This window comes from Pipra filicauda, unplaced genomic scaffold (assembly GCF_003945595.2).
Source record: "Pipra filicauda isolate LSUMZ 115617 unplaced genomic scaffold, ASM394559v2 scaffold304_size882533_pilon, whole genome shotgun sequence".
NCBI classification, from domain to species: Eukaryota; Metazoa; Chordata; class Aves; order Passeriformes; family Pipridae; genus Pipra; species Pipra filicauda.
This window is the reverse complement of record NW_024104426.1, coordinates 565,420-637,508: the sequence shown is the minus strand read 5'-3', so window position 1 is coordinate 637,508 and position 72,089 is coordinate 565,420. Positions and strand designations below refer to the sequence as shown.

General features: G+C 42.0%; 1 protein-coding gene across 3 annotated transcripts; it reads right to left on the bottom strand.

The window, feature by feature from the left end:
* Positions 1 to 28,025: 28,025 nt before the first annotated feature.
* Positions 28,026 to 62,726, bottom strand: PPM1A (protein phosphatase, Mg2+/Mn2+ dependent 1A). 3 transcript variants are annotated; one of them, XM_027711755.2, is made up of 6 exons: positions 62,496 to 62,725; positions 47,541 to 48,392; positions 45,639 to 45,756; positions 40,551 to 40,659; positions 38,297 to 38,354; positions 28,026 to 35,933 (listed from the first exon to the last, which is right to left on the bottom strand). In XM_027711755.2, exons 2-6 carry the CDS (start codon positions 48,372 to 48,374, stop codon positions 35,904 to 35,906), a joined length of 1,149 nt encoding a protein of 382 aa, XP_027567556.1. In that variant the 5' UTR covers positions 48,375 to 48,392; positions 62,496 to 62,725; the 3' UTR covers positions 28,026 to 35,903. The 3 variants fall into 3 exon arrangements, with proteins under 3 accessions (XP_027567556.1, XP_027567555.1, XP_027567554.1); XM_027711754.2 differs by having other exon boundaries at positions 35,920 to 36,005; positions 62,496 to 62,726; XM_027711753.2 differs by lacking the exon at positions 28,026 to 35,933 and having other exon boundaries at positions 38,231 to 38,354; positions 62,496 to 62,726.
* Positions 62,727 to 72,089: the final 9,363 nt, after the last annotated feature.

The window sequence follows — 72,089 nt, the reverse complement described above, 5'->3', positions numbered from 1 at the left end:
AAGGGGACCTTCTCTCCTAAAAGCAGAATTTCTTCTAAGCAGAATATTAATTTTCAGGTATAGCTTTTGGGAAAGTTTTCTCTCAGAAAAGCTAAAATTAAAGTAGACACCGGGGTCAGCCCGGAATAGTTGGATCACGTCCCACCAAAAATAGGAATCGTGAGGGATTCTCCTGTTGATATTTTAAACTTTTGTTCATGCGAGTTTTAATCAATTAAAATGCATTATCTACCCTCTTAACTTTCTCAGAGAGGATTATCTGACATTTACTATTCACCAGTTTTGCTGAAAAGGTTAATAGTTCACGGGCTGAAGTTAGAAGTAAACAGAATTGATCATTCCTAATGCCTTGGCTGAAACGGAGGGGCTTTGTGTTGACAGGCTGGGAGATGTAATGAGCCTCTAGTACATTCTTAGGGCTTGTTTCATTTGCTCTGTGAATGGGGAAAGTAAAATTATAGTCTATAGGTGTTTTCCATGGCCCTTTCATAAAGCAGGCCTCCTGACACCAATTAAAGAGATTATGTCATCAACTGAAAAGAAAGCTATAACCTTGTATGTTAATGCCGTGATTACTTAAGACAGGGTCACTGGACCCAATAGAACAGGGAATGACCTTGGTGAAATTAACTTCGGAGCTCAATTCCTAATTAACTGTTTTCAATGAAAGAATGTGTGATTTCAGGCTATTGGTTAAAATATTCACTTTTTTCTGTACACGGACTTTGCCACCAGCAGCATAAAAAAAAAACCAAACCAACCGGGAATAAGATTAGGAAATGGCAAACAGCATTTTAAGAGCTTTATGAAAGCAGATATTGTCCCCTGGATATTTTGCCTGAAAAACCTTATTCTTTTGAGTCTTCTTTGCCCACAGTGTAAAAATTACAATCCTCGGGATGAAATGGCACACATTTGAGCACACATCCAGGACAGACGAAATTGAAAAGAAATTTATTGAAAATACAACTCTACTAGAAAGTAGCTATGTATAAAATATAAGCATATATTTATAAATATTATAAAATTACCATTTTTAAAAAGGAATTGCAGCATATACAAAAATCTGGCTGGGGAAGCTGTATTTTGCAACATTGGAGGAATGTAAAAAGAAGACAGGGAAGGATTTTTAAGCAGCTGTGTCTCAGGTAAGGGTAGTAGTCATTTTCCAAAAGGACTGCAGGTTGCCAGAGCACTCCTTGAGTTTGTCTGAGCTGAGCACAGATCTGGTAGTGAAAAAAGTCAATTTAACCTGTCAGCCTTTTTCTATTTTCTTAAGTAACTTTTTTAGGTGTAGTCCAGGTCACATTCAGACTGGGTGTGCAAGTCCTGAGGGTGTTGCTAATCCAACACTCCAGCAAACAGCAAATTCCCCTTCAAAAGTGTTAAAAAGTTAATGGCAACTTCCTTCCACATGTAGAAAAACTTCAGACCTGAGCTACCCCTATGAACAGGTTCCACTCCCATAGGGCTGGATTTCATGGAATCATAGAACGGTTTGGGTTGGAAGGGTCCCTTGAAGGTCCAAACCCCATCCTCAGCTGTGAGGGTTTACAGGGTTAAATGTGGGTTTTTTACAGGGTAAAATGTTTCACAGGTTTAAATATTATGTCTGTGCCAGCTCTGAGCAGTGTTCCTTCCTCTGAGGGCTGTGAGCAAGGCAAGCGTGGTGGCTCCCCAGGGTGTTACACTGTCCCCAGCACAGGACAAGCCGTGGGGCTCTGGATCTGCTTCTGCTGCAGAACTGGGAGATGGAGCCAATTTCCCTCTGTGATGGGGTGAACATCAAAGTAGGTCAAGAAGGGGAAGCAGGTACCTCTCCCATCTGCCCACATCTAACTCTGAAGAAGAAGTGATTAGACAAAATGCCCCAGGGAAAGCCCAAGGGTACCTGGTGCTCAGAGACAGCAGAGGTATCCATGTGCCACGGGCAAAACCCCAAAGGGAGCCTGTAGCAAAGCCAAGGATGTGCCAGCTTCCTGGAATTCCATCTCTGTTCACAAACCACATCTGTGCCAACCATAGAGCACTGCTGGTTGACCACTGGGCCAGCTGCTCCTCTCCTCACGTGCAACGAAAATCTGCCTGGGCTTGGACACAGACATTCACTGTTCATGGGAACACTCTGAAACACCAGAGCGCAGAGAAGTCTTTTCCCACGGTCACCAGGTAGGTACAGCAGCGTGTTCCAATGGGGATCCTGCTCTAGGGGACAGCTAAAGGGATTGGCACTGGGAATTAAACTGGTGAGATCTGTCAAACACTGCTGATACCTTCCTGGAGACACGGCATGCGGATGGTAAGGCATCAGTTAAACACCAAGATCTGTGAACCTGTGACCATGTGACACAAAATACACAATTCACTTCAAATCCAACCAAATGTGGGCAGCTGCTTTCCCTAAGAATCAAGAAAGCAAAATCTCCTTTGTCTTCCTGGCTTTATTTTTATTCCAGGGCTAAAACATCCCTCTTAGGCAGGGCAAGAATGTAATCAAACAAGCCCCAGGGCTGGATATCAGCAACCTTCCAGAGCACACTTTGCATAACCACCTTTCATGCTTCAGCCCCTGGCAAATAAATGGCAAAGGAGCAGTTGGTGAATTTGCTGAAAGGTGCAATTAAAAGTGATAGGAACATTCTGCCAGCTGAAAGTCGCATATTCTTTACTTCTTGTTTGTGGAGGAGGGAAAAGAAAAGGAAAAGGAAAGATTTCTCCCTTCCCTGTGGACCACCCATGGAACTTTTTTGTCCCCTAATTCTGATGCCAGGAAGAAAAGAGATACTTGTTGCTCACAGCCATGCCTCGAGTTCTCATGCACATTCCTCCCCATACAGTAAGTTAATTGCAGTAATGTGTTGACTGAGTAAAAACAGGTGCTGCCACACCTGCATGTTTTAAAGCTGAATTTCGTCAGGAATCTGCATTTTCAGAGGGTTGTAATGTAGTTTGTACAGAGGTGTTACTGAAGGGGTTGGAGCTGCACAGAACCACTAAATTGGGAAGGTTCATATCTTGTGCTATGAAATCTTGCAAATTATTGACAACCAGAGCTAAGCCTGGACATTGCCAGGAATTTGGCATGGGAGTGATTTTCAGAGTGGCAGTGGAGCCAGTGTGTGTGATTCCCCTTTTGGCCCACGCTTTAGCCTCTGCCTGGACCCCACGATGCTCAGCACTTTAAGGATGCAGCTCCTTAGATAAGGCCCCTGAGTCTGTGGGATCGAAGCCAGCAGGCTCTGTGCCACCACCTTCATTGAAGAGCCAGGTCAGAGTGAATGAGGAGGCTTTCAGAGAATAAATATTATAATTGCAAAGAACATGACAGCAACAACACTGAGGCTGGAAAGCCTCCTGGCACTGAGGATTTTCTAGGAACAGGGAGCAGCTTACAGGCTACAAGGGCTGAAGTGGAAGATCTGCTTACTCACATGAGTAAGGGCTACTAGCAGTAGGAGGGATTGCAAGATTAAGCTCTTAAGGAATGAAGTGCTAATGGGCCTGACAGTGAAGTGGCTCTGCAGTTGCTTACACAGTTGAGGAGATGGCCCATGACATAACACACTCAGCCATGCAAGCTTCATGTGTACGTGTCCATGTCATAATAACCAGCAACTTGCTAAGTGCACATAATCCCTCCCACCAGAGACATGAGAGTTACCTCCTTGTAAAAAGCACGTTTAAATCCCGAGAATATACACTGCCTCGTGCCAACACTCATTTGTACATTGAATCATATCAGGGGGGATGATCCGGGGTGAGATGCCCTTCCTTCAGCAAGAGCCCTTCCCACCACTTGTCTGTGTCTGCCTGCACACTGAAGGGTCAGAGCTGCAAGGAAGAAGTTTGAAAACCTCTCTGTTAAATGCAGGAAGATGATTCCTGCAGTGGGGACAGCAGAAGGTGGCAGAGAATTCACATTCCAGGGACAAGTGCTGGTGCTGAGGGTGTGCAGAATAGGGATTGTAACGAGGCAAACCACTGAACAGAGATGGGTGATAAGACAACTTAGAGAACTCCTTCAAATACAAGTGGAAATGGGGTTTTGTTGACACTACCAGTTCAGAATATCCAGAAAGTAGGGTATTCAGGTATTCTCAGTACTTAGGTTGAGAATATTCAGAAAGTTTTTAAAATCTGTGTTGTTGCAAATGCTCTGTAAGCATGAGTCCAGCTATGAGCCCTTTTGAAGACCATGGCCATACTTCATGCAGTGCTTCAATTTTGAGTAGTTCAGTTTTGAATATTAGGTATTGTAGTTGTAGTAGTAGTAGTAGAAGTAATAATCTATTATTATTATCATCATCAACACTCCTCACATCCAGCCTGATCATAATCTCATGGTCTGTAAATAAAGTACTGTGTGATTTAATTCCAGCTCGCTACAGTTTTCAGCCCAACCAAACCTTTTGCTGGTACTTGCCAGCTGCCAGCAACAACAGAAAGAAATGCTTTTTTTCCCCACCCTGGGTGCACTGAGTTGCCTGTCTGGAATGCTGTACTTCCATGGGATGTCCTTTGTCCTGCACACACAGGCTAGAAACCCATCAAAAGGGAAACAATTTAATTACTAGTATAAATCAAAATATTTAGTTCCAATGCCTTATAAAACAGAAAGTCAATGGAAGGCTCTAAACATCTCCCCCAGCAAGCAGATTTACCTTGTAGTGATTGTGGAATAAAATTTTCCATGGGGAAATGAGAGATGAGCTCCAGAAATGACTGACATCCGTTTCCTTCCTTCTGTTGTGGGCTATTTTCAGAGATGGCTGACAATGTCTTTCCTACTTGTTTCCTCTGAAGTCCACTCTAGCAAATAGAAAATCATAGAACTGTAAAACTTTTTTGGCTGGAAAAGCCCTCTAAGATCATTGAGTCCAACCATCACCCCAGCACTGCCAGCCCATCACTAACCCGTGTCCCCATGTGCCACATCTACACATCTTTTAAATCCCTGTGGGGGTGGTGACTCCACTGCTTCTCCAGGCAGCCTGTTTCAGTGATTGACAACCTTTCCTGTGAAGAAATTTTCCCCAATATCCAAAGTAAAACTCCCCCAGCACAACTTGAGGCCATTTCCTCTTAATCTGTCACTTGTTACTGGGAGAAGAGACTGTCCCCCACCTGGTTACAACCTCCTGTCAGGGAGTTGTGGAGAGGGAGAAGGTCTCCCCAGAGCCTCCTTTTCTCCAGGATGAGCCCCCCCAGCTCCCTCAGCTGCTCCTTATCAGATTTGTGCTCCAGACCCTCCCTCAGCTCCCTTCCCTTCTCTGCACATGCTCCAGCAACTCAATGTTTTTCTTGGAGTGAGGGGCCCAGAACTGACCCCAGGATTTGAGGTGTGGCCTCATCAGTGCCCAGCACAGGGGGACAGTCACTGTCCTGGTCTTACCGGCCACACTATTCCTCATCCAGGCCAGGTGCCATTGGCCTTCCTGGCCACCTGGGCACACACTTGCTCATATTCAGCACCCCCAGGCTGACACAGGGATTCTGTGCCTTCCTGAGCTGAGTCCTGCCCGTGGACAAGGGCTGACGGCAGCACATACCATGGGCCTGCCTGTTTCGAGGCTGGTGCCTGGAGAGGAGATGGAGCCCGAGTCAGGATGCAGGTCGCAAGAGCTGGAGCAGCCAGGGCGAACTTCTCTTGACCTCTCCCTGATCTGTCGGTGTTTGAGCACAAAACCTCAGGCTTTCACACACCACGCGCTTTCATTCAGTCTTACAGACACACTTTCACGCTGCGATTGTTCCAGGTGTCTCCGCTCCCATCCCCCGCGGAGCGACGAGCCAGGCACAGACAAGGCATCTTCTGCCAGCGGTTCCGTGCTGCTCTTTGTCACCGCGCTCCAGCACTGCTCCTCTCAGCCTTGCTGTGCTCTTTTCACCAGCTGGGATTTTTTTTCTTGACAAAAGGAGCTGGAGCCCTCTTGTGTTGAGTTCTGAAGCTTGCAACCATCCCTTTGGACATCCCTTCCGACAAAGCCACGCCAGCTTCACTCGGGATGCTGTGGGCGAGCCGCTATCAATAGGAACCCATCTGCACTGCTTGCCTTTGCTTTGGTAGCAGCATTACATATAACAATGGGCCAAAACAGATTTCAGCTTCAAAAGCCACAGACTGAATTACAGACAGATAAGTAACAAAATTTTGTGATATAAAACCAATCTACTCTAATCTCAGTTACTCAGTCACTTCCAGGGATGGGGCAGCCACAGCTTGTCCGGGCAGCCTGTGCCAGGGCCTCACCACCCTCACAGTCAAGAGCTTCTTCCTAATATCAAATCTAAGCCTCCCCTCTGTCAGTTTGAAGCCATTTCCCCTCATCTTGTCACTCCAGGCCCTTTTCCAAAGCCCCTCTCCAGATCTCTTGGAGCCTCTTTAGGCACTGGAAGGGGCTCTGAGGGCTCCTTGGAGCCTCCTCTTCTCCAGGCTGAACAATCCCAATTCTCTCAGCCTGTCTCACAGTAGAGGGGCTCCAGCCCTCTCAGGATCTTCATGTCCCCAGCCTGGACTCACTCCAACAGGTTCACTTTCTTGTTTCCTGGAGCTTAATTAATAGGATACAACATGTGCCAAGTACGTAGGGAGCATATATCAGAAAGAGCAGTGATGACTATAGGATTGATAAATCAATCTCTGTTCACACCTGCTACAGAGCTGTGCAAAATGACTGATTTCCACTGATTTGCACTCACAGTGTTTCCCTAAACCTGAGATCTTTCAGGATGCAGCTATGGTAGAACAGCACACACACTTTGGAAGAGACAACATATCAATGGCTGAGAATGCTCTGGATTATTTGAAACTGATGTAAATTTGATGTGTTTTTTCATTATTTTTATTCACAAAATATGTTTTTCTGCCTCATTTAATGATATCAGTTTGACAGTGAAATCTGATACTGATACCACTTCAAATACAAGTATTTTCTTTTGAGAAACTATTACTTAAGCAAGCACAATCATGTCACTTTGTTCAACACTGGGGAAAACCTCAGATTATATTTGCTTTAGGTCCATTTGTGGGGAGATATTTTTATTTGTTGCAATACCCTTCTGGTAAAAGTTGTTATAAAACAATCTATAAATTCTATTCCATCTATCCAAACATTTAAAACTGTTTCTATTGAACATGTAAAACTGTTTCTATTGCAGAGTCATTTAAGATACTGTAACTGGTGCCCTTAAGTCCTATACACAGGCTTCCAACGGTCTCTGGACAGGGATCTTAATTCTAAATTGTGCCTTTTAAGGCCATTTTATTAGAAGTTATTATTAATGTTTTTGTTTCTGTTATTTGATGCAAATTCAAATAGTATTTTACAGACTTGTGAGATTACAAGGTCCTTGCTCTGTGATGCTCATACTCCAGCTCAGAGACCCATGATCTGTGGAACAACAGGAAATACGTGGCCTTGTAGAGACACACTCCCCATGAAAGTAAGTCTTAAAATCTCCCATGAAGGTAGAAGTTCCTAAAGAGGGTTTTGAAAGCAGGGAAAAAGAGAGGTCAGATTATCAGCATGAGTTGAGCCCCCTCTGCCACCAATGCAAGATGTGGAAGACAGATCTGCTCACTAGCAAAGGCACAGAGGAAAATGTGCCTTTCTCTGCTTTCCTTGCACACCACCATCTCTCCAGTGTTCCCATGTCCAGTCCAAGAGCACGTGTTTCCTGGGTGAAAGAGAAAAGCAAAGCCAGCTTTCCGAGCCCCTGTGTTGTAAGACAACACAGGGATGTGGCTTTTTCCCAAAATTCAGGCATTTCAAGATGCTTTCAGTTGCTCTGTCGAAAAAAAAAGTATCAATAAAACCACCCCGAAACCTTAATCACAAAAATAAAAACTGTCTACATTTGTTTGGCAACACAGATACATTCAGTACAGGTGAAGGTCATGCTTGATTTTTCTCCATTTTACCTCCTGGTTCTCACCACGTGTCAAAGCGACATAATTTGCTTTAGATTATAATCTGCCACTAAAGCATCTTCAGCAAGTGATGCACTTCCTCTGCTTGTGGTTAGACACAACACCTACAGACAAAATGATCCTCCGTGGCTCGAGACTGCAGCAACGACAACTGGAAGAGGTAACCGAGGGGTATTTCAGCCCGTGAGCTCCGGACTGCAGAGCTGTCAGGGATTGAACCACGGGGAGCACTTGCTGGCTCTCACCACGGCACAGCTGAAATGGAAATAATTGATGCCAATAGCACCTTTCACTGAGAGAGAGAGAGAGAGAGAGTTCCTAATACCTTATGCAAACAGCAGCTGCGTGTCTGGGACACACGGCGGCCCAACGAAGCAGGGAAGGAAGGCTCTGACAGCAGACATTACAGTAATGTACTCTAATGGGACTTGCTGATTTGAATAAAGTAGCATGTTAAACACTCCACAGTCTCTCCATTGTGTGCCATGACCCTATTTACAACTCTATATTTAAAGATATTTGCACTCAATACAACTTCAGACAAGCCATCACGCCCACATTACAGTATTTTCCCGTTTATTTTATTCTTAAAAATTTAAAAAGGATACGTAGAGACTTCGTCCCTTGGTGGAAACCTGACAGCTATGAACAAGCTTTGCGGCAGCATTCCCATCGTTTACCTCTTGGATGCATCTTTTGAAGGGAAATGTTTGTCCCAAGCCCAAGGTCAGCACAAAGTCACCTGTCACCTGTAGAAACACAACTGACCTCAGGAAATAGCTACACTTGGGTTTGTAGCTGTTAGAGCAACAAACATGCTTTATTATCTGTTCATAATGAAAATAAACAAAAATTAATAAACTTACAACCAATAACTGCAGAGAACCACAACCCATGTTGTAAATACAGTGTTGTGCCTCAGCTCAAGGTCCTGGTGAGTGTTCCAACTGAGTCATAATAAAAACAGATGATGGATAGGATGATAATGAATACATTAAATGATTACAATCTACTACTCCCTTGACCTCTGCAGTGGTTTGTTCTTCAAATCTTGTTTGCAATCCAGCCTCTCCTTCTACATTCAGATTAGAGTATCAATTCTTCCTTCTGCTGCTGCACCCCTGTCCCCAAACCTCTCCCTCTACCACCTTCACCTTCTTAAACATGGTTGGCTTCATCATCCATGTGCCAGGTGCTCCCTGGATGGGCTGGGTGCTGTAGACACCTGTCCTGTGGGGAGCTGATGGAGCTGCTCCTACTCAGCCCCTGTGCTGCTGGTCTTGGCTCAGAGGAGAATTAGACCCCCAGGGCCTGATCCTCTTCCCATCCCCTCCAGTCATTGAGATTGCAGCTTCCATTTGTTAAAGGAGCCATGGTTTCCTTAAGCTGCAAATGTCATTTGTAGTTCTGGTTAAATCTTAGGTTTAACTTGAAATGCAACCCTTTGTTTTCTTCAAAGTTCCTTGACACAATTTTCCTTAAAAGTAAGGAAACTTAAAATGAAAAATTCTCATAGAAATTAAAATGTTTAATATTGTTAATGGAAAAATGGCTTTTAGGAACAGCTTAATTGCATCTATATGATTCACAACTTTCTGAAATAGTTGAACCAGTGATTATTCATTTATTTGTTTGATACTTATCTTGATCAAGACTTTTTGCAGCTAAATATTTCTCCCTGTTTTACCTATGGGCCCTGCTAAGTTCTGGGGCTCAGAGCTGTGTGCCATAGAATGATAGAATGGTTTGGGTTGGAAAGGACCTTAAATACCATCTAGTTCCAACCTCCCTGCCATGGGCAGGGACATCTTCCACTAGACCAGGTTGCTCAGAACCTAATCCTGGTTTTTGACACTTCCAGAAATGGGGTATTGACAGCTTCTCTGGGCAATCTGTTCCAGTGCCTCAACCACTCTGTCCCCTGTGTGTTGTTCTTAAAGCATCTCTTGTATTGTCTCCCTATTCCTCAGACACTGGTTTGACTACAAAGGGTGCATCTGCTCCTTAATTATTTGACTGTATTTTGCCTGGTTCTTTCCATTTACCACACTGGGAGCTCAGAAGCACTGATGGTGGTGGAGTGTTTCTGCACATATGTCCAAAATCTTCTGTGTAGGTCTAGAGACTTCCTGAAATCCTCCAGTGGAGGTGTGGATTTGGTTGATGCACACAAATTCTTCCAGTACTGACAGAAAGGGGGCTGACAAGGAATTTTCACGAGGGCATGTGGTGACAGGACAAGGCTGGAAAAGGAATTTTCACAAGGGCTTATAGTGATAGGATGAGGGAAAATGGCCTTAAATCAAAGGAGGGCAAGTTAAGATTAGAAATTAGGAAAAACTATTTGACTGTGAGAGTGGTGAGGCCCTGGCACAGGCTGACCAGAGAAGCTCTGGCTGCCCCATCCCTGGAAGTGTCCAAGGCCAGGTTGGACGGGGGTTGGAGCAACCTGGTCTAGCGGAAGGTGTCCCTGCCCATGGCGGGGGTTGGAACTGAATGATCTTTAAGGTCCTTTCCAGCCCAAACTCTATTATTCTGTGGTTCTAATTTGATGGCTGAGGGTTGTCTCTGGTGACAACAAACGGGTAACTCTTGCCTTGAGACGATCAGTGTTGATCAACACGTTGCTGAAGCCTACTGACCTCGGCAAAATAGGAGGAGCTCTGTGTGCAATTTTTTTGCCCCTTTTGAGAGGTGAATATAATCACAAGTCTACACCACCCATCATAGGATGCCATGCCATGTGATACGAAGCTGAAGAGGAGGGTTAACAGTTTGGCATGCCCCATGCAGCCAAGAGCTGGGCAGGACCACACAAGAGCCCATGGTGTGGAAGCCCCCAGCTGCTCACAGCTTTCCGCTGCTCCAGGAGCCTTCTGCAGAGAGCAGTGTGGGATAGGATGGCAGGCAGGATCTGGCAAGGGGGCGGGGGGACAGCCTTGGAGCCAGGGAGAGCTGTGACACTGCACTGCAATGTCACGAGCTGCTACCGCTCGTAGGGCCATGGAGAATACATGAGAATTGACAGCGAGGTCAGGGAGATAATCTGAAGGAGCTAAAGCAGCTGGAAACCTGGAGAGAAAAATGACAAGTTCTTTTGCACTTTTTGAAGCTGAACCTTATTTACTTCTGGGGACAGATCATCTGAAGGACTGATCTGCACTAGTGGCTAAGTCAGAGATTCCAGGAAAGTAAGAGAGCATCCCTTTAGGAACATGTGGGTAAAGAGTAGCAGAGGAAAAAGAGGCAAGGATAATTGTGGATCTGAAATCAATCCTACTGATTTGATTTAAGGAAATACGCAGAAGGTATCTCATTGGTAAAATAAAAACACAATAATACAACCAAATGTGTTCGTGCGTGACCAAATCCGAAGTGTAATTCTCTCAATGACACGATGGGTCACCCTGGGTTTTCATATGCATGTATGGAGGAGGAGGGAGGCAGCAGTCAGCCAGTAGCTCCCCTGACAAGGCAAATCTTTCATCTTGCATAAACCCAAGGTAATTCCTCTCTTGCCACTGAGCTCCTGGTTCACAGCACTCTGTGAGCGGGTGTTGCAGTGATCGGGTTAGGTTCAACAGGGACACAATTTGCCAAGTGTCCCAAGTTTAAGTGCATCACGTTTTAGGTTCTGTAAACGCAGGAGTACAAACTGGCCGCCGAGGTTTTGTGAATTGGACCATGAGTCACGATTAATTTATCAAGCTGTTCTAAATACATCAACTAAAATAATGGAAATATAAACAAAAGTTATGTAATTCCTCCTTGCCTGTGCTCGGGCCCTGGTTGTGATGGTGGAAATGTAAACTGAACTAGAGCGTATAAAAAGATTTCCAAGAAAAAGCCTTTGTTTAATGTTTCCTATGCACCAGATATTCCACTTGCCTCCCAGATGCATATATTCCAAATCATGCTTTTGCTGTCCACAGAAAATTCCTCCATCTATTTATACTTTCAAATCTATGATCTTATACATTAATAAATAGTAATGAAGTCCTGAAGTAAATACCAATGTTACGGTTTCACTGGAAATCTTGCTGACATTTATAAATATCTGCAGCTTTCATGGTTCAGGACACTGGCAGAGCTCACAGATTCTGTTAAACTTTATCATGTAATTGTACATATGATGTCTCTTTTGAAAGTATGATGCAAGGGGTTGTTGGAATATTTCTGTTAGGCCTGTGTTTGCCTGCTTTATGAAAAGCCATGTTTCTGTGCAGGTGTATTTTAGCTAAACCCACTGTTTTTCATCTCAGCTGACACCAAACAGCACACACATCGTCTGGACTTTCCCAAGCTATAGAAATACTGCTATCTTGTGCTTATTCACTACTCTGAATGAGTCATCCATTTATGTGTCTGTCCATTTATACTCCAGGAGATAATGCAACAAACACTAATAGCCATTGCACTTCTTGTGCATGCCTTTGTCTGTCAAAGGGATTACTGGATTTGGGTCCCTGTAGTGGAAAGTTTAGCCCAGTGACCCAAGAAATACTTTCCAATTGAATGCTGTCGTTGCCCCGCTCCAAAAGGTAAGGGAGAGGAAGTTCACGCGACAGCCTGGAACTGAACGTTGCATGGGACAATCCTGGGCCAGGGATTTTGCTGCTGGGATAAGGCCAAGTTGAAGAGCTGAAGAGCATCAGTAGCGATGAGTTTGAATTCAGCTTCTCTCAGAGATGTTTAAGTGACCAAGAGCAAAGGACTTAGAATGGAAATTCATTCCAGCCTGAGATTCAGGCTGGTACAGGGATTTCTAATCCAGTGTGTTGCTGAAAGCCCCCAGTCATGCTGCACTGCCCAACAAAGTGCAAAATGACAAATTGCTCAACAGACAGATTCCTACACATCCACTATCTCACATTTATCCAAAAGATGGGGAAGTGGAAGGGAATTCTCCACTCCAGAGAATTCCTTCAAAGTAAGACTTCACTCCTCATACAACAGGAAAGATCCCACTTTTTTTAGTCTCCCAAAGGTGCTCCCATCTGAGCAGGAATCAAACAGTTGCCATCCCTGATCTCTGCTAGAACTGTCAGGAAAGTGATGACTTCCAGGTAAAATAATGGTTAAACTTCCCTTTTTACACAGTTAAACTTTCACACTCCAAGGGAGTCACATGCTCAGTCATCCCCCCATCTAACATTAGATCTGATGGGGGCCTCAGGACAGCCAGAACAAGAGGAACTGTTTGGACAAAACTTCCTTGTTTTCTGTGCAGATGTCATGCAGATACAGATACTCTCAGTAACTCTGCTCAGGGATGATGAAAGGAACTTCCATCACTTGCTAAATGGATCCTGCCAGCACTTCTGAAGCCCTAACACTGCTCACATTTAAAGCCAGTTTAAAGTTATTATGTGTTACCTCTTTGGGAAACTTGTTATAGACAAACCTCTGAGAACTGCTGCCTTAATCCCCTGTCTGGTCACTAGAGACAAGAGACCTGGGATTGCCACTGCTGCTGCTGAGGATGAGACCTGGAAAAGAATGGCCAAGGCAAGCGGGATGGACTGCTATTGAGGCAGACACTAGATCCCAGAACAGGTGGGATTTTCCTTGCAGGCTACAGGACGGCAGCTCTGAGCACACCATGTAAAACCAGCTTTTTAAGACAGCACGCAAAGGATCTTTAGACTCTCTTCCCTCCAGATTTCGGGGGATGTATTTCTACTGGTCTAAACAGAGAGGAAGGGAACGGCTTGCTGCATATGCCACAATACAGATCAAGTCAAGCGAAAAAGCCAGTGTTGGTGGCACATGAAAAATTAGCTCCCTGAAGCAAAGTAGGCAACGACTTATTTATGCTGGCTGGAAAAACTGCTTGTTCCACACGCTTGTTCCTCTTTCACCTATAGCTCTTCCCAGGTAAGGCCAACCAGCCTGGTGATTTTGCTGATCAGATCTTTTTTGTTGATGATGTTTGTAGGTGTTGGATGATGTGATATGTGTTAAATCACTTGGCAGTGAGTCATTGGTGAAGACATGTCACCCATCCCCAGTTACCATTCTGATAAAGGGAGGACAAGAAGTGATGAGACAATTGTGCACCTGAAGAAAAGTTGTAAAGTCATGTTCTGATCCATACTTCATAGAATCACAGAATCATAGAATACACTGAATTGGAAGGGAGCCACAAGGATCATCATCCTGCTTGCACAGAACAGCCCTAAGACCGTCAGTTCAAGTCACAAAACAGCACAATGAAGTCTGCTTGCACTTAGCAGAAAACTGGAGAAAGTTTTTTGCCCTAATGCCCAATTTCAGGGACAGAAGGGTTCTCGTGTTCTCGTGTCTCTACCAGTACCAGGAGCTTGTCCAGCAAGAGTTGAGGCTGAGATTAAAAAAGCTGCACTGCTTTCAGCACACACAGTGAGCCTGGCAGGACCCCTGTCACTGCCCCTGCTGAAGATTTTGTCTAACACACATGACCCCACCAAATGCTTCAGGTCATCACAGTGTGCAAAGACCCCCTTTGAGACACAGGGGTTGTGCAGGGACCAGTACAGTCCTTGCTGTGAAGACCAACTGGTTGGTTTGAAACCTGCAGAACAGAAGCCCAGGGTAAGAGGGGAGTGAGGGAAGGACGAGGGCAGCTGGATGTGCCACCTCTGTAACCCACCGAGGGAAAGGTAACAAGCGACAGGTTGAGAGGAAAAGACCTTAAGTTGCACCAGGGGAGGTTTAGATTAGGTATTAGGAACAATTTCTTCACTGGAAGGGTGGTCAGACATTGGAACAAGATAATCAGGGCAGTGGTGGAATCACCACTCCTGGAAGTGTTCAAAAGACATGCTGATGTGGTACTTGGGGACTTGGTTTAGTGGTGAAAATGGTGGTGCTGGGTTAAGAGCTGAGCTCAGTGATTTTAAAGGGTTTTTTCCACCTTTAACGAGTCTATGATTCTATGAATATTGCTAAAAATGACAGCTGGAAAAATGAATTTTAAACATCATTATGTGAACTCACCAAATTAGTGCACTGGTTGCCTTAATGGTTGTATCATCTCACTGCTAACCAAGTAATTTCTCGAGCTCTTCTCTTCCTAACGTCTGTAATTACTCCCAGTTGAGATAAGCCCAAAGGTAACAAAATAACATCCTTCCCAACCTTTTTTGTTGTTTCTGCTTCTCCAAAGACGAGGTCTTTTAAAGGTCATATCTTGACAGAATTTCCCTTTTTACCCCCCTGTTGTGCTAAAACAGATCAGTATTATTGACCTTGACAACAACGCCTGAAAGGTTTAGCGACAATCTATTCTGTATCACCGAGCACACAAAACTGCTGCTGTGGGCTGGGGAGCTCTCCGGGCGGCTCGGAGCAGGCAGATCGGCTGCTCCTGACAAGGCACGGAGTAAAAAGATTTAATGTATCCATCTGAACGCGAATTGGATCGTACCCTCCTGACATGAGATCCCCCAGCCCCAGGGAGAGCCCTGCTCGGCGCTGTGTTGCCGCATTAGTCACTCGCAATGGCTACACGAAGAAACAGAGCATGACAAGAGCTAAATAACATCGGGGGCGTGGAAATGCCCAGGTTTTCCCCAGCCCCTCCGCTCTCCCAGGCTTTTTTAAAAAAAAAACCACGAAAACCCACCAAATGCTTTTAAAGGGGGATTATTTTTCTTTTCGAAACCACTCTTTTTTTTTTTCTTTTTTTTTTTGAAGTCTGCTTTGCGAAGGCGGACGTGTCAGGGTGGATGGGGCAGCCACGGCTGGCGAAGCAGCTGATCCGCTCACGTTTAGCAGCTCTCCTGTTGCCGACTCCGGTCTCGGAGGTCCTCGGCCTGTGTGTGCTCCTACAGCCGCTCTGGGGCAACAGGTTCCCCTTCACTGAGTTCTTTTCCTCTGAATTCTTCTCTTCACTGGCGCCCGCTCCAAAGCAATCGACGAAAATAGAGCTGCAACTCTGTATTTGGTGAAGCTCCGGCCCAAATGAATGTGCTGCTGGTGTCAGTGAGGGCAGGATTTCACTTGTTCAGTCAGAAACAGGTTTTGCCAGAATCCTGACTCTTTCCCCTTGAGTTATGGTGATTACTGGGGGAGATGGGAAGGGTAGAGCTAAGAACTATAATAGATAAAAGGATGAATAAAAAAAAAAAATCACGCAGCGGGAAAACGTGCACTGACTGTTGTTATTCTGGTGGTTTATAATAAAGTGTGGTAAACAAGGCACATGAAGAAAACAAGGCAAGATAGAAATTAAGAGTTTTATTTCAGAGTTTACATTTCTCTGGTTTAAGGGGTTATAAATAATCCTTCCTAAAGGGCTGAGTTACCTCCCATCATTAGTCTTATCTTCACAATGCCTGTTCTATCATGTTCATTTCAGGGTCAAAAAATTCACCTGGAAAAGCAGCAACACACAGCAGATTTCCCCAAGCCCAAGCAAGGAGTCTTGTTTACCAGCCCTTTCACTACTCCACCACTGGGAAGCCAACCAAAGCTTTGTGCATTTCGCCTCAGGGTGTCTTTCCCTGTATTATTGTGCTTAGAAGTAGCAAGGAAGTGTCCTAATAACTCTTCATGACTTTTTCTGGAGATGCAGGAGTGTTGTCCAAGAATCAATAGTTTTTGTTTCTATATAATTGAATTGGTGTGACTGGAAACAACATTTGGAAAGAAGAGGGTAGCTCATTGCAGGACAGGTCCCACAAGGAGTGGGATTCTAAAGGAGGCCACAAAGGTGATCCAAGGGCTGGAGCACCTCTGCCATGGAGACAGGCTGGGAGAGTTTGGGTCTCTTAGTCTAGAGAAGAGAGAGTTCCTCAGAGACCTAAGAGCCCTTTCCAGTACCTGAAGGTGCTCCAAGAGATCTGGAGAGGGACTGTTTAAAAGGGCATGGACGGAGAGCACAAGGGGACATGGCTTCAAACTGACAGGAGCAGGGTTAGATCAGATATTGGGAAGAAATTCCTGACTGTGAGGGTGGTGAGGCCCTGGCACTGGTTGCCCAGAGAAGTTGTGGAACCCCCATCCCTGGAAATGTTCAAGGTCAGGTTGGATGGACTGCTCTGAGCAATGTGATCTCATGGAAGGTGTCCCTGCCCATGGCAGGGTAATTGGAACTGGCTGACAGAATCACAGAATGGTTTGGGTTGAAAGGGACCTAAGAGACCAACCTAAGAGCAGTACCAACCCCCTGCCATGGGCAGGGACACGTTCCACTACACCAGGTTGCTCCAAGCCCTGTCCAACTTGGCCTTGGACACTTCCAGAGATGGGGCAGCCAGAGCTTCTCTGGGCAACCTGTGCCAGTGCCTCTGTGCCTTCCAACCCAAACTATTCCATGATTCTGTGTTTCTTCCCACCTGTGTGAGGACAAGGGATGGAACTGGGATGAACATTTGCTTGTCTGTGCACACATTACCAAGCCCCAGTGTTTATGCACAGACCCCTGGAAATCTCATCCTCTTTTCCTCCTCAGAAGAACACAGTGTTACTATCACAATAAAAGATGATTCTCTATTTCAAATTTCACCCATATGAGCTGGTTTCATCCCTACAGTGTCAGAAAGCACAGAGAATTGCCAAAAGAGAGCTTTGACCATGGTAAACTCAGCTGCATTACACATCTCTGGTAAGTCAAGGATCACCACCATCACTTACAGCATTAGTTTAGTGCCACAGAGTTGCTGCAGGTCCAAGAAATCCAGCTTGGATGGCTGGTAAAGCAAATTCCTACTTCAGTCCTTTAAAAGGGAGCCTGCAGATCAATGGGGTCTTGGAAAAAACTAAGACACAGGTTATTTGAAACGCAATCTCAGTTGCAATAAGCCACCCTAGGGTTCCTTTCCTGAGGCAGTCTCTGCCTCCAGGTGTTGCTCTGGGAATGAGAACAAAAGGGGGAGATAGCAGAGGATGAACAAAACCCCCCAAAAGTCAAGGAAAGAATGAGCAGGAAAAGAGAAAAGATTATTCATTCCATCACCAGCAGACTCCTGAGCAGGGCATTTGTTCCTCCCGCATGAAAAGCCCTTCCTTTGCCATCCACGACAATCACCTGGCCTTTCTCTTGCCTTCAGCCCTTTTCCCCCATTTCAAGTGTAATTATTGACACCAGGTGCTTTCCTCCAGCCCATCTCTGGTGAGGTCCCCATTCACAAGTAAAGGATTGTAATTTACCAGCCTCCACCGAAGTTCCTTTGTCCAAGCCTCCCGCCCCGGGTGTAAGGTTACACTGACAAGCGGCTCTGCACAATGGGAAGGGAAATAGAATTTACTGGGGGAAACAAAGGGCATTAGTGCTCCCTGCCTCTAACCCCAGGTGACCGTGCAGAGCTGACTGCGGGGTCTCTGGTGAGTGACAGCAGGCTCGGGGTATGTAAAACCCCCGAGTGTGGCAGCAGTGCAGGCACACAGCTACACCTGCAGCAGCTCACAGCTGCCTGCAATGATGCTGCTTCGTGCTGCTACCTTGGGTAAACGCTGCCAGCCCTATTTTAAGTTTACATTAATGAAATATTTTAGCCGGTAGGGTATTCGGTGCTGATGGAGGGTGTTCAGCTCAGGCAGAGCTCACCCCTCCCTTCCCAGCCACTAACAGGAGGCTGCCCCATCTCTGGTTGACTCACAGTGTGTGGTCTGGCCCTTTGGGCTTGGAACTGCCCCAGACTTTGCTGATGGCAGCGTTTGGGATCAGGTGCAGTGACAGAAATGCTGTGAAAATACAGGTCTCATGGCACCCATGATGCTCCTCTTTGTTTCACTGAAGCTCCTGGAACTTGCCTGTTGCACCCACACAGGGCAGGACCTGTCCCTTCGTGGCCAGGATCTCTCCCCAGCCAGGGCTGGTCCATGGTGCCCCTGGGCTCTGCTGTAAAACAGATGAACAGCGACAACAATAATGAGGGGAAAGTGAGAATGATGATGATTTAGGTTTGCAGCTCCTGTCCTTTGATTTGGTTTGGTGTAGCAAGTCCAGGCACGGATGAATCAGGGATGAAGGGAGCCTGAGTGCTCCCCCCTTAACCCTGGCAACATAGCACACATCGAATCAGAATGGTTTGGGTTGGAAGGGACCATAAAGATCATCTCCAACCCCACTGCTGTGGGCAGGGACACCTTCCACCAGAGCAGGTTGCTCAGGGCCCCACCCAACCTGCCCAAGCCACTGCATGCAAGGCTACTTCCAAGCACAATCCCTTTGCATCTGTCTAAATCAGAGGTGTCTCCTTTCTTTCCCTCCCAGAAAAATCCCAGCAAAAATCCCAATGGCCTTAAGCTTGAAAGAGAGTAGGTTTAGATTAGATTTTGGAAGAAATTCTCTACTGTGAGGGTGGTGAGGCACTGGAACAAGTTGCCCAGAGGAGCTGTGAATGCCCCATCCCTGGAAGGGTTCAAGGCCAGGTTGGATGGGACTTGGAGCAACCTCGTCTAGTGGAAGGTGTCCCTGCCTATGGCAGGAGGTTGGAACTGGATGAGCTTGAAGGTCCTTCCAACTCAAACCATCCAATGATTCCATGAATCTACGATTCAGGGGAGGGCAGCAATTCTGAAGCTGCTTTCTCTGAGCATCCCTAAAGCAGCAGCTCACAGCAGACTGGGAGAGCAGCACTGCTGCTGGTGACAGCTTTGCCGAGCTCAGCACAACCCTCTGTTAAAGCCCCTCCTGCTGCTGCCAGACTTACCAGTGCCAGAGCTCCCTCTGGCACCAGCGTGCCCACTGCTTGCTCTGGAATACGCTGCTCAGGCACCTTCCTGCTCTTCCTGCAGATGCTTCTGACTCATGCTGATCTACCAAAGATTAGGGAATCCAGCTTTTGAAGTGCTCTGAAACATGTGCTATAAAAGAAAATAAATTAATTGAAGCAACATTGGTCCCAGCCCTATCAAGGCAGAAATCAGACAGAGGCAGGAGGAATGTCCTTTTTTTCATGGCTTCCTCTGACCCGTGGGCTGGGGGGGGAAGTGGGCAGATGTTTTTAACAGAGACATTACATCACCCTTTTTTTTTTCTTATTCTCCATCTGTATGAACTGTAAGACATATATGGAGCCAAGAATAATTATTCCTAAAGAAATTAAGGCATGAGCACATGCACAGTGCCAAGGTGCAGATCCCAATATGAGAGTCTTCCCGATTTGGCTTCCCTCTGGGGCAAAGGAAGATCTGTCCCTCCTGCCTGTCTCCTCCACCTTCCTTCTTCCTATAAACCTGCAGTTACTTGTAGAGCTCCCAGGACATGTAGCCATGCCCAGGACCATCTGTGCACTCACTGAGATTGGTGTGGGTGAGTTAAAACCTGGAACACTGGAAAATAATTTTCTTGAGGGACACATCTCTTCTTGGACACTTGAAACAAGTCCCAGCCTTGCTGTTTGATGCTGTAGGTATTTCTCCCATGGACAAGGTATTCTAAATTGGAAAGGAAGGGCATAAAACAGTAATAAAACCTGCCTTTCTCCAAATTGGACTTAATCCCAGGCAACTGTAGGAAATGGACTCAGCAGTGGGATGAGGATCCTATTCCATATGAAGCCCTGACCAGGCTTTTGCCTGTTTCTCCATGGTTTGCCCAGGCCAGCCCAGAACTACCCCTAGAGGTTTTCCTCAGCTGCTGAAAAGAGGAGCACAAAAATGGGTAAGAGGTTGCACTGCAGCATTCTTGGAGTTTTTGGGCTCACCTGGATCCCAGACACGACAACAGTGACAATGTCTGCTTGTCCCACCCCACTGTCTTGCACTGCCTGGCTCTCCCAAAAGAGGATTTTTATTGCCCAAGAGCAAAATTAGAAACATCATCCCTGTGGAAACTCTTTGACATCTCTTGGTGAAGGAATTTGCTCAGTAAGAAGCATTGCAGATCACAGGTGTAGGTTTACCATACTGCAACATCCTGATTTTTGGAGCACACTGCAAATGCAAGTTTTTGGTCAGAGAATCCAGATTTTGCCTGTAGATAAATAGGAGACCACAAGCTTTCGATTGTTTATTAATTTTCTGTTTCATTTCCTCTGCTATTTTTTTCATCATTCTGCGTTACAATCAGTTGGGATGAACAGACAGTTCTGGCCTCTTCCCATTCATTACATGGGATTGTTTTGGTTTTCGTTAACTTGTTTCTGTCTTTGCTGCTTTTTGTTCTGGAAACCATACCCTGTCTGCAAAGAGAAAGAGAAGGCAAGTGCAGCATTTTGACCCCGAAATTTTTGTCCAGTTTTCTGCTGCTGAGGTGTCTGGACCTCTTCTTCATGCTGGCCAGATTTTCTACTGCTCAGCTCTGCTGCAGCCAGACTTGGTGGCAACATCCCAGATCCAGCATTCACCACTAACCAGGAGAAAGAGGCCATCCTATTCTAGGACGTCTCCCTGAGAACAGGCAGACAATTATTTGAAGCACAGGAGGAAAGAGGGTGAGAAAACTTCAGTAGTTAGAGCCTGTTTCACAAGCATTTACAAGTCTCGTTTATAAACAGGAGATTACTGCAGGAAAATCCAGTGTTCACAGCTGGCTGGAAAAATCCCTCAAATATAGTTTCCTTTGACTCTCCCTGCTGCAACAGTTGGGACTTGGTCTGAAATTCAAATTAACTTTCGTACCCAGCCTACAATTCCATTTTGTGCCCCAAAGCAAAATTTCCTGCATAATTGTGTGTATTTAGGTCACTTCTCCATTGTTCGCTTCTGCAAAGAAAATTGCTGATTTGCTGGTGGAGAAAATTCCTAATACAGTTTTTCAAAAGCACTTTTGCAATTAGAGATTGTGCTCCTAAATGAGACTGGAACGTAGGCATGGATTTGCTTGGGTAATGTCTTGAGACTTTTTATGTCTGTTTTTGACACAGCGACTCTATTTAAACACAGAGCATATTTGACATTTATACAGTGCTAAGCTGGTTTGCCAAACTACATTTAAAAAAAGCAGTTATCCTATTTTCATACTTTGATCAAATATTAACCATAAGTATGCAATATGTACAAATATTAATCTAGCTAATTAACATTTAATCTAGAGAAGTAATACTTATCTTTTGCTGTTCTAAGGTTCTTTTCACTGCAAATTTTTGCTACACTAGAGTTGTGTGAACATCTTTTGTTTCCAGACTTCTGCCATGAGAAGTACTGGGTCAGTATCTGCTGTTTGTCTGACTGTGCAGCACCAGCCACATGCATGGGCAGATCTGTATGCACATTTTAACTCATGCAGGTATCAAATTAAAACAAAACATTCTGATCTGAGTGTAATGAAGAAGAAAGCTCTCCTGAAGGCTCAGTTAATTGGCTGAGGCCAAGGATCTACACAAAGCAATGCCTGTATCTCTGTATCTTGCAATGAACTAGGGAAAACGACTCAAAATTTATATTTTCTCTACATCTTAGAGACCCACGGTCCGGTCTTGTGGCTTTATAAATATTTTTGTGAATGTGCTGCCAGAACAGGTCCAAACATCATGCAAAGGCCCCATCAGGGCTTGTACTTCAGGGCAATGACACCAAAGGTTGGGCTGAGGAAAGCCAAAAGCTGATGCTTCATGTAGATTTCTAGGCGTTAATTAAAAAATCAAATCAAATCACTACCACCCCACCCCCCCAGACGCTTGCCAGGGACAACAAAGCATGGCAGATCTACCTCAGGATGCCGGGAGAGAGGGGAAAAAGAATCAGGTCAAAGCACACAATACACAAATCCTTGGGATGCCGTAGGGCACAGTATGCAACGACCTCAGACTGTTTTGAAAATCGATTACAGAAGGCCTTCAGCTGAATGGAGTCAATGACCCTGTATCAGCACAGCAAAGGAAAACAGCCACATCTTCTCTGAGCTCATACACACGAGGATTCCCGGCCCAAGATGCTCATGGTGGCAAGGAAAAGGGGACCGATGGAAACAGCCCCTCCCAGCTGCTCCTCTTCGGAGCAGGGAAGGAAAAGGTTGGCTTTCTTTACGTAAAGATTTGACTTCCATGAGATCAAAACAGACGAACCCCAGTTTTCCTCCTCCCCTTTGGAAAAACATCACCAGCTGTGCCAGGGGTCAGGATGTAATAGACAAAGAACATGTGTAATTCAGGAACTACAACTGCCTAATGAAATATATGTCAAAAGAGACAGCTGGCCTGAAGGCTTGGGCTGCCCTGTGCCTTTGTCTTAAGGTTTTCTCTAGCTACAAGTACAGGAGAGCTGGGATTGCTGAAAGGGGGTGAATTTTAGCTGGTATATCAAATTGCCAGCGTCTCCTTTTTGCACTTAAGGATTTTTAACTCCTGTGCAGTTACAGCTGTTCTGCTCAGACAGGGAAGGCTGCAACCAACCCACAAGAATGATGGGGGTTTGGTCCCAGGGAGCAGAGCATTCAGGCACAGGAGAGAACCATTGGGTGTGATTTGGGTAGCAAAGAGGTGGCAACACTAATACTCATGATGCTCCCAACAGACACAGGAACATGAGTCTTACTGTGTTACTACTGGGGAGAGACTCTGCTTCTGACAGCTGTTTTCTTGGGAGAACTTTTGGTGCAGTGACATGCATTGAGTCTGCTCATTCCATCAGTGCTTAAAGCACAGAAGGTAATGCTGACCATACAAAAACATTTTTAAGCTAATAAAGATGAAGGAATTGTATCAGTAATAGTGTAGCCAGTAGGGACCATCCCCCTGTGCTGGGCACTGGTGAGGCCACACCTGGAATCCCGCGGTCAGTTTTGGGGCCCCCACTCCAAGAAAGACATTGAGGGGCTGGAGCGTGTGCAGAGAAGGGAATGGAGCTGTGGAAGGGTCTGGAGCACAAGTCTGATGAGGAGCAGCTGAGGGAGCTGGGAAGGCTCAGCTTGGAGAAAAGGAGGCTCTGGTGGGATCTTCTTGCTCTCTACAACTCCCTGACAGGAGGGTGGAGCCAGGTGGGGGTCGGTCTCTTCTCCCAGTAACAAGTGACAGATCAAGAGGAAATGGCCTCAGGTTGCACCAGGAGATGTTTAGATTGGATATTAGGGAAAATTTTTTCATGGAAAGGGTTGTCAAGCACTGGCACAGGCTGCCCAGGGAAGTGGTGGAGTCACTAACTCGGGGGGTATTTAAAAGAAGTGTAGATGTGGCTCTCAGGGACATGGGTTAGTGGTGGGATTGGCAGTGCTGAGGCAATGGTTGGACTCAATAATCTTAGAAGTCTTTTCCAACATAAATAAGTCTATGATTCAGTGAATTGGGAATCCAGTTGGAGACCACTGCTTCCACAAAATTTGTAAATGGGAGCACAGGGATTACATCACTTAAAAACACACACTCTTCACACACTGAGAACATGATACACCAGCACCAATTCACTAGACTAAGCACATTTTCCAGGAAATGGTGCAAAAACTTTTGAAGTCAAGCAACACTGAAATTAAAAAAAGAAAAAAAAAATCAAAAAAGGGTCAGAAGTAGCTCCATTAATTTTCTTTGCCTCAGCTAACGCAGACTGTACAACTGTGCCTTCTGTTGTTTCTCTTTCTTCTTTCAGAAAAAAAACCCATAGCAACAGCAGAGGAAATGAATTGCGAGTTCCCTGCCACAAAAACATATGAACGGGCTTACTTTGAAGCACGCAAGAAGCTCCCTGGCTTCAGCTGGGACTGGATGTTCAGCATATGCTGCAGGGCTCTGCCAACGTGGGATCTACCAAGTGGAAATGGGACAAAACGTCTGTCTGTGCACGGCCAGAAAAGCTGAGCCAAGGTGTTCACACCACAGCGTGAATTGGTTGCCTGTAGGAAGCGTTCAGCTTTTTAGCAGTGCACACGAGAGACTCAAACCCCGTTAGAGAGTTTAGCCTGGAGAAAAAGAAGCTCAGGGGAGACCTTATCACTCTCTGCAACTCCCTGGAAGGAAGTTGTACCCAGGTAGGGCAGCGTAGAGTGCATAATATTGCTAATAAACATAGAAAATGTATAGAGAAGATGCAAGAGGGAATAAACCAATTCCCAATACTCAGAGGATTTTCAGACTTCTACAGAACACTCTGGCAGCTTCGGGCCCAAAAGAGGTGGATAAGGAAGAAAAATCAAAGGGATTGAGTGTATGGGAGAGGTGGCAAAAGGAATGTGCTTCACTGCATGTAAAGCAAGAGCGAGGCACAGGACAAGACTCAAATGATCTCTGTGTATAGGAAATATAGAATTGGGCTAAAGGTTGTAGTTTACCTAGAAACCAGGTGATAAGGTGAGTACAGCCCCTTATCAGATTTTAATATGAAAGGTTTGTCTTAGCTATTAGATAATGAAAGCTGGGCTGTGGCCTGGAGCAGGTTTATTCTAGCACTGAACTCATGCCCACGCTGAGGTTTTCAAGTGCAGGTACTGAGACCCTCAGCTTAACGTCTGAAACAGGGCAAGGTTCAGCCTGTTAGGCAGGCACTTATCAATGTAAGGTTTTCACACTGAAACTCCTGTAAGCTTTAAAAGTGTAAAAGCATAAAGTTAATATACTTCTGTAATAAAATATTTACATTATTTCAATTCATGCTGTACATTTAATTGATATTTTCACTAAAAGCCTTCTAAATCAGCCTTCTGCTTTCTTTTTTTTTTCCTCCCTGAAACTGATTTCTGACATCCCACCAGTCTCCATTCATTACTGGGAGTCAGCAACAACCAGCTGGGGGGTGACTTCACTTACTTTCCTATTCCAGTTGTATATAGTCTTCTAAGACAGCTGAAGGTGAGCATTAAAATCCCCCAAAGACACAAAACATTGCAACAACAGCAAATAAAAAGATCCAAAAGCACTCTGGGGTGTGTACTTCAGGATACTTATAGCAGGAAGTAAAACATTAAGACTGATTTAAGTTGATGGTGTCACTTCACATTCTTCAGGTAACAAGACTATTACTGTATCCATGACAGGTGTGAGCACCACAAAAATAAAATACTTTTCTAAAGAAATACTTCAAAAGATTTCTTGCACTTTGGAAAAGATAATCTGGATAAGCAGGAAATGAAGGGGAAAAAAAAAAGAGGACAGGTTTGCCCAAATATCCTAATCCTCCTGTCCAGATCCTAGTCTAGGGACTCCACAGGTTATTTTAAAAACAGATCAGAATATCTTTTGTTTCCTTAAAAGCCTTTTAAAATTATTTTCTATTGCATGCCTGTAATGGACCCTGAATTATTTTGTCACCTTCTGATAGTTTATGGGACAGGGCTGAAATTTCAGAGGAAGGTGACTGTTCTTATCGAGTTATATTTGGTGTTCATGAGCCAGCAGCAAACTCTGACCTCCTATTTCAGAGTGAAGGGGAAGAGCCACGATGCAGCTTCAGCAAGATGATACTTCCTAAAGACACTCAGCAGGGCACTGGACAGTGTCACAAACACTTCTACTACTAAGGAGTAGAGGTAAAGGGAAGAAAACTCATAGAGCTAATTGTGTTTACTTTGTATCTGCTCTACTGTACAAATAAACTCCCTGTTTCAAATGTCTGCTCAGCAAACCCTTAATTCCAGACAAGTCTAAGTGGTAGGTCACAAAGTTTTCAGTCCTGTTTAATAGGATTAAAAACCTCTAGCAAATATCTTCTTAAAGTAGAGCATGCACCCCAGAAAAAGTTGCTAATTGGGAAAAGAAAATAAATCTCTCCCATAGCTGTGGCTGCTAAGTAGGACCTTTGAAAGACTGCAGGTGATTTTAAGCTCTCCCACTTCCAGTAAAAACATTGGAAAGCTTGCGCTAAAATTGGTGAGTGCAAATTAACTTCATCAATATATGAATTCTTGTTATATTGATGAACTCCCAGGCCTGCAAACTCACAAATGAGAGCCAAGCACCAAGTTCACTCAGCTCCCAGAGCCTCTCCTGTGTATGTGTATTTGCAGGGATAATTGTCGTAGTTATTTCTATCACAGAATGTTTAAAGTCGGAAAAGACCTCTAAGACCATCGAGTCAAACCTTCAGTAACTGTAAACAATTCTTCTTGTTACTCTGCCAAATTCACCTTTGTTCCCTCAGAACGTATTAGAATAATCTTTTATATTCTTAAAAATTGTTGAAAACTACAACTGAAATAAGTTAAATGATTTAACTGGGCTTCAGGGTTCTGCTTCTTTTAAAATAACTCACATAAATGCAGGCTGATTAAATTCAGCCACAATGAACACCTGCAGTTAGCTTAATATTTCTATCTAAACTGCTCTGATGACATTCAAATTTATTACCACGTCAAGATTAAAAAATTATTTAATGAATCAGCGATGCAATTCAGAGGTGTATTATTCTTTGGCTTTGGGGAAAAAACATTAAAATGTAAATTTGCAGTGGGATGGGATAAAATATTCTTTTTATAAATGCTGAGCTAGAAAGGGATAGATATACTTTGTCTCCCATGTTTGCTCCATTAATGTGAACCAAGGCTAATAGTCAATCTGATCATAGTAATTCCAGTTTTTTAATCCACAGAAAATATTCCTTTATTTTGCTAGACAATTCAGTAGTTCTGATTTTTAATCCTGATAGGGATAGGCCTGAATCTTTAAGATCTTTTAAAAGACAAGTTTGCTCCAGATCACAGGTGACAGAATCCCCTCCTGGTGCCCGCCCAGGTTTAATTTATTTAGTCCATGCCAGAATCCTTTCAGTTCTCTGCTGTCTATAAAGATTTCCGTGGAAGACAATTGTGAGCCTCATTGGCTCATAAAGGCTCATCTTCTCTCCAAATCATAAAGGCTAAAACCAGTGTAAATATTTATTTTAGCCTTTAGAATCCTTAAATTCTTAGCAATTACATTACAAAGGTCTAGCTTATATTTTATAGTGCTGAATCTGAATCGGGGCAGAAGTTACAAATGTATTTTGCTCCTGTGTGACGTGGTTTTCCAGAAGTTGGGCATCCTAATCAATCCCTAGTTCTCTTGAAAACCCCACACCAGGTGGGGAACGCCAGGGCTGAAGCCAAGCACACACTGCTTTATGTTGGAATTTCAACATGTAAGGGAAAAAACAGGTGGAAATGGGAAGTTTTATTATTGTGACTAAGAGTGATCAAAATAGGCCCTCGATATTCCGTCTAAATCTAACTCCCTTGAGGCAGAAAATAGGAGGAGGCCTGGTAAGTTTGTAAATCGGGGACAATAAATGTGGGAGTGGTTTGTAGCATTGCACTCAAATACACACACACGATGTAATTGCCTGTTTTATTTAGTGGAATCACTTTTGTAGATTAGAAATATTTCCAATTCCCGTTTACTCCAATGCAAGCCTCCACCATCGACAGGCGAAACGCAGTTTGTTCAACTGATTCCAAACCAAAAAAATAAAGAAAAGGAAAAAAAAAAAAAAGTACAATCTCAAAAGTTAAGTTAGAAACTAAGTTCACACATTTTCTTTGGGACCAGGAATCTGTACATAGTACAAAATATACATTTATTGAACTTTCTGTAAACACACAGTTTGAATTGTGTAAAACTGTAAATAGTGGGTGAACTACGTGGAGAATAATTTATTATATATTGTTATACATTCTACTTAAGGAAAATAGTTATGCTCTTGTATATTACTCTGTTAAATTTATAAATTCCATAATGAAGCTGTGTAATCTGCAAACATGCTTTTCAAGCTTAAATCTCTCCATTCGTAACACACATTTATACAGGTCATCAATGAAAAAAGTTACACTTTCCACAAAATAGATATAAAGAGGTCATGAATTTTCTAAAAAGACAGGCACAGCATGTCACTACAAACGAGACTCTTTATGATACGATGTGGAGTCAATTCTGTGAGAAGACAGGTGAAAACTCTCTAATTCAGCATGTTTGTACGTGGTCTTAGAAACAAGACAGATGCTAGAAACCAAAATCTCTACTTATAAAGATTTATAAAATAAGAAGGTCCTGGAACTCAAATGTCATGCTTTTCAGACATCCAGCACTCCCTGGCTTAGGAGAACCTTGGCTTTTTTCTCATACTAACTCTTCATCACTAGTAATTTAGTTTTCTGAGCACTGAACTACCCGGCGCCATTGGCCAAGAACATTTGCATAATTCAGCACTTACTCCAAAAACTAGATTCCTGGCACCAAAGAGTTAGATCCGGTTCTTAAATACAACTTAACTCTTGGTACCCAAGGTCACTGCAAATCACACCATCAGCAATAACAGGCTGGGAAATCCCAACTCCCAGCACCCAAAGGCTGCAGGGCATTAACCCACAGAATGTGGGGTAACAGGTACTGCAGCTTCTCATGTACTGGGGATCTGGTATGTAATGCCCACTTCCCAATTTCAGAGGCTGGAAATTTCAAATTGCAGCAGACTTGTCAGTCTGGCATCACTCAGCAATGATAAAAGGTTCCCCTGTCAACACTGATAAAGATCCTTTCATAGAATGATTCATAGAATGGTCTGGGTTGGAAGGGACCTTTAAGATCATCCAGTTCCAACCTTTCAGTAGGTCCACCACTGGACATGGAAATAATGTCATGCAAATTCAGCACATTTATTCCTACATTTTTAGGGCCTCATTGTTCTTCCATCCCAGGTAACCCATTTTGGGTTTCATCCTTTTATTTATTTACAGCTAAAAGCATTGCATCAAACCTCCTAAACTGTGCCCTTCTGAGGTTTTAAAAGGAAAAAAAAATCTTAGATGCTTAAAGACTTATCAAAATTACCTCCAAATAATCTAACATTTTGCTTTAACATTACCACCTTCTTCCCTTTGGCTCCAAAAAGCTTTTTCAAAACCTAAACTGGATAAAGATTACATTTGTTTTTCATTCCAAGAGAAGTGGGACACTTAAGGCTCCAACAACACATGTGCAAACTTTATATGTTGTGAGCAAAGCTCCATCAATGTCAGCAGAATGTAAATTTAAGTTCGTGCCTGATTTTCCCAAGACTGTTTTAGTCTAATTTTAGTGTGAACAGAAACACTGTGCCTCCAATCTGAAATCCCCAAACAATGAAATTGGCTGCCCAGTATTTGCACTGCTCAGAATGGGTGGAATTCACTTACACAGAGGAAACTAAACTCTGGACCTTAGACTATAGGAATTGATAGAAGTACATGATGTTTTATGACCCAACGTGTTTCCTCATTTTTCTTAAAGTTATTTCTAAAACTATACAACAGTGGCACCTCCCTCAACTCTGGAGGCCTCCTCACAACACACATGGAGAGTCCTGTCCACTTTGGCTGTAAAACCCCCACGCTCCCGCCAGCTCTTCAGAGCCAAGAGTCCATGGAGGCAAAAAGGGACTTCAGCTGTGGCTCAATGTTCTTGAGCACACTGAGAAGTGCAGATGTCGTGTTCCTGAAGGAAAATGGCACTACCTGACACAGCACCCACCCCTGCAAATAAGTGGCTGCTTACACAGCAGTAAGGACCATTGGCTTTATTCTTCCTATTTTGGGGGAGGGGGGGAAAAAAAAACAAAGCACATGCCTAGTGATATTTTAAAAAGTATTTGGGCAGGAGTCAGTACAAGTTAAGTGTAAAAATGTCACTAGGTATAAACCAATACACAGTCTAGAAATCTGACCTGTCATCCCACCTCCACAGAAGTTCTGACAATATCAGAATAGAATGATTTCCTTAATTCTGTAAAAGGCATTTTTAAACTTAAGCCCACTTTCTCAACTTTTGTCATTGCAAAAGTTAGGAGGTTTGTGGTCATTGCACTCCAAGCAAGCCTCTCCCAAAAACCTTTCCTAGGACATCATTATCACTCCTGTTCCCGTAGCTTGGAAGCAAAGAAGTGTCTACACGAGGGGGAAAAAAAAGATCTGGTTTACTGCTACTCAAAAGGAACATCAAATAAAAACACAGATAAAGCAATGAATATACATAAAGCCTAAGTCATTATAGGTCAACAACTGAAACAATCAGGAGATTAAAGCTCAGGACACTTTTTTCACTTATTAAGCAAATAGTAGAAGTATTTGTCATTTTTCTGAAAACAAGTTTCCAGGGGGAGACAACGTGAACTCAACTTCCAGCATGTCTGTTTTTTTTTTTTTTTCTACTTGAATGCATTTAGTGGTCCATAAGAATAAAGATGAGCTTCAAGTTTTCCTACAGCTTCCTGAACTCCTGTGAACAATTGCCACGGCCCAGGTGACTGCTACCTCATTTATAAAGCAATGTTATTAAGCAAAATAAGGCTACAGTGTTTCAGATGGGCACACCTGGGTCTGCAGAGACCTGCAGACTGTGCAAACACTCCACAGAAAGAGCTCACCAGAAGATTCTCTGATCAGTATTTCAGACAGGTCAGTCAAAATTATTTAGCCTCAGAGTGGTACTTCTAAATTTTGCTCCTTTTTTACAGTTTATGGCAGGAATCACATTCATTTTATGCACTACAGAATCCTAGAAATCCATGTCTGGAGCCTCTTTTTACCACTTCAAGAGGTAAAAACCCTGTCCAGCCAAATAGAGAGTTTACACCCTGAGCTCGTCTACAAAGGCTCAGGAATGATCACCTCAGACACGGGTAGTGGTAGGAACAGGGAGCCACACTCGTTATCTAGGAGACATCATTTTCACGTCTTGTGAAGCTTGGCACAGAGTAACAATTCATTTTCTACAGAAGAACGTCAGGTACAGCTCTGTAGCTCTAAAGTTTTGCCGTTTCTGAACCTATGCAAGGTACATCAGGTTTGTATTAAATACTGTCTTTGCCGAAGGATGAGGAAAAGGGCACTCTTTTCCTAAAGGTTTGCCCCTTTCAGACACGGCCAAGTTTAAATATCAAGAAATTCAAATACACCAAATCATTTGTGCATAAGAGCAATTCAAGAAGGTGCAGGTAGAGATGAAGGTGAACATCTCAGCATGATGAAATCCTGATGTACATTGAAATAAGGTAACCTGTAACAACCATATCATTAACCTAATTGTGGCAGCCGTGCTGTCTCTCCCACAGGACAGAGCCACACACCCCTAGAGAACACAAACACGAGGTTTGTCAGCACGGAACGTGCACACAAGACATTAAGACCAAAGTTTGATGATTCCAGTTTTAAGAAAAAGAACGTTTACCAAAGCAAAATGTCTCTCCTAAGTACAGAGCGGGGAAAGATCTGCAAAGGCTTCGATACTCCCTACACAGCCCATCATTTATCTGGGTGTGGTTTCCCACACCGCGGCAGGACGGGTGGTGCAAACATTCCTTGCTCCCAGTCCTGCCTCCCCACCCTCCATCTTGCCCTAGCACCAGCACCCCACAGCTGGATTATCAGCTTACCCAGCTGAAGAGGACAGGGCTTCTCTTTGTCCTAACTCCATGCCCACATAAGGGCAAGTACTGGCACAAAAAAAGGCAGTAGGGACAAACTTGGAGCGACGTTTAGTCTTGACGTAACTTTATCATGAAACCATATTCCTTCGTTCATAAATTACTAAAAATGGAATGCAACAGGAAGTCCGTCCTATCCCAATGTATCAAAATAAGATGGGATTCTTATCAGGGAATCAAGTAAAGGGAAAACTGTTCCCTAATTTTGTTAAGTTTCCGATTCTTGAACTGTTCAAAATAGCTCAGACCTATATTGAGTTGAGACAGCACCAGCTTTGCAATAAATAAAGTAATGGACATTGAAGTCAGTTTATTACAAGGAAATGTTAAAAAGATCAGCTTTGGCACCTGCACGACCTCTCAAGGTAACTGCTACCATTGCTCATCTGCTGCTCAGTATTCAGCAGGCACCTTGCTAGTACGACACAGCCAAGGATTAGTGCAGCTCAATGACAGGCAGACGGAATTTCTCTCTCCAATTCTGATTTTTGCTCTGATGGCTGTGCCTCAAGGTCTTGGTGGTGCTGCTCCCGGGCCAGGTGAGAGCAAGCCCAGCTGAAAGGCTCTGGCTCTACAACTCGATGGGACCTGCTGATTTCTGCCCCACCAGGGACTCTATTGATAGAAGGGATTTACAAAGCCTTGCAAATCTAGGACCCTGATCAATGCCATGGCATTCAGTTCATCCAACATTCGTTTAAAAGACATTTTAGAAGCCTCTGTCTTGAACATATTTCAATGCTGAATTAGTGAGAATTATTTGAAACAGTTGTCTATAAAGCAGTACAGGTATTCTCCCAGAACGATCAGCGAAACATTTAATCTGACTACAACAAAACTCACAGAAACTGAAGCCAGTGAAGCTGTCAAATGTAGAAGGAAAACAAAGTTGCATGGCATACGAAGCAAAGTAGCTTTACAAATGTCATTTCCTTTTAAAAACAAGCAAATTGGGACCATCCTATTTGAACATGTATTTAAAAATACATCTTTTAACATCACACAATTTTCATTTCCATCACACAGGAATCTTTTTCCAAGAGGGAAATAAATAGCACACAATACTTCAAAATAAAAATTGCTGCCTTGCCCCTGAGGTGCTAATGTTTTTAGCATTTAAAAAAAAGTTTCTGGTGCAAGAAGGAGATGCACAAAGGTGCAAAAGTGCCTTTTTTTTTTTCTTTTCAGAGCAGTGAAAAGTACAGCTTGCCTCTTCTCTAGGATGCTTTATATACTCAACTCGTATATTCTGTAATCAAAATCTGTATCTAAAATGGCAGTGTTTATGCATAATAATTCAGTGCTCTGACCTCACCAAAAAGCTGAATGTAGGCGGGAGAGAGAAAGGCCTGAAACGGGCTTTCTTCCACTACCCTCAAACCTACTCACATCGCCTGTAGCAACAGCAGAATTATCTCCTCTCTAACCTTTAGGAGAACTCGCCAGAAGAGGCTTCAAATATCTCCTTTGTCACTGAGACAGTTTAAGTGATTATGGTTTGAAGTAAGTATGGCTTTTCACACCACAGTTTTGCTTCCGATTCGTACAAGTTTAAAACTCAAAGGTTCCACAGTCCAGTTCAAGGTTTTGCAGTTTCCAAAACTAAACTTTAGTCTCTATGAAAAAGGACAGAACTTTCTCTGCCTAGTCCTAAATTAAGTTTAGCTTTTCGCACTAATACGCCATGTATTATTAAATATGCTTGTTAATTAGGTGCCTGTGAAGCTATAACTTAACATTATTATAGTTGTGCACTCTACAACAAAATTAGACATTTTAAGCATTTATTCATAGGTAGGTAAGGAACTGGTTCTTTAAGCAAAAATTGCTATAAATTTATAAATACAAATAGTGCTTATGTTTTCTTCATTCATGCTTGAACAGATTACAAACTGAATACAATGAAGTTACGTTTAAGCACCCCACATAGACAAGAGGGATAAAAGAAAAGTTTGCTGGTATATACTATACTTAGTTCCAAGACACTATAAGTTACTTTTTTCACTGTTCAGTGTTCCCTAACTCTGCATTAGTTTTAAGGCTATATATACAAATATGTATATGTCAAAGTTAGGGAAAGACAAATATAGCAAAATGCATTGTACTACGTTTTCCTATCAAAAAGTAATTATACACCAAGTTTTGATTCTGTCTAACTGCAGTAAATGTTACAATCTACTTGTTTTACTGATTTTCCTTTTGGGGAATCTGCCTACTAAATGAGTAAACTACATATTAAATACAATATTCTCAACCAAAAAGACAATACAAGGTGCACAAAACAGCAGTTTTGCAAACACGACTGACTTGAAAACTTAATTTTCGTATGCTCAATGGGAGAAAGCTAAGCTTAAATCAAATTAGTTTATTATCTTATAAAATTTTAAATTAGAATTTTAAACAACAAACAGTTAAATATTGTCAACATGCTATACCTCAAATCACAAGTACTGTTTAACCACTAGTCTCTCATTCTAAGTAAGTGGGTCAATTAAAAACACACACCATAAAATGTTAAAGATTGTCAGGCTTTGACAAATGTATTTTTATCAAACAGTAGGCAAATTCAAACCAATGCACATCTTCAGTAGGGAGGAGAAAAAAAAACAACAAAAAACACCACCAAAAAGCCTGAAAAAACCCACACTTGTAAAAAATAGGGTAACGGATTAATCCCACATCATCCTCTAGCATATGGCTATGTCTTGGGCAATAATCAAAATCCTTCCCATTTTAAAAATGGGCTACCAATTAATAAAAATATTCTTCCACAAGTAAAATATCCTTTACAATGGCACTGACATTTTCAAAGGCAGGAAAAAAGGAATTACACATTTATGGGTAAAGGTCTTGTTTGTTAAATCAAGCTTTATTGATAAAATGGAATTCAGAGTATTTTACTTGGAACAGCAGCAGACCCAGCCAATCAGGATTGTAAAAATGCTGCAGACTCCTACTGGACGTAGAAAGCTGCCTGTTCGTGCTCAGTGATCAGCAGTTTCAGGTGAGGGTTAATGGGAAAAGAGGTGCGAAGAATCAAGGCATTCTGACCCCAAGATTTGTATGAAAAGGATACTATTAACAGGGCATGATTTAACTCCCACTGAACTCAAAATCGCAAATCCCTTCGACTCCAACGTGAGAGCAGGAGTGCATCCAAGAAAATGATATCTGTTTGTTGAAGAATGTGCACTACTTTTAAGTTATTTTTCCATTGCCAAGCAAAATTCACACACCGTAATTTCTGGTAAGTTGCCCACGAGTTCAGCTTTCATATAAACCAAAAAGTTATCTTTACAGTTTTGTGCACCTCCTGAGCACCTAGCTGGCTAGGCTGCTGCTCCTTGCAATCCAAAACCACAACATGAATTTAAAAGGGATATATATTGTTGCATCACACAAGCCAAAACATTTCTTCTAACCTTTATAGTGATTTAAAGCGGTTCATAATTAAATATGAGCATTTTGTACAAAGACAATTGCACTTTACAAAAACAAAATCATACAACGTAAATTGCTGGAGTCTGATTTACAACATGAATTATGGTTTGAAATCACGTTTACAGAAGTCTGTTTTACAAAAATGATCAGTTCCTGGGCTAGGTGTCGTACTGCTGTAGTCACTCTCACCAACACATCATATTCCCTTCTTTAATTAAGGTTGAGGATGGATGTTAAGAAGGGTCACTGAGGTTGGGCTGCACTTTCATTTGCAGGATGAAACGTGAACTCCACAGCTAGATGAGCAGTTTTACCACATATCATCAGTTGAGGCAGAATCCTTAAAGAAAAAAGAAGGAACCCTTTAAAGTCTGGAGTGCCCATTGTTGCAGGAGTTTCTGGATAATCCAGACTGAAAAGGGTGGAGACTTAAATCATTTCATGAGTCTTGTTTTCTCTCCCCTTTCAGAAAGAGCATTTAAGAAGTATCTAAAAACCATATATTCTTAATAAATGAAACATAAGAACCAAGACATTTAAAAATCTGACCAAGTGTTTTATCAAGTCTCAAAATAATATCGCAGGAACATTACTAAGAAGCATTTTCAGAGTAGTCAGAAGTAATACAAAATGGATACACTCAGTAAACAGGTGTGATAAAAGAGCAGGATGTGCCTCATTACATGTGTTACCACCATTGTCATCTTTTGTGTTCTCAGCCCTCCCTCACTGCAGAGGAACACAGAGACTTAACTGATGCCCTGCTAGAACTCAGAGCTATTTCAGCACTTAGAATTTAAGGTTACAGATGTGTAGTTTGGACAACTGCAGAAAACCCTAATTTTGGATAGTAATAAAACCACAAGAGGAAAAAATAAATGTATGTAACAAACAAAAAAGGGAAGTAGAAACATGTCATGCTCCAAATCATAACCATATGGCCACCTGAGTGTCATCAGAGAATCACAGAATGTTAAGGGGTTGGAATGGACCTTAAAGATCACCTAGTCCCAACCCACCCTGCCACAGACAGGGACACCTCCCACTAGACCAGACTGCTCAAGGCTTTATCCAACCTGGCTTTGAACACTGCCAGGGCTGGGGCACCCACCACCTCCCTGGGCAACCTGTTCCAGCGTCTCTAACATTTGGTCCATTTAGTCCCATGGGCAAGAGTGGATTTTGTGTAACTACCACAGTCCTGGAAAATGTTTAACCAATCCCTGGTTTAACCAATGTTTAATTTTACTAGGTGTTTTTTAATCCAGTTGCCTTTGTGTCACGTCTGTTTCCTTTTCCCTTGCTCAGAGTGCTCTATATTCAGCTTTCTCTCCCTGCCCCCTCGGGGGTTACACAGGTTAACCACAACTAACTGGGACCACAGCTAAATCAACAGCTAAATCAGCAGCACAGGCATCAAACTGCTTCTGTGCAGCCACCTTTGGTTTGGTTGTTTCAGCATTACCTGCTCCCCTTTCCTTAAGTAATTAAGGGCCACCACGGGCTTTAACAACAGTGTATCCTGGTGCTTCCACAGCTACACTTCCCCGTCATTACTAAGACGGCAGGAGGTAGAAATATTACTCGTCTTTAAAGCACTGCCTTACTGCTCCTTGGAGAGAAAAGAGGCTAATTAAGTCTCTAGCAATGCCACACATGATAATTTCTTAGCACTGAAGTTCTGCACCCTTCACTCAAACTCGCACACAGAATCCATTACAAACCATGGAGGGGAACAGTTGGCACGGAGGTGTAGTAAAAACAACACAAACTGAAATTACCCTTTGCAAAAGTACCACCTCCAGTTTTTCCTTCAAGACCAGAAGTAGCAAAGGAGAACAATTATATGAAAGACTAAAATGGTTGTTTCATGTGCCAGGATGAAGAATAAAAGCAGTATGAGTAAAAATGCACGAGCTGCTTGCCAACTATTCCATATGCAAATTTCGGTATCCAAGTCACGAACATCATCACAACGTTTGTGTACTGTACATTTGTAGGACAGCAACATTGTACAGAATGTATTTTCAAGGCAAAGCATTCTCTTTCAGCCACTATTTAGGAATTTTTATGCTAAAAATAGAACAAGGACAGACAAATAAATGAATGCCCAACTCTTTATTGTCTGGATGCATTTCACTTATGTCACATTTAAGCAATTTTTGCTGATGGGTAAAAGGATCAGTTTAACTACTTCATGACATACAGCACTTCTGCTGACAGAACGTTGTTTCTGGTGATCAAGCTGCAATTGGGACCACAGTCCATATTCTAGAGGTTTTCTGTTTGTGGGTTTTCCCCCCCAGTCCACTTAGTGAATAATATATTCTTAAAGCTGATAATTACACATCTGTTTAACCTTTAAGTAGAGGCATTATCTTCTTGATATTTGGGGGACAACATTGCCCATAAAGAGGGGAAAAACCCCCAAGACTCTTTCCACCATTTGGCAGCATTTGGAAATCCAGGCAGGACTGAAATAATGACATTCCAGAGGACAAATGAGTCAACCACGCTGGAGTTTTGAGACTGTGATCAGCAGAAGGCAGCAGAAAACCACCACGGAACACAGTCCCAAGAGCACAACACTGCTATTCCTTCCTTGGGGAAGAGGTCTTTAACAAAAACTAGCAACGTTTCTTTACAAAGCAGCTAAAATAACTGGGGTGGGGGTAAAGGTAATGTAAGAGAAAGGATACTTACAGCATCATCATTCCTGTAGGGGTTCAGTCTGTTATAAACGGCTTCAATCACACTCCGTCTAGAGCAAAAAAACAAACCCCACAAGATTTTAAGGTTGTGTCTTTCTTCTTCTCTAAAGTCAAATTCCCTAAGTACAGTTTTAATTTAAAATGTAAACTTTAAAAGGTTGTAAATTCACAGAATACTCTTCTACAATGATAGGTCCAATACTCTCCAGCAACTTTTCTCCAAAAAGACATTAAACTGCAAATAGCAGCTTTGTGTATTCTATCTTCAGACTGAGGCAAATTTTGTCTGGCAAAACATATTAAAAATTATTTCAATCATCTTGACAGTTTCCTCCTTTTAAAAGAAAACATGCTTAGCATATTTAAGATAGCTTGAAATTAACCTTCGTCTCTGGGATTCTTGGTTTTTCTAATACTGATAGAAAATTGATAAGAAATGGATGGATAAATATTAATAGAAAATTTGCAATCCACATGTAAGTGAGCAACATGATTTTTATTTATGTAACACAGGGTGAAAAAGTTTTCTTGAAAATTGGTAGTAAATTAAAAAAAGAAAAAAAAAGAATCCAATGTGAAGCTGAAGGAAGAGGAAGTCTTTGCCTTTCCCAGTATATAAGTAAACAACTTTGGAGGGAGACCAGGAAGGAAAGAGGGGAGTAAAAAACAGGAATTATAGGCTGGACTTTAAAAGCAACTTTCTTCCAGATCCCCTTCTGCAAAATCAAGTGTGACGAAGTAGAAGGAGACTGAAACTGTGATACAAAACAAACTTCAAAGAACCACCTTTAAACTGCTGATGAATGCATGCAGAGCAATCACAAAGGAGTACATGAGAAGAAAAAAGAGCAGATGACAGGCTTTGGAATCATCCCATAATACTGAAAAGTCAGGAACTACCATGAATAAACATCACAGTGAATGCAATGAATGATTATAGGAAGAAGAGGCTGGATTTAAAGCAATAAAATGAAGCAATTACAGACAAAGTATGTTGCAGGTATGAACTGGAAAGTTTCCCTTATCTCTCAAGAAATAGGTATCTTTGATTCTAAATAAAGGCAGATTTCTTGAAAAGCATTATATTCCTTCCAAATTGGCAACAGTGCTTTAAGTTACACTAACATCCAATTAAATTCACATTTTTATCAGTCCCTATTCAAACCAGCATCACTAAGACACAAAATCCCACAGAAGTCTGTCACTTCAGCATTTCTTCACAACCACGATGCTACCACTAACCAAAGGAGATGAAGAAAAACCAATTTGTATGCTGTATTTCATGAGTAACTGACTGATACTTCAAGACTACAGCAAAATGTCCCAAATAGATGCTATTTTACATGAAATTGCAATCTCTTCTTTTCCAAGTCAAACAGTTCATAGAAGAACAGTTTTGTAGAAGCCGTCTTTACAGTTATTTTATAATTATTCAATTTATTCATTTGTCATTTATTCAATTACATGCCTAAAGTCTTCACGTTTTGGTGTAACAATACAAAAATCACACTCTGAAAGGTCAAAAATACTCTGTACCAAATGTGCCCAATTCATTTTAACACAGCACAGGCTCATGAACAATCTTTTGAACCAAAAAGCACTTGGTTTGGGGTGCAAATGAGCTAAGGACATTGCTTCCTTAAAGACTGAACATTTGAGAAGCCACAGAGCATCATCACTGAATTCTTCAAAGACAAAGCTGTAAATTTAACTTCCCACTTTTTTTTTATAGACTTCTATCTTGTTTTCAGATTCGTCACAAGCAGAGAGAAAACAAAAGCAAATTTTTAAGTGATTACAACATGGCTTTAGCTACAGACAAGGAAAGAAAGCTGCCAAACAAAACATCTTATGCATATCACTTCTTGTCAAAGTGCAGAAATACATATCCAAGTAATCACTAAATTCAGTGCATTATTTTTGCACGTTCAAATGTAACCTCCCCCCCAGAAACCCCAGTTAATTAAAAAAAAAACAACACTCAGGCCACCCTTAAAAAACCCTCATTGCTTCCCAAAACTACAGTTTGACATTTAATTTTCGCAGTGATTCATAGTTAACTCCGTTCTTATGCCCGTTCTTTTCACTCAGAACAACTGAGTAATAAAAATTAGAGAACAGATCATCACCTTTTGTCCTGTACCCTTCTTCCCTCCCTTCTACACCCCCCCCCAACTTTTAAGAGTGGCCTTGCAGTTAAGTTGGGATTTAAATCAAAAACCACATGTACACTGATGTGAACTCACTTGCTTGCCAACTCCCCCCCGGGCGGGAGGTTTGGGATGCTCTCAGTTGCTAACGTACGCATCACGTGGACTAAGTCTGGCACTCCTTCACCCTGCTTCTTTATGATCTCTGGGAATCAGAAGTACTTTTTTTGTAAGTGCAGTCCAAATTTAACTTTAAAAGATTGAAACACTCAGTTTTATAAAAAGGCAGCTTAACATTTAAAAAAAAAAACAAAAAAACAAAAAAACAAAAAAGACAGATCGTACTCAACATGGTAATTGTTACTTTTGGTTCCGAAAGGAAAAGAGCCTGTAACAGATTTGACAATGATACACTGCTGTTAACATGCACACTGGTTTTGGAAATACACAGCTACCTAGTAACAGTGGGGAAAAAAATTCTTTAATGGCTTTCCTGCTATACACTAGATAGAAGACGTAATATCTCCCCAACGAAATGCCCAGGGCATGAGGCAGATATTAACATCAGCTTTATGGCTGCAACAGAAGATAAAATATTATTGCCATCACAGAAAGCATAATATTTTCAAGAAACAAAACGTCAGACATATTAAAAATAACCCCTGTGGCTGTATGTGCATCAGCCAATACTTGTATCTCACTGCATCACAGCAATATGCAAATTTTAAGAATTATTACATACAAATTAATAGCCAGGGACATCACATCCAATTGACAGTTCCATCCTCGACTCAGGGGATATTTAAATATTGAGCAGATACTTAAAAGCTGATCCACTCCAGCTGCTGGGTGAAGAGAATCTGTATTATAGCCACAGTCTCGTTTGCCAAGAAATTAATTCTTTAACTTTATTCTTAGGCCTGGTTGGATTTTTTTTTTTTTTGGCGTTTGCTTTATTTTTTTTTTTCCTCAAGCCATAAGCACACAATTTTATTTGAATTGAAGAGATTTCAGACCACACCACCCCTGAAGAGCCGCTCTTTAAACAGGGATTTTAGGAAACTTAAAGAACAAGCAAGAAATGCATCTCCTCGGTTTCTCTGTAAACAGGAGCTCTCAGAAATTGCAAAATACATGAACTATTAAGACCTGGTGCTGTTGATCTTCAAGTGAATATTGCAACATGCATACAATAATTTGTACATATGTGCACATCTATACATGCACATATGTACAGGTACACTATTTTTCATGTAATAGAGCATTTACACAGTTTGAAAGTAGTTGGAATTCATCAGTACCGTTTCTGAAAAATAGTCTAGCATTCAGTTTTTGCCCTAAATAATTCCAGAAGAACATACCAAGTTTCCATTTTATAATCTGTGAGATAAAGCACATTGAAATCCTTTAAAACCAACATGTATCCAGTCCCTTTTAGTTAAAAAAAAAAAAAAAAAATTAAAACCAACAGTTGTGAATTACTTCTTGTTCGTGTTATAGTTTTTCAGGGCTGTGTGTGTTTATAAAAAGCATCGGCTCTATTTTGCAGTCAGGCTGTGTAAATTATTTGCAAGGTATAGTGGAAACACTGTCTAGTCCTCAACCAGCATCAGACTCTGCAGCACAAAGCTTTAAGCTGTTTACTTCAAAACCTACATTTCAAATACATGACACCGCACACCAGAGACCCCTCAAAAATTTGCCGTTTCCTCAAAATCTACAGCCAAAATTCATTTTACCATCTAATGTTTAGTAAATAAATAATCTAAGACTCTTAAATCTGAATAAGAAGCCAAGATCTCGGATTTGGTTTGCCAAGTTCCTTTATTGTGCAATTTTGAACATCTAGTATATGCTACATTGTGCTAGTGCTAAAGTTCTGCTGTACAAAAATAAGGAATTTATAGTTGACCTATGCTACACAGTTTCACAACCTGTAACTGCAGTACATTTAACATACAGTCTCCACTAAATGAATACATTTATACTTTGATAAAACTATAGATACAGACTGAATGAACACTGAAGACACAACAAATGGAGTCGGTCTGCTAGCTGTGTTTAATTTATTGGAATTATCTTGTTTCAATACACCTTCAACCCTCCCCCCAATCTTTAATTTACTTTTAAACCTTCTACACATTTTCATGGCATCAAGTACTGGAAAAAATGTACTTAAAACCCTAAAATAAAGGATTCAAAAATGGGAATTCCACACAAAGTTTAAGAAAAAGCCAGAGCTTTGTTTTTGTGAAAATAAGGGAAGGAACATGTAACAGCTAGCTTAAAATTATTTATCTCTATATAGGTATAAATATTGTAAGGATTATTTATTACGGAATGGTTTTATGTAAAAAAAATAATGAGAACAGAAAAAAAAGCTTAGACAAGTTTCTTTTTAGAGTCAACACATCAATAACACATATTAGTGCAAATAATAGCAACACATTTTGGAATGACTGGTTACTTCTACCATGAAGTTCACATGATATTTTAGGGGTAACATTGATTTATTGCAAGTAATGGCACAAGGATGCTTCTCCACACTTGCTGCTTCTTCCATTATTTATTGTAGCTATGAATCTGGACCACAAACACATCAGAAGCAGTTGAAGGAGAGTGCTAAGTGACATGGTGAGTAGAAAACTTCCTATGTTTTCTAAATCTGAGTCGTCTCTCCTTATTCAAGATGACCATCAGTACTAAGTCCTATTCAGTCTTAAAATTTGCACTACTTTTTAACAGTATAAGGATATATTCTGGGCTGAGGGAATAGAAATACAACCAGAAAAAAGATGCACACTAGTAAGCATCGACTCCCATTACTTGTTGGACTTCACTGAGTACTGAAGTGCATAAAAATACATGATATGCATTTTGACCAACTTTCCATTTTAATTCACTTTAACTTTAAATTGATGTTACAGATTAGTAAGATCATTCTAAAAGTACTCCTTATATGTTCTAGTTGCTTCAGCCAAAAATTAGGCTTTTAAAGTTAAGCACTGCTACTCTTATAGTATCCTTAGATAAGAGCAAGATTATTCACTGTAGTGTATAAAGTTTCAGATGCTGTAGCAGTCCTACCTTACTACTCAATAAGGCATTATCCATTTACTTCGGAAACAACTCAACTGCACAGGAATTAAGTTAAATGTAACCAAATTAATCAATTCCTGTTCTTGAAGTTCTGCTTTAGTTCAGCCTTTCAACTTCTCTCATGAGTAAGTGAAAGGTCAAACTCTGCACACAGCTGATACAAATTGCTGCTGGGGTGAGTAGTGTTTACTACATATTTATTAATTTAAATAATATCTTTGTGCAACTATAGGCAAAAGATTGAGAACTCCTCTCAAAAAGAAGCAAAATCCTTGAAGGCAAGTACAATATATTTCCTCAAGGTGTTCAGACATCATTCCATTAAATTAGTATTAAAGTGCTTTATAACTACATACAGAATCCTTCTGCCTCTATGCAATTATCACACTTTGCTCATTCCTGAAATTTTCTATTTGTATAACTGCAAAGTACCAGCAGCCAAACTCATTGTATGTACCATAACCACATGCAGGTCCAGTGTTTAGGCTCTTCCTTTGTAAAATGAAGCAGTTGTACAAAAATGCCAGCTTTCCTCATTGTAATACTCCTGGGGTACAATGAAGATGCAGCCTTGACTTGAACATATTTCCATATTCTAGGTCATGGGTTTGTCTGAACTCAGACAAAATATCTAAGATAAGAAGGCAACACTTGCCCAAATTAGGACTGTTGCCGTGCTGTAAATTAATGTGCGAACGTACAGCACACTTGTTCTCCACCAAATCTGTGGGTGGGCACACACACAGCAAGCTCTCCAAATGCCTGGTGCAAACCTGCTCCCTGCTTTGCAAGGCACGAAGCCATCTGACACTTCCCTCACGCAGCGTGACCGTGCACTCGTATTCCTGCTGCGCTGCCAGGGAGACTCACACCATCGCTCTCTGGGCACCAACCTCTCCTCTCAGGCAAGTGTTAAGATTAAAGCACAGAAATGTCTGCCTGGACATTTGTTCAGGGGCAGAACAGATGCAGTTTGCCAAGACCTTGTGAATGAGGCCTTTGAAAAACGTGGTACTTTCTGAAGGAGCACCTACACAGGTTGTAAGTGCTTTAAAATTGCACATTAATATGTCTGAACCCACAATTCCCATGTAGGCAAGCTCTCTGTGAGATTTCTGAAGCTGCACTGTGTTGTCTTCACGCAAGTTAAGGAGGGAAAAAGTGCATAATATACTCCTCTAACTTACTAATCACTGCTACCATAGTTGTGAAGAAGTCTGCCTATTGTGCCCGGTGTGCTATTAAGGATTCTTGGGAGTACACACACAAAACTAGACTTGTAACATATAGGTCTAGAGGAGTCCACTTCAGAAATAGACTTAACCTATGCAAATAATGCATACAGCATGTCTTATGTTTCAGAAACAAACTCCAAGCTGTGGTTGGTTTTAAATACCAAAAGGCACTATAAATGCAGTTTGAACCAGAAATTCTTTAAATGAATTGATTTCAAGTATCATTTTTATGTGATCCAAAAAGCCCAAGGCTTGCAGTTTCAGTTTATAGAACTCCAGAAATACAAATTAAAGGAAAAATTTTGAAGTTACTATCAGAGTAAGATGAGTTCCCAGCTTGTTTGTCATGAATGCTTAAAGATCAGCTTTCAAATAAGTAAATATATTAGCTTAAAGATTACAGTAATCAAGTTGTAATGCTACTATAACTGGCAATAAAATATTACAGCTAACTGATTTGTATTTAATTATACGGAAAAATGGCACTCAAATTACCATCTTCATAGACACTTTGCAAGATATTTTGATTATTTCATTTAACTCCATGTAACAGGAATCAGGATTCACTGGTCTGAAGTTAGTGCTGTCAACAGACTCAGGAAGAATTCTGGGCACGAATGCATTCTCTGCCATCCTGAATAGTTTTCTGGGTTATAGGCTGCTGCACTTTCATAGCAGAGCTTTTTCAGGACATATATGAGTGCCTTTTTCAGAGGTACACAGGATGGCCAATGGCACTTGAAGGTCTATTAAGAAGCCTGTATGTGTTAAGGGTTTAGCTGTTGGAAGGGGAAGGGGGCCAGGGATCTGTTTAGAAACAAAGTTACTTATTTTTTTTTAAATGATCCACCTTCTACTCTGCTTTCCAGGTACTTGTCCAACTCTGCCTCTCTTTTCACCGCCTCTGGCGATACCTTTGGTGCATTCGGAAAACAGATCAATATCACACTCATGTTGTCTCGACTTCCCTGGTGGAAAAGAAAAAATGATTTGAGAAATGTATACACACACACCAGGCTAAATACAGATCAAAGCATTTTACACACAGAAATTCACAAATCATAAGGTATTAGAATCCAACATTTACTACTGTGGATGAATATTATCCTTTGCATTAATTTCCCCTTACAGAATTCCATGCCCGGTACAACTGTTAAGTCACTTTGTTCTTTCCTCTTTTGTGGTCTGAAGACTACATGGAGCCAGTTACAGACAGCCCACGGTCTAAAAACTGACATTAGTCATGAGTGATGTGTAATCACAAAGTTGTGTTCCATCTTGTTTCAAATACTATCCAGTTGTTTGGGGAAAACAGCTGAATATTAGATGGGTGAACAGAACCATTACTGCTTAAAAGCAGTAGGCAGGAAAGCGCTGAATTCAGACAGTGCTTCCACCTAAAATCACAGCTATTAGGTTCCCCCCCAGCCCTTTTCTTTTAAAACAAGGAAAGTTACAAGTGAGAGAATTTGTTTGAAGACCAGCTGGGAGGTGCCCAGGCCTCTACAAAAACATTCTTTGAAATGGAAACATTTAAAACCCAACTAAACAGAACCCCAATACTTGAATATGTTAAAATACAACCACAATTCTGCTTATGCAAAGTAATTGTTCAGTTTACTTTCAATACCCCTGTGCTCTGGTCTACAAAACATGCATCCATATGCCTAACTTTTAATGATAACTAAATCCACTGATGTCAGCAAGATCAAGAACAAGCCAGCGTTCAGAACAACAGTATCTGGGTGCATGGGAAGGTGCTGACAGCTGGCTCCTGCAAAGCTTACAGCATCCACAAGCCACTGTTCCTTTCCTGGGATTTGTTTTCAGGACTACCAAACAAAAATTGCAAACAAAAACATAAGCATTATCAATCTGCCAAAGTGTTGGAAAGCAATTACATTCTTCCAAACAGGAAAAAATGACCCTGTTAGCCACGTGGCAAAAACAGAGATGCTGTCTTGTCTCTTTAGAATCAAAAATGTTGGTTTTTTACATTATGACTTCTAGCTCCTTTGGAAATTAAGTATCAAGCTATGAAACTCAGTGCTTGGAACCTCTTCTGTAACTGTGTCACCCTGCAACTTATAAATACAAAGTAAAAGTTATTGCTGACAAAATTACACAGATTTGTTAAACCAAAAGGTCCCAGCTTTTACTTGAGCTGCTTTCAGAGCTGTATCACACAACACTGAATAAGAAATACAGTAATTAAACCAAAATAAACACTAACATAGGAAGACAGGTCTTCATAGTTAAGCAGGAATTTTAAACTGCAAAATATGAAGTCAAGGTTCATTCATTCTGCATTTATCTTGGTGTAATTATATCAGTAATATTACTACTATATGTCCAAGAAAGGAGAGGAAGATTAGGAGTGGAAAAAATTATCTCTAGCCTGATTAAGTCTTAAGAGCTACGGTTTTGTAAAGTATGTTATAAAACAGGAAAGGGCAGTTACTGTCTTGCCCATAAATACCCATCAGTTCCTAGTTTTCCATCAATCACAATGTATCTGTACATGATTATAAACTCTAATTGACCAAAACCACCAGAAAGACATATTGTTTCTGTTGTGTGTTCATTCCCCCTCTATCACAATTTCTGTGGGAGACACGGTCATTACTGTCAAAGTCGTGTTAACATAAACCATTGGACACTTATAGACTGGAATCAAAACTTATTCTTAACTTGTTCATAAACTTCTAACAGTCAAATCACAGTAAACTCAGCTTCTCTCAAGTCTGGCTACCTTGTACAAGCAGGTGTCAACTATCTCATTGCAAACTTTCTCAAGGTCATCAGTGACTTCAAGTCTGGATCTTACAAAGTCACACAGCTCTTCATTTCCCATAACATCCCAGATACCATCGCACGCCAGGATGATGAACTGATCGTCTTCTTCTGATCTCTCGATTTCATAGACTTCAGGCTCGGGTGAGACCAGCTGTTCTGTAGGACCTTTCCCATGGACACATTTGTAATCAAAGTCCCCAAGTGCCCTTGAAACAGCAAGGGAGCCGTTCACACGCTGAATCATTACGGAGCCACCTGCATTCTGTATGCGCTCCTTCTCCAGCGGATTGCTCGGTTTGTGATCCTGTGTGAAGAAGTGAACCTTCCTGTTTCGACAAAGCAACCCTCTCGAGTCTCCACAGTTGATGAAGTATGTGTGTTGGGGGGAAATCATGACACCCACAGCTGTTGACCCACTTCTGTCTGCGCCATGTTTCTTCTCCGAGATGACTCTCATGTGTTCATCAATTTGCAGAAAACCTGTTCTGATGCCGCTCTTTACACTTTCCACAGATGGTGGCCCATCTGGCCCTTTAAAATCCTGGTTGCTCGTGATGTGATCTAATAAATGCTCACAGCAGTACTTGGCAACCTGTGATCCAGCGTGCCCATCATACACAGCAAAAAACGACCATCCATCAAGTCCGTTTGGCAAACCGATCACAGCCGTGTGTGCGTCCTCCATCTCCACGCGCCAGCCCTGCATGCTGCTCAGGCCGTAACGGAGCCCGTTCCCTTGCCCCTGGGCATTATGCTTCTCCATCTTTGGCTTGTCTAAAAATGCTCCCATGATGACCTTCCTTCAGTTCTGCAAAGAAGGGAAAAAAAAAAAAAAGAAAAAAAAGAAAAGGATTATTAAGATATTTCCTTGTTTGAAAATCCTACTGGAAGCTGTTAAATAATGGCACAAATAATGTTAAGATGACAAAACACTAGAGCTATAAAGCTAAGATTTTTCTGTGTCTCGAGTCAAATCTGCATTGCTTTCATCTAATTTAAACAAAGGCACTAGTACTAGCTGAAATGCACTTTTCCTATTTTTGTATTTTCAGCTGTTTTACTTGAAAAATTTATATTCCACTATCATTCATGGTTCTGACAAAAGCCTCTAATATAAGTATGTATGAAATCAGTTTCAAAGAGGACTTGTTCACTGGCACACATCTGAATAGCTGTTCCCTGCGATTACTGAGCCATGAAAGAGTTCAATGTTTCCAGAACAGTGGCATTCCCTAGATCCCTACCTGCTGGCCACAAATTCCTGCTCGAACTCTGCCTTCCTCATAGTGATGGGGAAGTGAAAGCAAACTGATTAGCTTTTCTTTTAGGGGGGCAGGTTCAGGGGGGGTTGGTTTGGTTGTTTTTTTTTTTAAACAGATAAATGATCTCAGTGACCAAGATGATGCCAGAGTCTGTGTAAAGGAAAAAGCAACACTGGATAATCTAGGAGCAGGGCTGGGAAGGAACAGAGCAGCTGTCCCTTTAGGCAGCAGCAAGCCATTAGTTTGGCTCAGCCATCTTGTGAAAGCTCATCCTTAGATTTTCAGTTAAATTACGCAGCAAGCTTCTCAGATGTCTGTGCTGCAGATTTACTTAAAACCTTAATGTATTCATGCTTCACTGAAAGACAACTGCCCCTAACAAGTCTGAGGAAATCTGTTTGGAAATAAAATCGCATGTATTGTAAATTCATGTGTGAATTAAGATTCAAGCCAGACCAATACACTGCACACCCTCTCCTCCTCCACCTCCTCATTGGGATGTGATGCAGCAAATATTTGTGCTTAAGAGAATAAGAGTTATATTTGCAGGCAGCGTCAACTGACTGGTTTATCTTCATGGCTTTCACACCCTAACCATCCAACCCACCCTTCTAATCCACATCGGGTTATTTGTGCATTCATTATTAAAAAACCATACAAAATAGGTCACACATTTTACATACTTGCAAATTGTGCCCTGGGAAGCATCAAAGACTCTGCAAATCACTGTTATACAATGCAAGGTAATGGAACAGGATTATGAGCTTTTCTACCTGAAGACAGTGGGCAAAAATTAACTGTGAGAAGAGATTCTGAAGCACATTTTACCTGAGGCCCATCTAAGCAGCTGCACTAGCAGAAAAATCAGTACACCAGGGGCTTTAGAAATGTTTAACTTGCATGTGGAATATATTTGACCAGTTTTCTAAGTGACCACATCACTTTTTGATAACATCACTTTCTAATGCAATACAGCACCAGCTCTAAGTGACACCATACATCCAACAAAGCTTTTCACATAGCTTTTTTTCCAGCCACTATCAACCTTTCTAAAACATCTGTGTTAGAATAAACAGTCAAGAAATGTTTATATTTGATCTCACCACAACAGTGATTCAAATGTGAGGCACGGGGACTGGTTATACACTCTCTGGCTCACATGCTTTGTTAACAAAAACAAAACACATACTTCAGCGGTATGGAGATGGCAGCAGCAGCAATACACCTCTGCTTCCTCTCACCCCAAACCCTGCTCTGAAGTTCTGTCTCTTCTCAAGCAAACACGAGATATTGATGCCCAAGCAAACTGTAACTAACCAACAAAACAAGAGTGTGTACTGAGCGTGTCTTGTGTCCCAGCACATGCAGGAGAGGTTCACATTACTGCAGTTGCTAGGAAAAAAATATGACTTCGACTTTTTTATCTTCACATGCAACTCTACTGAAGTCAGAGTGATCAAAATAATTACAGAATGTTGTCACACATCACATGGGGAATTATTTTGCAGAATAATACTTTTTATTCATCCCACGACAGCAGCAGAGTTTAACACCTCACACTTTTTTACTGTCAAAGAGATCATAAAACAGAATGAAGATATTCAATTATTTCATCTTTAGGGCTCAAAAAGCAGAAACTGCCCAGGCAAATACCACATTTTCGTGAAGTATTTGACATTATTGGTGTGTTTGAAACAAAACAGAAAAGATTAAGAACAGGATACAGTTAAACTGACCACAAGCACTGTCAAAATTTGGACGTCAAAACTGGCAGTGTTCCTTCTGTTCTCTCACCTTACTAAGTACACAAGATCCAGAGTTGTGCTTTGTAAGCAGTCTGTCCTATTTAGTAGTTTATCATGTAAACCCCAATAAAAATACACAGACAGGCCACATGAAGTTTTAACAACTCCTACAGAACTGGCAGAACACTTCCAAAGTTAACAAATCCACTCTCCATTTAAAAACCATGTTGCCTCATCCCTCCCCAGAAGGTAACCTGAAAGCTGAGGTTCTTCTAAATTAAGCCTTGCAGGTGAGATGTTGACCCGGGATCCTTCCAGGGTGCGAGTTCCCACCATGGATGCAAATACAAGCAGGCAGAAGTAAAACCACAATGTGGTCATGCAACAACCCCTTTGGAAATTATCCCCAGCCCATGGCATGAAGTGATCACCTGCAGAAACTGCAACAACAGAGTGCACTTGTCGTCCCTGCAACACTCCAGCCAATACTTCCACCAGAACTTCAGTTCTAAACCTGCAGGAAAGGAGGCCAAGTTTTCAAAATCCTCACTGTATCCAAAGAGAAAGCATCATTTACTTGTGGATAGAATGAACATGCCAGGCTTTTAGGTTTTTCCTAGAATTTCAATTCTAATTCAGAAAAAATTGAGTCAAATATGACCAATCTCTGAATTCTTAGGAGTTGGAAGCTACCTGCTACTTCTCTCCCCACACCCTTAAGTGTGGTTAAAACCTGAAGAATTTACAGTGTCTTGGTTAGGAAAAAAAAAAATCTTAGTTTTAAAAGAAGGGACAGACACACACACAAAGACTGATGTAAGAAAGCCGTGCCTCCTTCCCACTAAAAATACTTTTTAGACTTGTTTTTGAGTACTTATCTACGGAAATATCTTTCACACACCAGTGTCTACCTAAATTACCAGTACAGTTTTTCATTCTTTGATGAGGTGCTTTGTGCACTGTAGTGATTAAGCTGGAATGACACCTTTGGTTAAGCATTTAACTCTGTATGCAAATCTGATTAACCTATAGCAGTGCAAGTGCCCAAGTTACAGCATGACTTTGTTATGTAAAAACACTACAGAGACGTCAGCCCCAGAACACACTGCATGCACCATGTGCAATACATAAAGGAACAGATCCTGAACATGGCCTAACTTAGCCACTCTTTATTTCTTTAGTCATCTTTCTTAAGAGGAGTCCTCATTTTATGACCTTCATTCTCCAAATAATTTTACTACCCTTTCCCTTCTTAACCCAGCCACACATTTCTACAATCATGTTAGAAAACTGGTCTCGCAGCAGGAGATAGAACCAGTCCTCTACTCTGGAAGCCTCGACTTCTGGGATGCTTGAATAATTCACATGTGCTAAAGGAGAAGACATTCTTCCTGCTCCTATTAATGGCAAAGTAAGAGAAAATGCACTTTAATCATAAAGTTTAGTGGCAAAAATACACCATCCACTTTTATTTTCTTAGAGAAGGACCATTCTGAACAGTACTATAAGGGTGGTGCCTCATAAAAAGATCAGAGGTGCAACATTTTCTTCAGAAATGGCAACTAACACATCTAGCACAGCAAATGCCACAACAATTAGCCAAAACTTCAATTTTAATCTAACATGATTCTTTGTTTACCATCTTCATATCAGGGACTTGCATTAGTTTTATGTCCTAAAAAAGAAGAGCTTTCTGCAGTCAAAGTTTCTGGATTTTGGCTCTGAAGAACAGAGAGGCTTCTGAGCAAAGCTAGAAGTGAAAACGGACCCCCGTGAACAGAAACAAATATGCAGGGGACGCATCTGTGAGTGCATTTAAACCCTGAGTTCTGAAACCCTGATTTTGTGGAGGTCAAACTGAAGGACAGCATCTACAACAAGTGCACGGAGAACTCAAGCTGCAGTTTGCAGACTGCAGGAAAAGCAAGAATACTGTACAGGGCCTATAAAAATCAACACAAGTAACAAGACCTTGGATAAAGCACCAGAGTGCCAAAATTCAAAGGACTGCAGCATTAGAAACAAAATTGAAATAATGAATGGAGCATGCCAAAGAGTCAGTAGCTAAAACTCCTTGAAAATAGACACAACTGGAGAACAGAGTGGCAAAGAAAAGGAGAGTAATTAGTATACCAGACCATGGACAACCAGGGACAACCACAGATACATCACTGGAATGCATGAAATCTCTTTGCCCCTTCATTTGTTCCTCAAATTGTGCTATCCGGGCAGCACAACCGTAATGCCCATTCTGATACACTGGAAAATAAATTTTACTGTTTTGGTATTTGCTTATTGATTTGCTTGAAGGTTCAAGTGAAGGTAAGTCCTACATTGTTCACAAAGGACAGTTAATGTAACTCCACATACCTCTATAAAAATACAATTTATTTTTCCAAGGAATTTGGACAAGGATTTGATCGTTTCGTCCAAGAAAACTAACCACCCCCATCTGAAACTTGTACTTCAACAATATGTAAATTAATAATCCTCTTAAAACAATGTGCAACTTGTATTCCTTCCACTAGGATAAGCTGCTTATATGAACCACACTCAAGTCACAGGCACTTGTTCTAACTAAGCTGAGAAATACCCCCATACTCCAATTTCCTGGAACAATTCTCTCAGTGACATTATAACCCGTGTGTTGTAATGAGCACCATAAAGAAAGATTACAACCTTTACTTGAGCTGCAGGACACAGAGCAAGTCACCAAATTATACAGACTGCTACTGAATAGAAAAAGGGCATTTGTTCAACTTCAACTCCAGCCTGATCCGCAGAATTTTTCCCTCTGCCTTAAGCAGGCTGGATGCAGTAGCCAGACAGCATGGAATTGTGCAAACGTGGAAACATTTTCAGGAGTCAGAGCCTGTTGAATGAAAAACTGACAGAATGTACTGGATGCCCCAAATCAATTAATTTTAACAAACAACATGTCAGAGATCATCCCAGGGATCGGAAGAATGACTAAAATAAAGCAGAACACGCAGATGAGGAGACATAATTACACCACAGTCATGGGCTGAATGAAGTCATGAAAAAGCTTCTTGCCAATGAAACTATTTAAAAACTATTGGAGGCTATATGACTGAGTTCTGGCACTTACAGCTCAAAACATCAGTAAAATACTAAAAAATTACAGCTGATGTTTCTGAATGTGTACTTTCAAATACAGGAATAAATGGCCAACTAGGAGACATGAATTTTCTATGAAAAAGATGTAAAAAAAAAAATTAAATACAGAAGCAGGGCTATTTGAATAAACATGGACTAACACAGAATTTCCTCACCAGAACATTTGCTTCTTAGGGATGCAACTGCAGTCTGTGTTACACTGCAGTAAGACAACTGCGAAGGGAAGAACATGAGAAACTACCCATGCTTCTAATAACACCAACAATTTCTTGGTTTAGGAGAGATGTAGGAGCTGTGGCATGTGGCAGACAAAGGGAACAGGAAAAGGCAGACAGCTGGAAACATTAGTTTAAAGAAAGTAAAGAGAAATATCAAAACTCTCAGAAACAGGCCTTTGGACACGCAAGAACATCTACACATGGATGCAAGTGAAAGACAGGGCAGAAAAAAAAAACCCAACCCAGAGTAAGCAAGTTAATGACTTTGTGTGTATGAGGGAAAGTATGAACTGCTCCAAACTTTCTCAACTTACCCTCCCTCTCTCCTGGTAATTAAAATGCAACAGTGACTGCAATTACAGCTTCCCAGCACAGCAGAAAACACTAAATCCCTGCACCTCTGCTACAAATACCTCCAAGTTCTGACCATTTAATAGCTGGTCCAAGGCACTGCCATTTCACCAAGCTGGGCTGTTTTGCAAGTTCTTTTTTTTTTTAAACATAACTTCTCTTCTGCTCAAAATCCCTTCTCCTTCCTAGGAGCTGACAGCCTTTCCAAATGCCTCCCTGTACTAAGCAGCAAAATATTTTATCCCACGTGGTGTGTATGGCAGGGCAGGTAGGATTTAGGAGAGGATTATTAAAGCCTTCTGGAACACAGAAGGTAACCATTCCTGAGTTAACACCCTCCCTCCAACAACATGTTTCAGCTTCTTCTTAAAACATCATTTTCTGCTCCTACCTACCCTTCCTGTAGACAACTAAACCTGTTCCAAGGTTAAACCAGAAGCTTCTCAGTATGAATGTGTTTTGGCTGAGGTTCAAACTCTCTCCAGCGGAGAGATGTGTAATCTGATTTCTGGAAAAGGAAGCCCTGGACATTGAAAAAGATAATTCGCCTCTAACAAATTGTTCCTGTAGAAATTTGGAAGACGGTGATGTAGTTTCAAGATTTCTTTATGGAGTTAATTTTGCAATATGGTCAGTTACTGAAGAAAATAATTTCTTTCCAGAATCACTGAGACCACTGCTGGGAATGAAAAAAAAAAAATCACTACATTGATTCTAGAGAGGAGTTACAACTTGCATCCACAAGCAGCAGTCACTCATCAGGATCCTAACATGACTGGCACCCTCAGAACACGACTAAGGGAGTATTTCTTGACCAAAATAGAATTTTTACTTCTTTCTAAATATTCATACTATAAATTACAAGTGGGAAAGCATAAAGAAAAAAAACCACACTAAGCAGCAGTACCAGAGTATGAGCAGCCCAATCACCATGAAAAACTATGTAGACAACCAAAATAGCACAAACAAGTACTATGAAAATCAATGAGGTAACTCTGCATAAATTCATATGCTGCTGTCTGAACAGTATGAGAATGAAAACACCAAGGTCCTTGCTTGAAAGCATTAATAAGCAAAAAACATGCCCATGCTGGTGGTTAGTTCAGCACCTTTCTGGTTATACTTCATTTTCCCAAGATTTCTTACTTAAAAGTGTAGGAAGATAAACAAAAGACACCCATTTTAGACAGTAAGCCTAGACAACCACTTTGTTAATAGGACAGACACTCCTGCAGACTCCAGCCAAAATTCAAAGCCCCATTGAAGCAACTGCAAAAAAGAAGTGGAAGATCCAAGGAAGCTGCAGTCTCTGTAGACAGAAGTCAGGAGAAAGAAAGGCTTTGCTTCATTTTATATATCAATGAGATGCAGTAAGATTCAAATTTTTTGAAAGAGCAAGGCAAAGAAATAAATTGTAAGGGTTCCAACCGAACTGCTCATGTCAGGGCTATGCAGCCATTCCAACAGAACCACGCACAGCAATAGTTTCACCACAAAGAAAACACGGGGGAAAAGGAAACAGAAAAAGGCAACCCAGAAGAATGGAGCTACAGTAAGTCACGAAAGTTGATTTACAATTTTTTCCAGTATTTGTAATACCACGAGTGCTCTGCCACTGTCATCTCTCATCATGACAGATCATTACCCCACTCCTGGACACTGTAGGCCTAATTGAAAATTCTTACTTGAGTACAAGCCACCTAAAGTCCAAGAATTTAACAGACCTGACCATACCAAAAGCTTCAAATAATAGCTAAAACACTCCTATTCTTTACATTTCTTTTTTTGATCTCTCATTTACAGTCTCAGCATCTTTGTTCACTGTACTACCAATCACAAAATTCCTGCCATTTAAAAAAAAATAATTTTAAGATTCATAGAGGAATGCTTTATTTAGTGGAAGAATCACATCATTCCACTACTATTTCTGTGTCAGAAAGAAAAAAACAAACCCAACCAACCAAAAAGCACTTGTTTTTTTTATCAAGCTCAGCTAAACCTATTTAGAAAAATCAAGACAGAATTGGAGTCAGAGCCTGTCCTGCCACTATCCCAAAAGAGGAAAGTGAAGATATTTGTTGAAAAGCCTCAAGACCAGGATGGTTTATTGGAATAGCCAGAACTGCTCAGGAGGTTCCAATGTGACTGAAGTCAAGCTGCTGCCAATTTGTCTTTGTGTTTTAGCTGAAGTGTTAAAATAACCAGGAAAAGGATGCTCCACGGAAAAAGGTCCCAATGGGATTATTCGCTGAGACGCAAAAAACAAAGGGAGGCTCGAATAACTACATTTTAAAAAACAACAACACAGCAATTGCATTAACTGAACTATTCCTGAAATATGGAAACAAAAATTACTCAGAGTCACTTTCAGTTCAGGAAACTGCCACGTTTTTTACAGCCGGTATTGTTGTCTGTAGTAATGTGTACAGATTCTTATAAACCCCCTCCATCCGTCTGTCATACTGATTCACTGATAACCTCACCACAAATGTTTTGAAAATTAAGTTAATACAGTCCTATATACTTCAAGAAAACTGAACACATGGACTCATCCCACAACCTGCTCTTTAATTCTTCCTCCCTGTGCCTCCAGTTTCTCACCAAGGTCACTGCTCCCTTTAAAAAATAATTATTTAAAGCTTTCAAACTTCAGATCTTCCTAACTTCAACCACCTGTTTGTGATTTGTCTGATGAGCCATTTATTTATCAATATGGAAGAATGAGACCCAAGTGAAAAAAAATAAAGTTTATACACATAGTGCCTGGGAATAAAATAAACTATTTAGAGAAAATGCCACCAGTATGTATGCGCCCAATGATTAGAAGATGATGTTTGTATGAAGGCCCCAAAATTTCCTGTTTAGTCAAGTACTCAGTATTATGAAATAATACACAAGCAATTTCCCAGTGCTTTCACTTTACACGAAAATATTAGTGGGGTTCTGATCTCAGCAATATTAACACTATTCTGGTGAGGCTACAGCAAAAGCAGCTACAAGAGAGACTTAAAACCTGATGACTACACAAGGGAATAAAATGGCAATAAAATAGGAAATGTTGCAAAGTGTACAGCTGTAACCTGGCTCTGCTTGCAAGGAAATGACATCAAAACTATGCCAGGAGCACATTAAGACCTGGAAGTCAAATCCTCAAAGCTTAGGAAAAGCTGGAATTTGTTCATTTGTACATATACAGAGCTTTGATTTATAAAGCTCTTTTGCCCTCACGTCCCCAGCATTCCTTTGTTCATTAAAGAACAAAGTTAAAGGATGACTGCTGCAATAAAGTAGATTTTCTCCCCAAGACTGCATAAAAATATAAAAATGACATACCAAGATAAAACAAAAAACCCCTATTGTTTTAGCCTTTTATGCAGACAGAACCTTTTAGGACAGGTTTTCCTGAGGGGAACAGCGATTACCAAGTTCACTTCCATCAGTGCAGAGATGATTTGCCCCTGATGAACAAGGCAGTAAAGGTGCTCTGCTCAGTCCAAGAGTTCATCACAGCTCTAAACACTCTGATCACTGAATGAGGTCATTGTCAATTCACTTGTTCTTCAAAATATAAGCAATGCTAATTTCCAGACTGCCCAAGCTCACAGGCCTCACTCTGCAGCCTCAGAATGGTTCTTTACAGAGAGAAGCAGCACAATATTCTTAAGAAGGGTCTGTCCAAATACTCACTAGAATTGACTGGGGGAACCAGAAAATTACTGACTGATAGAAACTGATTCTTTCTTCACTAAATTTTCCTACAATTTAATGCTAAGTGCTTACCTGCCCACAGTTTTCCACATCCTGCACCCCTTTCAAAGACTGGGTTTTACTTAACAGCTGGAGAATTCCTTGAGCTCATCTCCAAACACAAAGAGCGTGGGCACAGTTTACATTTCTCGTGGCCATTGCCATTTTAGAGTAAAAAATTTCTAAGTAAAAAATACCACAGAACGGTCATGGACAAATTGCTCTGATACATGGTCAGGAATACAGGCCACCATTCAAATTCCAGAGCACAAGTACAGCTGGCAGTTAAAATGAACTGCACACATAGAGACAGAAAACCCTTCAAGTTACAGCTGAGGCCCAAACATGAGAACACATTTCATCCTCTAGGTCACAGTCCAGCAAGGCATTTAAGCATGAGAGCAACATCAGACATCTGAGTAGTCCTCACATAATTCAGTTGCACGTGGAGTATCAGCACAAGCACACTGAAATGCTTTGATTTAAACTGCAGCTATCAAAATACAAGCCATGTTACATTTGAGTTTGTTGGGTTTGTAAACTATTATCTTCGAAGACTTTAGAGAGCTTTTTACCTACTAAAATAGTCTTACCTGAACTGAGAACTAATCTGTTTAGCAACAAAGAGGATAATGTACTTTTTCCCCTACGTGTAAACTGCTTTTCTCCACATTTCAATACTGAAACATGGTTAGCTAGTTTGGTTTTTTCCTTTGTATCACTCTTAAATGCTCCTTTGATATATATACATATATCCTGATACAAAGTTTACACTCTAAACAGTAGAAGTGTACTTCACTGGATGTGCAATGAAGGAAGTTTTTATTCTGTTGTTTTAGTCACATCGAAACACTTTTTGAGAAGAGCTGTTAAAAAAAAATCTGAGCGACTGTTTCACATATTTGTAAACATGCTCTGTTTTGTAGACTTCAGCAGCAAGCTGAAACATCCATCCGTGAATTTTACCAGTATATGTGTTTAAACACAAACAGAAACAGACAAATAAATAAGATAGAGACTTGACAGAAATCTGTAACTTAAATTTGTGGTTTAACACCAGTAACGCTCAGTGGTTGCTACCTCTACTCAGGAACAAAAATCAGCCTGCTCACTCCCCAGGTATCACATTTGCTTTCTCCTCCTGCCCTGATTACAATTTTCTTGGTCTAAACATTCTTCCTCGTCTTAAGAGTCAAATGATTTACTCTGGCAATATTAAATCTTAATAAATGCCAAACTGTTCCTTCACAGACAGCAACACTACGAAGCTTCAAGTAGATAATGTTACCTCCACTGTGACCCACATCACGTCATGAATTCTCCTTAAACGTTATTTTTTAGCCTCTGGCTAATGGAATGTATATAAAATGCCATAAAATGTAAATTTACCTGCATTCCCTGGACCTTCTAAATATCCCAAGAACACCGGCATTTTTTCAGGGATTACAAATTGTACACACATACTTGGTGCTTTGCCATTCATTCAATGAAGAGCACTAGAGTTAAGCATGTGAAATTTTACAGAGGTTTATTTCTTATCCTAGTATTTTAAACTGCAACTTGGATCATGTGACTAAACTACAGAGATCAGTGAGAATTCAGCAACAAAGTAGTATCCAAAAGGAGTTTAATTTTCAAAAAACCAAATGAGACTACAAGTTGCATCATTCAGAAAAAAAAAAGATAATGAGTCAATTTTTTTTTGAAGTAAAAGTCAAGTATGATTTATGAGAAAAGAGGAGCAAAAATCACGAAGGGCCACATGCAGTAGCAAGAATAAATGCTGTTTGGTTCAGGTTTACCTATGATAAGCCACTACTGTCTTGACTTCAAACACTGCTACCAGTCAAGTCTTAAAAACGCCTCTGGTTTGCAGAGACAAAACGAATACAATTATTTTACAGTACTTTCCATTCCAAAACTTGCTTATTTAATAACACGACCTGCATCATTCCATCACTTGATTGCAATGCAGTTCTGCTTAGCCAATTATGTAAGTATTTTTTACATCAGAACAGACCTGAACACTTAAAAATTAAGTCAATAGCAACGTCAATATTTTTGTAAGAAATATGCTGTTCTTAAATGACTTTTATATTTAGGTCATCTTGTGAAAGAAGCTGCTTTATGTTCCACAGTTTCACTAAAAAGGAAAAGTGCAATAAGATCTCTTATTGACAGCTGCATTCAAAAACATACCAGTTACATAAGTTTGCAAATTATACTGTGACAGAGTTAAATTTCTAAGCATTTTAACGACAGTACTCAAAATGCTGTCTCAGCAAGAATGACTCAACTCCACCACATAAGCTGCACTCCAGATAAGAAGCAACTAGCTCGATTTTATAGAAAAAAAAATATTTAGTATTCTGCTTTAATTCAAATTGCCCTGAGTTGTGCTTGTTTAGACCTGCAAACTTCACCAGTCATTTGGCATTTCCATCTCTCCTCCTCTGTTTCAACAAAAGTAACTTAAGCTTACCTATAGACAGTTTAGGAAATACTTGGAACACAGGAATAGTTTTCTACTGTACCTCAAGGGGAGAGATTTGCCAGACAACCACCAACCAGAGGAATAAACCTGTAAACCAGAGCTAGGCCTTGCCTTTATACGACAAAAACATGGCTATGCCAAACAGTTAGAGAGGACAGAGCAGCTCTCTCCACATTTACCTGAGGCTTTCATCAGAGATCTCTGTGAGAAAAACATTAATAACTGGCATGATGCATCAGCAAGTTTTCTTACTCTTAGCCCAGTCTCATACACAAAAGGTAGACCCAGAAACGCCTGGAAGAGAAAACTTTGGGAGCAGCTGTCCCTACCCCAGGCAAAAATGCTGGTAACACCTACCAAAACTGTTGTCCTTCAACACCTTCCTTGTGATTGATACTGTGATTGGACAGGTAAAGTGTAAAACTTCCCTGAGCCATGTTTCTTCCCCCATCCCGTGTCTCTGATGTCATTCATAGAAAAAACTATGAATAGTAACAGAAGGGAAGGTATCACAGAAGAAATGCGGGTAGAAATTGCACAATTGTTGGTCATTTGGCAACTCACACAGGGTCCTGAGTAACAGCAGCCAACCAGCCTTAACTGCACTGGTACTTCACAAATCCTGCTTCAGCCACCTAACCACTGGAACAGCTCAGCAAAGTGCTACACGGGCTCACATTTGGGAAGTCATTTCCTAGAATCACAAGACTTCGAACTCCTACTTTATAAATTCATTCTGTTTACTCTGATGCTAAACATCCCAGTCTAAGGAAAACATATCACCTACCTTCCTTCTAGCTACTGCTCTCGGTGGTCTAAAATCACCTTCTGCTTAAAAAAAAATAAAACCAAAAAATTCTTTTGGATGACATACAGGACCTTAAACCTTAAGGTTACTAGACAGGCCCTCAATGAACAGCACTTTCTCATTTGACAGAAGGTACAGCTCTAAAAAAAAAAAATCTAGTTCTTCCCAAGTATTACTGTAGACTTAAACATTAGTTTTGCTACAACGAAAATTTTGCCATCCACATGGGCAACGCTGAAATATTTTAATCGTACTAAATAAATACAAATACGTATCGAACAGACGTCTGCAAAATCAATTCCCGTGAAAAACTATTAACCTCCAGCCGGTCTTAAAGCTGTATCACAGCCACAAGCACACAATCTAATGTAACAAAAAGCTTCAGACGTATGCTCAGAACCTCTGGCATTTCACACGCAAGCCCAATTAACCCAGCACAACTTTCTCATGCGGGGGGGAGGGGGGAGCGCTCGGTTCCACGGACTTTTACCACGCAGGCCGTGACAGATCACAGACCGTCACAGCGCAACCTTTGCTCAACGACATTGTTTTCAAAGGCACCGAAATCTCTCCCGAACTTTAAAACGCCCGAAAGGCGTTGGCGAGGGGAAGCCGCCCCGCTGCATCACTGTGTCACTATTCGGGGAGCGCTTGATGCTCCGACCCTCGCCAGGGTGGGGTGCTTTATAAATAGATGCGTGGTGTTTTTTTTTTTTTCTCTCCTTCCCCAGTGCCGTGCCCCGAGCGTTTGGGTGGCGATGGGAGAGAGCAGGCTGTTTATAGCCTTTTATTTAATGAACTCCGGGCGAGGGAAGAAGGGGGGGCAGGGAGAAAGGGAAAGCTGCTGGTTTTCTACCTGAGCCAGGCCCAGCCCGCGCTGCTCGCCCTCCTCTCCTGGTGCCCGGGGGGGGCTGCGGGGACACCCCCGCCCTCAGCAGGCGCTGCAATGCAGGGGCTGCTCGGGGGGGTCCCGGCAGCGGCGTTATCCCAGCGGGATCGCACCCCCATCCCCGTTCCCATTCCGATTCCATCCCGGCTGTGCCGCCGGGGATGGCGCCGGGCTCCTCACGCCGCCCCCCCGCCCCAGCGCAGCCACCCCCGGTTGTTTACGGGCCCCGCCGCCCCCTCACGGCGCAGCGAACACTCACCGCCCCGGCCGCGGGGTCTGCGCCGGCTCCGCGGGCAGGGCCGCGCTCCCGCTCCCGGCGGTGAAGGACGAGGACAAGGAGGAGGAGGAGGAGGAGAAGGAGGAGGAGGAGGAGGGGGGCACCCGGCTGGCGGCCTCGCCTCAGCTCATTCACAGGGCGGCTCTGTGCCCAGGGGGAGCCCAGCGCTCATCTCGCCCCCACCGCCGCCGCCGCCGCCGCCGGCCCCCCCCTCCGTCCCCGGGTCCCCCGTCCCCCCTCGGCCCGAGATGCCCCCGCGCCCACCCGCGCAGCGCCCCCGCGGAGCGCCGGCCGCGGACGGACGGACGGACGGACGGACACACGGACGCTCTCGCGCTGCGCCGCTGCCGCCGCCGCCGCCTCCGCCCCTCTGCGCAGGCGCGCGCGCCGCAGGGGAGGGAAGGGGGAAGGTGGGGAGGGGGGGGATGAGGAGAGACGGGAGCGCGCGCGCGCGCGCGCCCCAGCGCGTCCTTTCCCTCTTCGTTCTCACCCTCGTTAAAAAGAAAAAAAAAAAAAACAAACACGAAACACTTCCCCTCCCCTCCCCAAAGGAAAATAAATAAGCGACAAACGGAGGTTTTTCGTGGGGTTAAAAAAAAAAAAAAGGAGGGAGAGGAGGGGAAAAAAAACCCCAGCGCACCCCGGCGGGTACCCGGATGTGGGAGCGGGGCCGTTACGGGTATTACATCACCCTCCGCCCCGGGTCCCGCGCCGCGCCGCGCCTGCGCGGGACCGGCGCGAGGGGCGGTGACGTCATCGGCCCCACCCCTCTCCCTGAGGGATGAGAGCGACGCGAGGGTGGGAGGCGGCAGCTCCCGGTTGGGATCCTTGTCCCGATCTCGGTCCCGGGCCCGTGGCGGCAGTAGCTCAGCCCACCTGACGGCGATGGAGCGGGCGGGCGGTGGGTCCCGAGGCGCTGGGGGCATCAGCTTCGTCTCCCTGAATCACAAAATCAGTTAGGTTGGAAAAGACCTCTGAGATCATCTATGATCCAACACCACCATGTCAAACAGACCATGGCACCAAGTGCCACGGACAGTCTTTCCTTCAACACTTCCAAGGACCGAGACCCCGCCGCCTCCCTAGGCAGCCCATTCCAATGTCTAATCGCCCTTTCTGCGAGGAAATTCGTCTTGATGTCCAACCTAAACCTCCCCTGGCGCACTTTAAGACTGTGTCCCCTGGTCCTGAGCGATATCCTCTTACCCGCCTGAACCGGAGCCCCGCAGATTTTCCCGCTGGAAGCACGACCGCTGGCAAAATCAGCAGCGGATTACCAGTAATGAACGCATAATGGGTTTAATAATCCCACGGTTTTCAGCCACCCTTTGATCAAGGCTGGCCTGTGGACAAAAGGGATGGCGGTGTGCTCAGGCTGTGGCAGAGACTCCCCCCGACAGCCTGCAGAGAACCAACTGAGAGGAAAAGCCTTTAGACAGACCACTGTTTGGTCTCAAGAAGGGGGGGGATGCCTGAGGAGGCTGCGATGGGAGAGGGGTGGTTCGGGGGGAAACTGCTAATTCCGGCAAGCCGTGGTTAAACCTTGTGGCTGGGGATTTCCGAGCTGGAGTGGGTGCCAGGAGGAGGGAGTGCTTCAAGGGGAGGATTAGGAATGCACCGGAGCTGCGAGGCTGTAAAGAAGGAATTGAATGCAAAGGGAGAGATGCTGAGGAGGACTGGGAAAGGTGAAGTGGGTGCTTAGCAAGCTTGTCTACTCTAGGTAGTTTCCGTCTTAAACAGCGACGACAGCAAGCAGCCATACATGTAATGGCTTTACATCGAAAGAGTGTAGGTTTAGATTTGAAATTAGGATGAAATTCTTCACTGTGAGGGTGGTGAGGCCCTGGCACAGGTTGCCCAGAGAAGCTGTGGCTCTCCCACCCCTGGGAGCGTTCAAGGCCACCAGGCTGGATGGAGCTCTGACCAACCTGGTCTAGTGGAAGGTGTCCCTGCCCATGGCAGGGGGATTGGAACGACATGGTCTTTTAAGGTCTCTTCCAACCCAAACCATTCTAGGATTCCCTAAGATGAATGTTTGGAAAGCCCTCCAATTGCTGGTTATGTTCCCATCGTAGATATCCATCGGTGCAACTTCATCAGGGACTGAGGGCAGTTTATCGAGGGCTTTTGCGCAGATTAGACCAACAACATCAAAGCCCTACCCAGAGATAGCTAAAAGAGCTGCTAAAAATCCAACAAAACCTCATAGTTGTGGGGCTTTCCTGTGATAGATAAACTGCCCGTGTTGGCGAGATCACAAAATCTCCAGTTCCCGTTGCTGCCTGTGCCTGGATGGAATGTTTGGACCCAGACTCCCTGTGTTCACCCTCATCGTGATCGTTATCACGATACTGAGCACCGCGGTATTGCTAATCGTTCTGTTAGCGATTCAGGGCCTTTGATTTAGAAATTTCGGGCTTTTGTAGTTAAATGCAGTAAACTCTGTTAGTGGAAACAAACCTTTAGAGAGATTTAAATGCAAAATATACTGAAAATATGCAGCGTATTCCACAATGAAAGGGAGATTATGGAAGGTCGTGGAGTAATTCCCATAATCTCCATCAGTGCAATTTTGAATTTCTTTTTGGTATCCAAAGATAATTGATTACAATTTGAATGCAGTTCAGGCTTTTAAAGCTGCATTTCCCTTTCCCCTTGCCTTGCCTTGTTTGGCCTCGCTTTTCCTTGCCTTCCCTTCCTTTTTTTCCTTTCCCCCCCACCGCCAAATCTACAATATACAGACAAGGTAGAGGTTACACAGAATTCCTGCAGGCATGTGCCATGTTTCTTTAACCTCTACACTTAAACATAAATTTAATCTTTCACCCTCCTTTTCCACTTTAATAAATCTCTCCTAACACTTTGAATTATATACAATCATGGGTTTCATTTAGATTCCATGTTATCCACAGCTGTGTTTTGAGTGGTTTTTATTTTAAATAAAAGTGATTGAAAACATGGCTGTGCATATTGTTTTGTGATGTCCCAGTTTTAAGCTGCAGGAATGTAATGACAGCAGAGAGTTTGCTGCTGTCATTTTCTATTTATATGCTTTTTCAGGGGAAATTGGATGAAGTCAAATTACCACAATATTTTCTTAAAGTGTAACTTTTATTTAGTTTCCTAGTTTTGCTTGGCCTGTTGTACTGACAATGGTAATAAATATTTGCAAGAAGTTCAAACATCGCTTTTAATTAGGATAAAACAGCTGTGTGTAACATATCCCTCAACTAAACTTATTTGTAGCTGATGAGACTACATCTCCCAGTGTACAACTCTTTATTTTCTCTTTAGCTGTTCATCAAGTTGTGATACAGATGGTTGGGACCTGTAGTCACTAGAGTCATTAGCACCACAGCAACAAGAACCATTGTGAAACTCAACGCTGTATCATAAATCATTAATGAGTTATCGAGAAGAATCGTATTTCACTGTTTGGAACAAGAAAATTCTTTTATCTTTATAAGGCATATGTAAAATGATGTGCTGCTCCACAATCTATTTTTAGAGAATATTATTTTTGGACAATTCTGTTTCCTGTCACAGCTTTAAAAAAGTCTTTAGATGGATAGTAATTGCCAAGAGTATTTCTGAAAAAAAAAAATCTAAGTATCTAAATAAACAGATATTTGCCACCTATGCACATTTGGTTATTACAGGCAGGAGGATGATTTTGTCCAATCTATTCATTAAAACTCAATTTAGAAAATTCCACACTTAGCCCAATGAAGCCGTTCCCAATGACATCATTTCCCATAAAAAGAGAAAATGGGACCGCAGTTGCTACTGGGATCACATGGCAATGTGCTTTTAGCTGCACTTTGGAATCTGTTTCCATCTGTAATCGCCATACTCTGGAGGAGCCTGCTGTAATCTGCCTGTTCTATTGCCCAACACTCCTGTTAACTCTTTCTGTTTTAATACCAGCAGGTTAAACTTCCTTTATTATAAGGTATATCATGAAGTATTGGAATTTTGTCTGTGTGTTCCTCAAACGTGGGACATCCAGAACCAATATCACAGAGTCACAGAATAACTGGGGCTGACAATATAACCAAACTGGGACCTCTGGAGATCATCCAGTCCAACTCTCCTGTCAATGCAGGGTCAGCCGAGGCAGGTGACACAGGAACACGTCCGGGTAGGTTTGGAATGTCTCCAGAGAGGGAGACTCCACACCCTCCCTGGGCAGCTGTTCCAGTGCTCTGCCATCCTCAGTGTAAAGAAGTTCTTCCTCATATTGAAGTGGAACTTCTTGTGTTTTAGTTTATGGCCATTGCTCCTTGTCCTGTCACTGGGCACCACCAAAAAGAGCCTGGCACCATCCTCTCGGCACTTGCCTTGGAGATTTTTAAATGTATTAATGAGATCCCCACTCAGTCTTCTCCAGACTAAAGAGGCCCATCTCCCTCAGGCTCTCCTCATAAGAGAGATGCTCCAGACCCCACATCATCTTTGTGACCTCCACTGGACCTTCTCCAGTAGCTCCTTGTCTTTCTTGAGCGGTGGAGACCAGAATTGGGCACAAGTCTCCAAATATGGCCTCACTAGGGCAGAGCAGAGGGGAGGATTACTGTTGTTACCATGAACTCTTGTATTGCACTGTTTACATTTCTTGACTCCTAAGTGAAAAAAATCTACTTCTCTGAAACCTCGGTTTCAGGTTCCCTTACCTATTGTCCCCGTTTCTCCTCTCTTATATGGTCTGCCATGAATAGCTGACATAGGTGGGAAAGAACACATTTGAAGTTACTTTGCAGCCTAAAAAGCTGTTAGACTGTGGGGTTTTGTTTTGTTTGGTACAGAATTTGTATCACCTAATAAATTCTCATCTAAATATCAGACAGATAATCAAGCTGTTGTCCAGGCTGCCCTGGTGGAAGGAGAAGGAGACCTGCAGGTGATCATTATTCCCGTGCTTTCGCTGATGTCTGGAGCAGGTTGTGTGAGTTCTTTGGAGGTGGCTTTTTTGTCTCCTGTAGTTTCTGTGAGTACAGAAGAAGCTGAGGTGACCACCTGGACTAGAACCTTCATTTTTAGATGGCTAAAATTAATTAATTATTTACCTGAGCTGCTTAGAAGTTATCTAATAGAAATCTTCATATTAATGATAAGTGTGGCCTGTAATAGTGTGATCTTGTCAAAACTTTATATTTGGCTTGGGAAGTACCAATGCCCTGCCCTATCCATTCTCCAGGGGGATGCTCCTATTTTTGGAACCCAGAAGCCAGCTGCATGACTATGCTGCAGGCTTTACGTCTTCCCGGTGCTATTCCTGCAACATCCCGGTGTGATGACATCTGCAGGGATTTGCTCAGGCAGCTGTGCCACTGGGAACTCCATAAAATGCCAGTAGTGTAGCGATGATTAATAATCACACGATGTTTAAGTCATCAAAAGCACACACCTAGGGTGTATCCTGTATCCAAATGGAATCTATCTGAAGGATGTCACAAAGACTTCGGTCTTTTGAAGAACATCACATGCAAACGTCCTGCATTCTTGAAATGCAGCAGCTTTGATATAATTCACGTCCTGAAAAGTGCTTCCCAAACTGCCACACTTCGTCCCCTCTGAGAGGAGATCCATGCTCCCCTGATCTCTTTTAGAAACAACATTCAGAGTTATGGCATCAGTTAAAAACCAAATGCTGGTAATTTTCAGTCTACAAAATTAGGTACAAAGTCATTAGGGCATCACAATGTGGTTTTTCTTATTTTAGCCGTAAGAGAAAGCAAGCAATGCTCAGTCATGAGTTTTATTTTTCCAGGGAGAATTTGCTGATGGAAGTAACCTGCAATTCAGGAAAATCAGCAAAAGCAAAGTACAGTAAAGACCAAAATATCAATAGAGGCAAAATCCTTTTATGCTGAAAATTAATATAAAGCATATTAAAAATAGAGGCATAATAACAATATAAGGCATGGAAAAAGAAGCATAATAAAACTACAAAGCATAAAAAATATAAGCACAATAAAAATATAAAGCATATAAAATGTATTAATATAAATGAATATAAGATAGTAAAGACTAAAACTAAAATACTTAATATAAATTAGTATAGATTAATATTATCAATATTCTATAATATTATTTTTTTTGTCCCTCCATTTTTCTCCAACTCTTTTCTCTATGTAATATGACAAAAGCATGGCATCTCCCGATTCCTTCAAAAGCCCAAAGTAGGATGACAAAAATCCAGACAGCTCAGGAAAAGATTGAGGTATTCAGAGCTCATATGTGAATCACCTGCATTTTACGTGGTTCCCTCCATCTGTAGCAAAATGTCACTGAAGACCTGGTGGCCAGGAAAATTTGCTTTTCATGTGAAATGGGGAAATTAAAAAAGAATGTCAGTACAGTCTACAAACATTTTAAAGAAAATGAAAAATGAGGGGGAAAAGAGAACCATTTAAATACTGATTTTCCCCCCTCCCTTTAGAATCTCAGCTGCCTCAGTAGTTGAAATGGAAAAGTCTTGGTAGAAAGGCTGTGTGTCCTGAACTTGGTGTGGAGAAAGGGACAAAACAGCCATGTTTGATGTCTGAAGAAGCGCTGGCACGACTTGCCAGGCTATGCCAACTCATTTTGGTGCCTGTCCCTGTGCTATCCACCAGCTTCATGGTGGTGTGATGCATATGGTCTCTTTGGGATCATCTGTGCTTCCCTTCAACACAGAAACCATCAATCAGCTTAAAGCCACATTAGGAGAAAACAGAAGTTGATTTGAAGTATTTCAAAGGCTGGGTCAGATTCTCACACAACAGGACTCCGGCAGGGATACCTTCCACAGTTGTTTCCAACCGGAAGGGGATACACTTCAGTTAATCTTCATCATTGAACACCAAGATGTGCCTGTGTCTTGGTGTTCAGTTTCTCACAGTTTATTTTTCTTGACAAGATCTTCTTTTGCTGTAAGGCAAGCTGTGAAGTAGAGAACACCCAGAATATTTTATCAGCCAGGCTTTTGCCTATTCCCTGCATTAGATGTTCTTCTCTTTCAAAAATGTGAAGGTGTATGGGAGTTGCTGGTTTCCTTTGCTGTCAGTAATCTGTGCAGGAAGGCCTGTGCCCTCCCTGCAGTCAGTGACAAAGCTCCCACTGACCTCAGCGTTGGAGGATCAATCCCTCAGTCATTAGCATGTTGTAAAAACCACTGTTACCCAGCCAATTTTAATGGGCCTGCCCACAACTGTCAGTTGTTTAACCTAAAAATTAGCTTAGCAATCACAGCTGAAATTACAAGTCAGACTGTTGATGCATAAGAATACTTCATCCTGAGTCATCAAGAGTCTTATGATGTTCTTAAGAGTTTTATAATTATTAACATTCAGGCAAGAGATCCTAAAATTTGATAAAGACTGGAATTTCCAGATGTGAAGGAGATTAGTTCTGATGGGAGGATAAGATTTATATTCTGTAAACTCCCATTTTTTTTGTCTTACCAGTCTTTTTGTTCTTTAAATAGCTGGGTCTACTCACGCTCTTTGCACAACCAAACACAACTTAGGTTTTTCTACATTCCTTCATATATTTATGTCTCTTTTAACAAGCCTGTTAGCTCAGACACAGCTGAGGAGATGAATTTATTGTGTCAATTAAACAGTTAAATTAAGCTAAAAGCAACGTGTCAGAATTTAATAGCCAAGGCATGGAGATATTTGAAATCTAAAGATTAATTAGTATTTTGCAAAATAAGTTTTCCACAGTACCAAGAATTCTGGAGAGTCCCAGATTTAAAGGGTAGTCCTGTTCTGAAGATGGATTTTGCCACTTATGCCTTTTTTTATTTGACAATATAACCAAAGTTTAAATTTAGTTTCATTACATAGGTGCTGATGTGGTATGACTAAGAAGTAAAGACATTGTTTCATGTTTGCTGGCATAAGGGACATGGTAAAAATGGATATGAGATCACAAGCTGTATGTGATCGTTTTCGTAGGAAAGCAAAACAATTTGTAATTTGTATTTTTAGCATTTTTATGACAACCCTCACCTCACCATGACGGTTTTGTGTTTCTTTGGCGATGGTACAGAACAAAATGTTAGCAAAGCAACAGGGGCCGTTAAGAAAAGAAACTGCTTGTTGTGCAGATCAAGCTGAGAGTTTCAGGAGGAGGAACCTACCAAGAAAGGAAAATCTCGTGTTGCAGGTCACATTAGCCTGTGTTCTTTTGTAGAGTGTTTAAGTGCAGCTTCATATCAGAGTATTACTCAAAACATGGGTGCTACTTGGAGGTAATTTGAGCCTCCACCCTCCTCAGGAAATTTCAGTTAATCCCATGGATTAGGAGGCCAACTACTTCTTGAGAGATTTGGGAATGTGATTTCTTTTAAGGATTTGAAATGTGCTTCTTTCCTTGCTTTTTTTCTTTCTTTGTGGTATATCACTTATGTAGTTATTAAGACAAATCTATGTTTCCATCCTATTTGTGTGTGTAAAGGCATATACTGTATTTTTACAAACTCACTGATTTAATTTTTTTACCTTTCTAGGAATAATCAAAATAATTGGCCAGTCCTTGACATTTATTTTGTCATAATTACTCCTTTGTGTTGTTTTACTCTGGTTTACACTCAAGACAAATAGTATGACCCCTTGTAAACGACAAGTTAAGGAATAGGGAAAAAGCTTGTCTTACAAAGATGAGAAAAACAATGAGGTGAAAAAGGGAAAGCACTGGCCATGTTAATTCACAGCGGCCTGCTGGAGACAGTATTGGAACCATTAGCTCACCCTACAGAGGTCACAAGATTGCCATTCTATGACATAAATTTCAATTATTATAAGACAGTGTCTCAACACGAATATAGTGGTTGACCTGAGCTGAACCCATATTAGATGAGAGAGACTCATTACCAATAACACTCAGCAAACGGGAATTCTGCAAGCGTAAACTGAAAAGCAAAGTTACACCCCTTCAGAGCACTGAGCAAACCCCTCAGTCTGCTGGTGACTCTCTGGGAAGGATTTGTGAATGCTCAGAAGAGAGCAGTTCTCACTGAGCTGCAAAGGGAGCCTACTGAGAAACCCACAGTAAAAAAAAAAAAAAAAAAAGTAATATCTAGTGTCATCTACAAAAATAAAGTTTAGTGTCTTTTCTGAACACGAATCCTAAAAGCATTGAAGTTGATTCAGTGCCCTTAAGTTAAATTCAAGATTCCTCCTGACTTCAGTGAGTCTGGATTGGATTTAAATTTCTTATTTGCTTGGGGAAGCATTAGTACTGTCATAGTAACTTCCATCAGTTTAAGCTGGATTAATGATACAGCAGTCATTTATCATAAAATCATGGAATAATTTTGGTTGGAAGGTACTGCTGCAGGTCATCTAGTTCAGCTCCTGTCTCAAAGCAGGTCCAATGAAGAGTTGCTTAGGTCTTCGTCCAGCTGAACCATACAGTCATGGAATATCCTGAGTGGGAAGGGATCCACGAGGATCATCAAGTCCAGCTCCTGGCCCTGCACAGAACAACCTCAACAATCCCACCATGTGCCTGAGAGCATTGTCCAAACGCTCCTTGAACTCTGTCAGGTTTGGTGCTGTGACCACTGCCCTGGGGAGCCTGTTCCAG

Bases quoted from the DNA above. Each gene is read 5' to 3' on its own strand.
- PPM1A (XM_027711753.2), bottom strand. From the start codon at position 48,374: ATGGGAGCATTTTTAGACAAGCCAAAGATGGAGAAGCATAATGCCCAG. The intron at 45,757-47,540 runs GTAGCCAGACTT...CTTTTCCACCAG, and splicing joins TTGACACCTGCTTGTACAAG to GGAAGTCGAGACAACATGAG. The intron at 40,660-45,638 runs GTGGATCATTTA...TCTGATTCCCAG, and splicing joins CCTGGAAAGCAGAGTAGAAG to AGATCATAAAGAAGCAGGGT.